The sequence below is a fragment of the Diabrotica virgifera genome, chromosome 6 (genome assembly GCF_917563875.1).
Source record: "Diabrotica virgifera virgifera chromosome 6, PGI_DIABVI_V3a".
Lineage (NCBI taxonomy): Eukaryota > Metazoa > Arthropoda > Insecta > Coleoptera > Chrysomelidae > Diabrotica > Diabrotica virgifera.
Window position 1 is genome coordinate 14,105,595 of NC_065448.1, and position 72,089 is coordinate 14,177,683.

At 32.7% G+C, this 72,089-nt stretch overlaps 3 protein-coding genes across 4 annotated transcripts; 1 reads left to right on the forward strand and 2 right to left on the reverse strand.

The window, feature by feature from the left end:
• Positions 1-2,739: 2,739 nt before the first annotated feature.
• LOC126887060 (zinc finger protein 664-like) lies at positions 2,740-19,777 on the reverse strand. Its single transcript, XM_050654389.1, has 2 exons — positions 19,216-19,777; positions 2,740-5,907 (listed from the first exon to the last, which is right to left on the reverse strand). The coding sequence occupies exons 1-2, from the start codon at positions 19,445-19,447 to the stop codon at positions 4,802-4,804; spliced, it is 1,338 nt and encodes a 445-aa protein (XP_050510346.1). The 5' UTR covers positions 19,448-19,777; the 3' UTR covers positions 2,740-4,801.
• On the reverse strand, positions 6,412-19,190 carry LOC126887058 (zinc finger protein 271-like). 2 transcript variants are annotated; one of them, XM_050654386.1, is made up of 3 exons: positions 18,919-19,190; positions 8,043-8,477; positions 6,412-7,454 (listed from the first exon to the last, which is right to left on the reverse strand). In XM_050654386.1, the coding sequence occupies exons 1-3, from the start codon at positions 19,148-19,150 to the stop codon at positions 6,745-6,747; spliced, it is 1,377 nt and encodes a 458-aa protein (XP_050510343.1). In that variant the 5' UTR covers positions 19,151-19,190; the 3' UTR covers positions 6,412-6,744. The 2 variants fall into 2 exon arrangements, with proteins under 2 accessions (XP_050510343.1, XP_050510342.1); XM_050654385.1 differs by having other exon boundaries at positions 6,412-8,477.
• A 402-nt stretch (positions 19,778-20,179) lies between the features above and the next one.
• On the forward strand, positions 20,180-33,926 carry LOC114325405 (AP-2 complex subunit sigma). Its single transcript, XM_028273473.2, has 3 exons — positions 20,180-20,409; positions 20,511-20,660; positions 33,262-33,926. The coding sequence occupies exons 1-3, from the start codon at positions 20,407-20,409 to the stop codon at positions 33,535-33,537; spliced, it is 429 nt and encodes a 142-aa protein (XP_028129274.1). The 5' UTR covers positions 20,180-20,406; the 3' UTR covers positions 33,538-33,926.
• Positions 33,927-72,089: the final 38,163 nt, after the last annotated feature.

A 72,089-nucleotide genomic window follows, 5' to 3' on the forward strand; every position in this document is an offset into this window, starting at 1 on the left:
TGTAGACAGCGAAAACGTTCCCAAGATGGCAGCACAGACGAAGGTAGAATATTTATTTCCCGTATAATATTTTACATATTATTTTCATACTTTTTAAAAAGTAGAAAGTTGCGGTTATTTCCTGCTTGTTTGACGCCGTAGGTATTTTTCAATAAATACCAGGTGACATCTCGTGGCCTCAAAGTAGAGGCACAGATCGGTTTCGTACCGAAACGAGCAAGGTAGGTTGCTTCTAACTAACTCAGATTGCGCTAGTCCCATAAGGACTGCATGGCTGTCTTACGGCCTCGGGTATACGGAGGAAATATTCTACATCTTCGTCTGTTCTGAGAGCTTGGCTGATGAGCTGTAGACAGCGAAAACGTTCCCAAGATGGCAGCACAGACGAAGGTAGAATATTTATTTCCCGTATAATATTTTACATATTATTTTCATACTTTTTAAAAAGTAGAAAGTTGCGATTATTTCCTGCTTGTTTGACGCCGTAGGTATTTTTCAATAAATACCAGGTGACATCTCGTGGCCTCAAAGTAGAGGCACAGATCGGTTTCGTACCGAAACGAGCAAGGTAGGTTGCTTCTAACTAACTCAGATTGCGCTAGTCCCATAAGGACTGCATGGCTGTCTTACGGCCTCGGGTATACGGAGGAAATATTCTACATCTTCGTCTGTTCTGAGAGCTTGGCTGATGAGCTGTAGACAGCGAAAACGTTCCCAAGATGGCAGCACAGACGAAGGTAGAATATTTATTTCCCGTATAATATTTTACATATTATTTTCATACTTTTTAAAAAGTAGAAAGTTGCGATTATTTCCTGCTTGTTTGACGCCGTAGGTATTTTTCAATAAATACCAGGTGACATCTCGTGGCCTCAAAGTAGAGGCACAGATCGGTTTCGTACCGAAACGAGCAGGGTAGGTTGCTTCTAACTAACTCAGATTGCGCTAGTCCCATAAGGACTGCATGGCTGTCTTACGGCCTCGGGTATACGGAGGAAATATTCTACATCTTCGTCTGTTCTGAGAGCTTGGCTGATGAGCTGTAGACAGCGAAAACGTTCCCAAGATGGCAGCACAGACGAAGGTAGAATATTTATTTCCCGTATAATATTTTACATATATATATATATATATATATATATATATATATATATATATATATATATATATATATATATATATTTATATATATATATATAAAAGAAAGTCGAGGTTATGTTAGTTATACCATTTATAACTCGAGAACGACTGAACAGATTTTTATGAAATTTTACATGTATATTCTAGCGGACTGGAAATAGGATAATATGGAGTTTCATACCCGTACGTCATAAGGGGGGTTGCCCCCCCTGATATATTTTTTAAATTTTTTAAAAAACCGTTTTTTACTATTTTTATGAGATGTAGAAGCAAAAGATACATACAATCCTAAATTTTCAATTTTCTATCTCAGACCGTTATTTTTTAATAGCCATTTAAATATTTTACATCTATTTATATAAAAGAAAGTCGAGGTTATGTTAGTTACAACATTTATAACTCGAGAACGACTGAACAGATTTTTATGAAATTTTACATGTATATTCTAGCGGACTGGGAATAGGATTATATGGAATTTCATACCCGTACGTCATAAGGGGGGTTGCCCCCCTGATATATTTTTTTAATTTTTGGAAGAACCGTTTTTTACTATTTTTATGAGATGTAGAAGCAAAAGATACATACAATCCTAAATTTTCTATCTCAGACCGTTATTTTTTAATAGGCATTTAAATATTTTACATCTATATAAAAATTTGCCGGTCGCAGTGTTTGTTACCATACTCCTCCGAAACGACGACCGATTTTTATGAAATTTTGCAGGCATATTGGACTGGACTGGGAGTAGGTTGCTGTCTATATTTCATACCCGTACGTCATTAGGGGGTTGCCCATGACGCCGTAACTCTCACAATAATGACGTGAAAAATATGAAATTAAGTAGGTAGACTCCTTGCTGATTCCGAGCAGAACCGTACTAAAATTTTTTCTCTAGCACAATCGGTGTCCGAAATACAATATCTCAAGCCGTAGCAATATTCTGAGGACAGAAGAAGAACGAGCGACAAATTTCATAGAAGAGAAGTGGAACAGTTTAACTTTGGTACTCAAATTGGGCAAAATATGAATTTTTTAATTTTGCGAAATTTTCAAAAAATATCTCTAAACGGAACCATAAGCAGGAGAAAAATTCTGAGCACACGAAAAGAACAAGCAGCAAATTATAAAATTTTATTTAATTTAAGTATTTTATTTATTTTCGTTTATTTTATTTTATTTCATTTTATTAAATTTTATTTATTTTTATTAGACTACATTTTCTTTTATTTAATTTTATTATTTTTTAATTTATTTATTATTTTTATTTAATTTTTTTTAGCTTTACTTAATTGTATTTAAGTTAATATGATTTTATTTCAATTTCATTTAATTTTAATTTACTTCATTTACTTTTTTATTTAATTTTAATTGAATTTAATTTTATTTAATCAACACCTATATACTTGGAATCTCCCCGAACCCAATCATAAATAGAGGGTTGTTTGGAATGTAGATATAATAAAGCTGTTATATTCATTATAAGTTAAACAAATTTAAGATTGTAACTGTTGCACTACAAACTTTATTTTGTTACTTCTAACTAAACTTTATTATTTCAAACATCATGTGTAATTAATTAAAAATAATAATAAAACCTCATTCACATCGAGCATTTTTGTTTATTAATTACGAATTCCTTTTGTTCATTTTAAGTTTATTGTATACAAAAGTTTGTTTTTATCTATTGAGGCAGTACGAAGTCTGCCGGGTCAGCTAGTATTAAAATAAAGACAACCTTGGACCACCCACGTCCATATTTTTCGGTTTGTTCCTCCGTTGAGGAAGCGCTAACTATACACTGAGTATTGAATCGCTACACTGCACTACGGCGAATGGCAAAAGAATTCTCTTCCGAGATATCGATGTGCTACGATTCCGTAAAGTAGGCTCTGAGTCATTTGAATACACGAAAATATTAAAATTCCGATCGTCGTGGCCCGTTCCGTAGCGGGCTGTTCCGAATAAGTGGGCGCCGGCCTTAATACAACTTTCACACTTAGGGATCATTTCTTTTTTGGCTTTTCTGTACTGTGAACTCTCAAATTGTGTTTTCAAATTACGTGGTTCACCAAACTGCTTCAAACATTTTTACATTAGTAAAGTTTTTCTCTAGCGTGTATTCTCAAATGATTCTTTAAAAAGTGCTTAATTCATTTTTGAGAAAAGTGCTTGAAACAAATTTCACGCTTGCAAGATTTTTCTCCGGTTTGAACTTGTATGTGATCAGTTAACTGAACTCTCAGAGCAAACTGTTTTAAGCAAATCTCACTACACTAATAATAGGTATGGTATGTTAAACAGTAAATGGTTAAGTTCAATTAGTTACCACTATAAACAGCCCGGATTAACCGATAATAGTATAAAAGGCCCGGTTTCAGGTAAAATTTATTTTAGGCTTTATTATGGGAGTACCGTCTAGTCAGTGTTAATTGCAAAAGACCAACTCTGTCTACCTCGGTGGCTAATCACTCCGGGTGGGTCTTAACAATGGGCCAGGTCAGATAAATTTAATAATATTTACGACCGCACTAATTGAACTCAAACCAATTACTGTTGAACAAACCATACCTTTACACTTACATCCTTTGAATGTGATTCAAGTGATTCATTCAAGTGATTGAATGGCTCATTCCAATCGCGCGTAATTAAGCAGCAGAAAGATTGCGCCGTTCCAAGCGTGTGTCGATAATAGCGAGGACGCTCCAGTCCTAGAGGATTGCACGCCGTTTTAAACGCGAGGGATAAAAACGCAAGTGCAAATGTAAATCTGTCAACTTATCCTTCGTGATTCGAGTGGCGTGGTAGAAGGTTTAGCAGTTTTAGTGAGATTCCCCACAATGTTCAAAATAAAAAAGAAAAACAATTACTTTGCTTTGTGTGCTACAGCGCATATCTTTTCTGAATGACCCACGAAAACTTTGGATCTTTTTGGCCATATAATCTTTGTTGGCCTCTGGATAAACGCTTTTGCAAAGTTTAATTAGTTCTTCGTATGCCAATGCTTTTAGATCTTTATTCTTAGCAATATTCTTTAGATTGGACTTTCCATAAACAAGGAAATGATTTGTACATTTCCAAGAATTCACTTATGAAGCCGTTTGACCAGTACCGTGAATCCCCCATGACTACACCAAACGTTTAGAGTGGAAGTGTAAAGTGATTGACACTCTTGGAACACGTGCTTTCACTGCAAAGTAGCGCGCCAAAACGATTACATGGCGAGAACGTGGATCGCGAGGGTATTTACACTGACAGGCTTTCTCGCGCGCATAGGCGTAACCAGGTGGGTTTTGGGGGTTATAACCCCCCCATTGGGATGTACTTTGAGCTCTATACGCTTAACACCATACCCGCTAGAGACCTTCCAGTAGTTGTAACCCCCTCTTAGGGCCATCCTGGTTACGCCGTTGCTCGCGCGAATGGAATGGGCCGTTTAAAACGCCCGCGAAAGAATGTAAGTGTAAAGGTACCTAATGTGTTTCTCCAGTGTACACTCTCAAATGTATTTTTAAATCACCTGATCTATTAAACTGTTTAAAACAAATTTTACACTTGTGAGGTTTTCTCCAGTGCGCACTTTCAAAGCATCTTCTGTAATAAACTGCTTAAAATAAATTTCACACTTAAGGTTTTCCTGCAACGTGTGTTTTCAAATGTTTATTCAAACTACTGGCATTAATATACTGCTTAAAACCAGTTTCATAGTCTTATTTTCTCCACTATGTAATTTAGTGTGAGTTTTCAAATAATACCTACAACTAAATTTCTTAAAGCAAATTTCACATTTGTGGGGTTTTTCGCTAGTGTGAACTTTCATGTGACCAGTTAATTGAGCTTTTTGAGCAAACTGTTTTAAACAAATCTCACACGGATAAGGTTTTTCTCCAGTGTGTACTCTCAAATGTGCATTCAAATTATTTGATTGATTAAACTGCTTAAAACAAATTTCACACTTGTATGGCATTTCTCCAGTGTGTATTCTTAAATGTACTTTTAAAGCAACTGCTGTGACAAACTGCTTAAAACAAATTTCACACTTGTATGGCATTTCTCCAGTGTGTATTCTTAAATGTACTTTTAAAGCACCTGTTGTGACAAACTGCTTAAAACAAATTTTACACTTATAAGGTTTTTCTCCAGTATGCATTCTCAAATGTACTTTCAAATTACCTGCTTCACTAAATTGTTTAAAACAAATTTGACACTTGTGAGGTTTTTCTCCAGTATGCACTCTCAAATGTACTTTTAAAGTACATGCTTCACTAAAGTGCTTAAAACAAATTTCACATTTGTGAGGTGTTTCTCCAGTATGCACTATCAGATGTCTTTTTAACTTGGCTACTTCAATAAATTGCTTAAAACAAATTTCACACTTGTGAGGTTTTTCTCCAGTGTGCACTCTCGAATGTACTTTCAAATTACCTGCTCCACTAAACTGCTTAAAACAAATTTCACACTTGTGAGGTTTTTCTCCAGTGTGCACTCTCAAATGTACTTTTAAACTACCTGCTTCACTAAATTGTTTAAAACAAATTTCACACTTGTGAGGTTTTTGTCCAGTATGCACTCTCACATGTCTTTTTAAAGTACTTGCTTGATTAAATTGCTTAATACAAATTTCACACTTGTAAGGTTTTTTTTCAGTGACTACTTTCATACTTTTATTTAATGTTTTTCCTTCGGCATATGGCTCCATATAATTTTCTTCGCGAGATGAATGTTCAGTTAGTGTCTCGATAATTTCCATCTTGTCCTCTTGCAGACAATCTAAAAATCAAAGTGACTATAATATAAGCATTTGAGTACAAGGAAAGATAAATGTAAAAACAAATAAAGGTAATAATCATCTTATAGGTTATTAAATTGCAAGACAATGCAGAGCAACAGAAGGGACAAGCAGAAACAAATAACAGGTCAACTACATTATACAGAAATTGAAACAACAATATATAAAACAGAACTATGAGACATAAATAACACAAACACAGGCAGTCTATGCACGAAAGAATATTTTGAAGCAATCAAAACAAAGGAATTAAGATAGCAAGAAAGGATCGCCGAGCCAGTGAGATGATTTTGATACTTCACTTGATTCTTTACTATGTAGACGAGATTGAGCTATGTATTTGACACGCAAAAAGTCTTCGACATTCTCTCGCTTTTATTTATTAAGAAGATAATTATTTTAACACTATGTAAGTAGATAAACGAGGAAATGCGAATGAAATAAAAGGATAGGGAAAAAGGAAAGGATAAAAATCTAAAACGCAATTCAAAATGTTAAGTAAAAATTTTATGATGAAATTTTTATTTATATACAACGTAGATATAAAATATTACAATAGTTGTCAAATACATGATGAACATTATTTTGTTTTTATAATACAAATATGCGCACGTCTGTACTATTTTTGCAAACTATGCTAACTAAAATAAACCTTCTGGGATGAATTTGCATAAATGAAGGTAAATTCAGTTTAAGCGAAAACCTTTAATAAATATTTCACTTAGCGATCATTTTTTGTTTGCTTTTCTCTAGTGTGAACTCTCAAAATGTGTTTTCAAATTACGTGTTTCACCAAACTTCTTCAAACAAATTTTACATTAGTAAAGTTTTTCTCTAGCGTGTATTCTCAAATGATTTTTTAAAATACATTTTTGAGAAAACTGAATAAAACAAATTTCACACTTGTGAGGTTTTTCTCCAGTGTGCACTCTCAAATTACTGGTTTGAGTAAACTGCTTAAAACAAATTTCACACTTTTGAGTTTTTTCTCCAGTGTGCTCTCTCAAATGTCTTTTCAAATTACCTGCTCCACTAAACTGCTTAAAACAAATTTCACACTTGTGAGGTTTTTCTCCAGTGTGCACTCTCAAATGACTTTTCAAATTATCTGCTACGCTAAATTGCTTAAAACAAATTTCACACTTGTGAGGTTTTTCCCCAGTGTGCACTTTCAAATGTGTGCTCAAATTACTTGCTTGTCTGAACTGCTTAAAACAAATTTCACACTTGTGAGGTTTTTCTCCAGTGTGCACTCTCAAATGTCTTTTCAAATTATCAGTTCCACTAAACTGCTTAAAACAAATTTCACACTTGTGAGGTTTTTCTCCAGTGTGCACTCTCAAATGACTTTTCAAATTATCTGCTACGCTAAATTGCTTAAAACAAATTTCACATTTGTGAGGTTTTTCCCCAGTGTGCACTTTCAAATGTCTTTTCAAATCACTTGCTTGTCTGAACTGCTTAAAACAAATTTCACACTTGTGAGGTTTTTCTCCAGTGTGCACTCTCAAATGTCTTTTCAAATTATCTGCTACGCTAAATTGCTTAAAACAAATTTCACATTTGTGAGGTTTTTCCCCAGTGTGCACTTTCAAATGTCTTTTCAAATCACTTGCTTGACTAAATTGCTTAAAACAAATTTCACACTTGTGAGGTTTTTCCCCAGTGTGCACTTTCAAATGTGTGGTCAAATTACTTGCTTGTCTGAACTGCTTAAAACAAATTTCACACTTGTGAGGTTTTTCCCCAGTGTGCACTTTCAAATGTGTGATCAAATTACTTGCTTGTCTGAACTGCTTAAAACAAATTTCACACTTGTGAGGTTTTTCTCCAGTGTGCACCCTCAAATGTACTTTCAAATCACTTGCTTGACTAAATTGCTTAAAACAAATTTCACACTTGTGAGGTTTTTCCCCAGTGTGCACTTTCAAATGTCTTTTCAAAGTATTTGCTATATTAAACTGCTTCAAACAAATTTCACACTTGTGAGGTTTTTCCCCAGTGTGCACTTTCAAATGTGTGCTCAAATTACTTGCTTGTCTGAACTGCTTAAAACAAATTTCACACTTGTGAGGTTTTTCTCCAGTGTGCACTCTCAAATGTTTTTTCAAATTACCTGTTCCACTAAACTGCTTAAAACAAATTTCACACTTGTGAGGTTTTTCTCCAGTGTGCACTCTCAAATGACTTTTCAAATTATCTGCTACGCTAAATTGCTTAAAACAAATTTCACACTTGTGAGGTTTTTCCCCAGTGTGCACTTTCAAATGTGTGCTCAAATTACTTGCTTGTCTGAACTGCTTAAAACAAATTTCACACTTGTGAGGCATTTCTTCAGTATGTACTCTCAAATGTACTTTCAAATGACTTGCGAATTTAAATTGCTTAAAACAAATTTCACACTTGTGAGGTTTTTTTGCAGTCACAATTTTCATACTTTTATTTAATGTTTTTCCTTCATGATGTCGACTCATAGAATTTTCTTCGCGAGATGAATGTTCCGTTAATGTCTTCATAATTATTTCCATTCCATCGTTCTCTTGGGCACAATCTAAAAATCAAACTGATTATAATATAAACATTTGAGTACAAGGGAAAATAGATGTAAAAGGTACATTTCCATGTCAAATCACTCAGACAAAAACTTTTGGATCTCCAATTTTTCTGAAACTTGGTGTATAGCTTCTGCGGGACGCAAAAATAAGATACTTAAGGTCAAAAAGTCTTCTTCTTTTTTTTTCTCAAAATGTTATTTTATGCGATTTTACAGTGATTTGATGTTTATTTTAATAAATTTGCATTTTCTATCGTAAAGTATCAGTGGAAAAAATAATATTTTAATAGAAGGGGCACAAAAATGTCATTATAACAAGTTATTTTGATTCAAAACAAGTTTTTGATAAAATTTTATAGTGTAGAAAATGTTAAATGAAAATGTTGAAAATGGTTTTACATTTTACTCCATTCCCAAAATACATCTTAATCGATTTGGCTTAAAATTTGCCCACAGATAGCCAAAACATAAGACTTTAAGTGGTTAGAAGGATTTGAATTATATTACAATATCAAAAAAGTTACATGCAATAATATCAGACTCAAAAGTATATTAGTCCTGCCGAGATAGCATTTGACCTTGCATGCCGAGCTGTCCAAAATTTGATTTTTCTAATCTTTGGCGTGTCAATAGTAGCCTAAATTTAAAATCGCGAATGAATTCCTCTGTTATGTTAGGTTCCTAATATAGTATGGTATAGTTAGACCCAAACCCAGACATCCAAAGTGAAAGTTATCCTCCAACACCAAATTGTTCTATATGGTCCACGTAATGTTCAGAAAAAAGTCACACTATTTTGAGCGTCGGGTTTGGGGGGGAGAGGGGGGAGAAATCTGCAAATTCGTAGTTTTTTACGTTTTTCGTCATTATTTCTAAAACTAAGCGGTTTAGCATGAACAACCCTCTACACAAAATTGTTCTACATTAAATTTGAAATAAAAAAGGTCCGATGCATAACCCTTCTAAAATGAACGGTTCCAAAGTTACGGAGGTAGTATAGTATAATTGGTCCAAAAAAAGGCCTAACCCAGACATCCAAAGTAAAAGTTTTCCTTTAACACCAAATTGTTCTATATGGTCCACATATTGTTCAGTAAAAAGTTACACCATTTTGAGGGTCCATTTTGGGGGGGAGATGGGAGAAAAGTCGGTAAATTAGTAGTTTTTTTACGTTTTTCGTCAATATTTCTAAAACTATGCTTTAGCGTAAGGAATGTTCTATAGAAAAATGTTTTACAGAAAATTTTAAACAAAAAAGGTTCTATACATAATTGTTATAAAATCAACGGTTCCAGAGTTACGGAGGGTGAAAAGTGGAGGTTTTCGATACTTTTTATATTTACAGATTTCTTCCCCCTCTCCCCCCCCCCAAACCCGACGCTCAAAATGGTGTGACTTTTTTCTGAACATTATGTGGACCATGTAGAACAATTTGGTGTTGGAGGATAACTTTCAATTTGGATGTCTGGGTTTTTGGTATAGTTATATCATAAATATTGCCCATAAAATATAAAAAGTATCGAAAACCTCGACTTTTCACCCTCCGTAACTCTGGAACCGTTGATTTATAACAATTATGTATAGAACATTTTTTGTTTTAAATTTCATGTAGAACATTTTTGTATATAACATTGTTTACGCTAAAGCATAGTTTTAGAAATATTGACGAAAAACTTTAAAAATCTACTAATTTACCGGCTTCTCTCCCATCTCCCTCCCAAACTGGACGCTCAAAATGGTGTAACTTTTTGAAGTTATACTTCTTTACGTGCGATGAGGGTGAATTTTTATATGTTAAAACCAGGCACATACGCATCACCCAGGCGCATACGCGCATTATAACTTTGTTCTGATTGGATGTTCAAATGACATGTCAAAAATTATCCAATATGGCAGCTGTAGGACACCTGTGGTTTGGAGGTAAAGGTAAACAAATGTATAATATATTAGTTTTATTGTTGTGAGGACAGAAACAAAAAAGTTTATAATATTGTAGTGACTTTTAAATAGTTTTTAAAAGCAACAGGTACGTAATAATTGTTAATGTATCATGGGTATAAACCTACCTATTTGATCTGCCAAAATACATAGTATGTAATACTTTTATTTATACAATTTGATTACCATCAAAATTTATATCAATATTCACCTAATATATTGTTTTCTTACTCTATGTTTTGTTGTATTTTTTCAATTCTAAATCATTTTCACTTCAAAATTAAAATAATTTGATCAATTTTCAAAATATCAAAATATCACAAGTTTAATGACGTTCTACACCTTCGGCAAAGAATTAAGGATTTGCATGAAATTTTAGTATGTTATAGTTTACTTCAAAAAACTAAGACTTGATTTTTAAAAAAATGTTTTACCGTGCCGTTTAATTACTATTAAGGGTCAAAGTTAAGTTTTAACATGGGCTCTTATGGGAATTCTTAAAAAGTTAATAACTTTTGACCCAAATTTACGATTTTTAATTATTTGTGCTTAAATTAAAGGTATTTTTGTAAGGAATAACATATTAAAAAATGAGGATTGTTTACCGTACCATTATTAAATAAAAGTGAAATTACTGTTTCGAAATTTAACAAAGTTGGTAGTAGTGAGATCAGCTGCACTCATAATTATATCCGAAAGTTACGTGTCAATCAAATGAGCCTCGATGGTCTAGTTGTTGAGCGTTCGGTCAGAGATCGAAGCGTCCCGGGTTCCAATCCTCTACGATTCATTTTTTTTTAGTTGTTTTAATAAAAATTTTTTGAAAGTGGTAGATAAGAAAGTTAGTTTAATATTTAAATAGAATACAATTACTTCGTTAAAATTATATAATAGAAGTATAACTTCTTACGTGCGTACAAAGTACACACACATTCTTTTTACTGAACAATATGTGGACCATATAGAACATTTTGGTGTTGAAGGAAAACTTTTACTTTGGATGTTTGGGTTAGGCCTTTTTTGGACCAGTTATACTATACTACCTCCGTAACTTTGGAACCATTCATTTTAGAAAGATTATGCATAGGGCCTTTTTTATTTCAAATTTAATGTAGAACAATTTTGTATAGAGGGTTGTTCATGCTAAACCGCATAGTTTTAGAAATATTGGCGAAAAACTTAAAAAACTACGAATTTACTGATTTCTACCCCCTCTCCCCCCCCCCAAACCCGACGCTCAAAATGGTGTGACTTTTTTCTGGATATTGTGTGGACCATATAGAACAATTTGGTGTTGAAGGATAACTTTCACTTTGGATGTCTGGGTTATGCCATCTTTTGGATCAACTATACTATACTAATAGAGGAATAGATGAGAAACGGTATTTTAACATTTTCTACACTATAAAATTTGATCAAAAACTTGTTTTGAATCAAAATAACTTGTTTTAATGCCGTATAAGACATTTTTGGTTGAATTTGTGCCGTTGGTTGCTTTTACTTGGGGGTGACATATACCCCTACTTGGGGGGTGAAAAACGCGTGTTTAAAATACGGCCGGAAATGGATAAATTGACTTATTTTAAGGACCTTTTGTTGTATAAAGTTTTTTACGTAAGTCAATATTTTCAAGTTATTCGCGATTTAAAATGTTGATTTTTCGACAAAAAAACTACGTTTTTGGACCGTTTTTCCCAAATAACCCAAAAAGTAAATATTTTATCGAAAAAAATATTTTTAGCAAAAGTGTAGCTTATAAAAACACGTAAAAAATGGGTTACCAGGAGAGTCTACAAATTGAGTAGAAGCAAAGTTGTAGCTCATGAAAAATACGTTATTATTCGTCTAATTTCAAATCGAATAATTCAAAGCCAAATCACTGAAGAAAGAAGCGTTTTTCGGGAAAACCTTATTAACATTTTTAAAGTATCGAAAAAAGCTTATTATTTGTTTTTTACAAAAGTTTACAGCATCAAAAATAAACGAGTTACACTGAAAAAAAAGTTGGCCCCTTTTTTTTGGTAAAAAAATCGTGAAAAACTCCCTCTCTTTAGCACCCTAAATGAAATTAATCGTTTGGCTTTACCATCTATTTTAACTGTATGTGTATTGTTTATATGATCTGTAAGTTTGATTGGTTTGAAGTGCTTATTTTTGAAAACATTTGGTTTTACAGTAAAAAAAATTTTGAAAAATTTCATTTTTTTCAAAATAAATTAAAAAGTATTAGTGATAAGAAAAATCTTAAACAGAAAAAAATGTAGGTTTTGCTATTATAAATATGCTATTTTCATTTTGTTTCTCCGTAAGACAAAAATTGGTTAAGATATGGCTGTTCAAAATTTGCATACACTCGTGATTAGTGACCCATTCAAGCTTTCTCAATTATAACCCTTTCAAAAATAAACACTTTTAACCGGTGAGACTGACAGATCATATAAAAAATAGATAGGTAAGTAAATTGTTTGTAAAGCGGTAGCGATTAATTTCATTTGGGGAGCTAAACACGGCGAGATTTTCATGATATTTTACAAAAAAAAAAGGAGGGCCAACTTTATTTTGAGCGTAACTCGCTTATTTTTAATGCTAAAACTTTTGTTAACAATTAAAACAAAGCTTTTTATAAACACTTTAAAAAAGTTTAAATGGGTTTTTCCCGAAAAGTGCTTAAGTTTTCGGTGATTTCACCTTGAAATATTCGATTTGGAATTAGACGAATAAAAACGTATTTTTCATGAGCTACAACTTTGTTTTTATTTGATTGATAGACTTTACTGATACACCATTTTTTTGGGTTTTTTATAAGCTACACTTTTGCTAAGGATATTTTTTTCGATAAAATATTTACTTTTTGAGTTATTTGCGAAAAACCGTCTGAAAACGTAGTTTTTTTGTCGAAAAATCCACATTTTAAATGGCAAATAACTCGAAAAGTATTGACTTACGTAAAAAACTCTATAGAACAAAAGTTGCTTAAAACCAGTCAATTTATCTATTTCCGGTCTTATCTTGAACGTATGTTTTTTCACCCCCCGAGAAGGGATGACTGTCACCCCCAAGTAAAAGCAACCAACGGCACAATTTCAACTTTGAAGTGGAGGGTAAGTAGAACCTAAATCCAAATTTTCATGCAATTCGGAGTTGCCCCTGAAAATTACACGGTATTGCCGAATTTCCCGTTCATTTACTGGGCTAAGTTCCAGACACAACAGATCTCCCAGACCATCCTTGTCGGGGTAGCTCTACACACGTCCCAACCAAACTTCCCGACAAGACTACTACCTACCGCATTTTTTGAAATGCAGCCTAGGTGCAATTTTTTTGCACATTATCAATATACAGTGAGCACGTAAAGGTTGGAATAAATTAATTTTCTCAAGAATGGACGATTTTGGAAAAAAATCCTGAAACAGGTCAATTTTTATTTTAAAATTGCGACTTTTTGGCATATATATCATACTAGTGACGTCACCCATCTGGGCGTGATGACGTCATCTACGATTTTTTTTAATGAGAATAGGGGTCGTGTGATAGCTCATTTGAAAGGTAATTCAATTCTCTACTATTCAGTAACATAAACATTAATATAATTATTTTTACAGGGTGTCCAAAAAAAATTTTTTTGTATTTAATTTATTGACATAAAAAGAAGAATGTGTGTAATTTATTTAACTCAAAATACATTTTACTCCTATCAGAAAACAGAAAATAATGTTTATTTGACAAATAAATATTGTATTTTGCTTAAATTCAGTATTAAAGCAGCCACCTACCTTCCTCTTGACAGTTTGAACATTTAATTTAAGCGAAAAGCAATGATTATTTTTCAAATAAACTTTTTTTTCTGTTGTCTGAGAGCAGTAAAATGTATTTTGAATTAAATAAATCACTTGCATTCTTCTTTTTGTCAGTAAATTTAATCCAAAAATTTTTTTTTTGGATACCCTATATAAATAATTATGTTAATGGTTATATTACTAAATAGAGAATTGAATTACCTTTCAAATGAGCTATCACGCAACCCCTATTCCCATTTAAAAAATCCTCGATGACGTCATCACTTCCAGGTGGGTGACGTCACTAGCATGATAGATATGCCAAAAAGTCGTAATTTAACAATAAAAATTGACCTGTTTCGGGATTTTTTTCCAAAATCGTCCATTCTCGAGAAAATTAATTTATTCCAACCTTTACGTGCTCACTGTATATTTTAGTGTAAGCAAATTGTTTTCTTATTTATGATTTTAAACTTGTGCATTTGTATATAACAAATATGGAAAGAACAAAATAAACAATGTATTACCAATTTGATAATGGTGCCTATACCTAAAATTATTATTTTACTTACATTTTTTCCAAACTGTGTATACTTAAGCCATATTTCTTAATTTCTAACGTCATAATTGGGCGTACAAAAAATGCAACATGTTAAAATATACAACACCAGGTAGTAAATTATGTACTCTATTAGACCTAGTGATGTTAGAAGAGAATATTCTCGAGAACGGGAATATTCTCGGCAAAAATTTTCTATATTTTCAAAAACCGAAACAAAAATAAAAACTAGATACATGTCAAATTACTATAATTTAAAAAATATGTAGGTACCTATATTGTTTTTGCCAATCCCATGAACCACTAGCAAGGGTGTTTACAGTGTCAATATTTATTGTTTTGGTGCAATATTAAGGTGCAAATATTTAGAATGGTGTTCATTTAAGCAGAGAAGAACAAGTTGAGGAAACTGAGTTTGTAGATAATTTAGCAACTTTAAAGGTGATTTTTTGGAAAACCATACGTTGTAAAATCAATTGAAAAACTAGACTTAATCATATGGTGAAAAGGTACATGTTTCGGAATAAAATTAACTAAAATAGTAGTTGATATATCAAGCATGCCTTCATCCAGTGCAGCGACTGAAAGAAGTTTCAGTACTTATGGTTTTTTTATCCACTCCTCTAAAAGAAAACGGCTCACTGCTGAACGGGCTCGTAAGGTAACTTTTATTGCTCACAATTTAAAATTGTTGGATGTAGACCAATCCATGACTGAGCTGGCCACTCGTGAAAAACAAAATCCCACAACTCATCAGTACATTGAAATGCAGATTGTAGATGACTAGGATGAGCTAATGATAGAAATAGATTCTGAATCTCAGGTCTCATCTTTTATCATACCACATCGATTATTTGCTATTAAGAAGAAAATTTAATTTTTTTATCAAAGAAATTTTGTGTTTTCTGTTGTTTTTGTATTTTTTTATATACGAAGAACACTGTTGTTTCGTCTCATAATTTTGTATATGAAGAGTACAGGGGAAAACAAGGAATGTCTCACTTTTTCATGAATTTTGGCTTTTCTCGCCATGTGGTAGCAAAAACTGAGTACTATCGACTAGGCTATCGATTCAGAACAATAACCAGAAAGATCAGCATATACATATAAATTTTTTAAGAATTTTTAACATGAGAAGGACCAGGATTGTCCGCACGCCACTGGTCAAAAATAAGGAATGTTATCAGTTTTTTGGTGCACTATTAAATTAATAAGTTAATATAGATTTATATTATATTAAGATTAAAGACTAATAATTGCTAGAATTTTGCTAAGAATCTCTTAAGTAGTTTTTAGATATCATAAGAATTAAACCTTTATTGGTGTTTATCTCAATATGTATAAAATGTGACATTCCTTGTTTTCCCCTGTACTTTTCATATAAGATCATGATTTTTAAAACCCTATTTTTCATCTTCAACAATATTCTTAAGTGCGCCATGGGGTTCATTCTCAGAAAATTCTCCATATCGAGAATATTCTCCGATTTTTCATTCTCGCGAATTTTATAACACTAATTAGACCTTAGCACAGTTAACACATAAGTTGTGTGTAAATAGATCATTACCGACCTGACAGTCAGGCTGTTGGAATAGCATGGAACCCAATTAAATTGGTCAAGCTGACCGATTTTTGTCATACAACAAACATGTTGTGTACCAAGCTCAAGGATGTCGTGTACCACCAGTGGCCACGATGTAAAATAAGTTTATTGCTAATTATCTCTCCATAATTATCAATATCAATCAAAATATAATTGCCCAAATTAAGGTACTAGTACACTTTAGAAGACAAAAAATAATCATTTTTTCAAGAATTTTTTTCTCAGAACCTTTACTAAAAATGAACATCAAACTTTTTACATATTAATATCTAACTCTTAGAGAGTACAAAAAATATATCTTTTTTCATTTATGCACATACACTAATATTGTAGAGGGCGCAAAAGTCGAGGCCTCGAAAAAATGATGGTGGACAGTTAATTCAGGATTGGGATATCTGAAACAAAAAAATCGTACTGCATTTGAAAAAGGAAGGTTTCTTACATGACAATTTACCACAATTTGACCAAAAAATAAAAAATAAATATTTTTTAACCATGAAAAACTGAAGAAAATCAGGTGATTTTTTCACAAAATTTTTTCAAATTTCCGTCAAATCTTTTTTTTGAGGACTTTTTCACTAACAGTGGTAAATTGTCACGTAAGAAACCTTCATTTTTCAAATGCTGTACGATAATTTTGTTTCAGAGATCCCAATCCTGAGATTAACTGTTCGCCATCAGAACTACTTTTTTTCGATGCCTCGACTTTGGCGCCCTCTACAGTGTACGTGCATAAATGAAAAAAGATATATTTTTTGTATTCTTTAAGAGTTAGATATTAATATGTAAAAAGTTCTATGTTCATTTTTAAAAAAGGATCTGAGAAAAAAATCTTGAAAAAATGCTTATTTTTGGTATTCTAAAGACCAAATGATTAATCTTCGTACCTTAAGGGGGGGGGTATAGTTATTTCTGTGTTTTTTTGCATAATTTTAAAATGTTTTCCCTTGAAAGTGGTAGGGTTAAATTAAATGGGTAAAAGGATATCCTAAAGAACAACACTTGAAGATTATTCAGTTAAATTTTTATTGAAAAATATTAAAAAATTAAGCAGTGGCGTCATTTTTAAGTAGATGATCCAAAAAAGAAGATGATTTGCGGTGTACACCATATCTTCGGACAGAATCATTTGAAACATATAAACCATAAAGATTATTTTCGTTTAAGAGTTTTTTGAGGTAGTGACGTCGAGTTTTTATGATTATATTGATTTTTAAATTCATGGTATAATTTGAAAGTGAAAAATCGAAAAAAACAAAAAAAAAGTGTGTTCGGTAAAGAGAAAAATGGTAATATAAACAAAAAAAAAATTAAAATAAGCAAAAACTCGACGTCACTACCTAGTAAAATATCTAAAAAAGAAGTGTGCAAAATTTCAGAAAGATCGGTGCATTACTTTTTGAGTTATGATGCACACCGCCTCAAAAAAACATGTTATTCAGAAAACGCGTTTAAAAAAATGTAATTTTGTCAATATAATACTAAGAAAATTTTTGTATACAGTCGAACCCGCTTATTAGAATACCTGTTAAAGGAATATCCCGGTTTAAGGAATAGAAATTTGATGGCTCGAAATGTTTTTACTAGCCATCAATGACCGGTTATTAGAATATCCCGGTTATAGGAATACTTTTGCTTGGCACCAAGGCTATTCCAATAAGGGGGTTCGACTGTATATCCATATCTCCGTCAATTTTGCTCAGATTAACTTGAAATTTTAATGGTATATGCTGCGAGCTCGTACGTAGGGGGGATATTTACAAATTTGCGAGCGCCATAGTGACAAGTCTGTAAACCTTTACCGGAAATTATACATAAATGTCAAAGTAATTACTTTAAAATTAAAATTAAAAACATTAATTACAAAAAATATTAGTTGGTCAAAGCTGTGGTATATAATATACCTACTTACGTTTTAAATACTGAATTTAAGTTTTTTTAATGTTCCGTAATATGTAATTATAAATTAATCTATTAATCTTAGCGCCATCTACACGATAATTGTGAAAGTATCCGAAGTAAGAAATTCATATTTTATCAATAGAATGTCAAAATGATTAGCAAAATCTTAAAAAAATCGATTACAATTTAATTACTTTATTGCGTTGTAAATATTAAGCGATAACAATTAAATAATAAATTTAAAAATTACCGGTGAAAGTTGAATTAGTAGTCTGCTAGGAGCGACACCAGCGAAGCTCAGAGCGTATACTCTTGAAAATATTTACAATCAAATAAGCCAATAAAAAATAATGAAAAATACTATACCCCCCCCCCCCTTAAATGAAATTGCAAATATTCCTAAACTCCAGTATTTTAGTAGTTCCTTAAAAATAACGCGATAATGATCTGACTTATAACCGAATGTACCACGGGTCATGTACTACCTTTATATAGATCCCTACATCCATAACTTGTTTTCTAGGGTTTCTATACAGCCGTAGCGTTTTGTGGTACACGACGGCACGAACGTGTTAACCGGATTTTCGAATTACCGAAGTTCAGATTAGCGGGACTCTACTATACTTCTAAAAATATGGGAGGAAATATTTCATTACTAACCTTTTTCAGTTTCTTGGTTTTCTTCAAATGGATTTCCATGTTGTTCAATTTCAGTTTTCATAGGACATTTTTTTAAGTCCAAAGAATCATACGTGTCCTGGGTACTTTGCCGATTCCCATTGGATTCATCCTGAATTTCACATTTAAAGCCATCCAAAAGAGCATCATCTAGGTCATTATCAACTATTTCCACTTTACACGTTTCCTCGTCAATTTCTTGTTTAACTTCCATTTGATTACAATAAATTTTATTTATTATTATAAATAATAAATGAATTGAAATATTTCATTACTAACCTTTTTCAGTTTCTTGGTTTTCTTCAAATGGATTTCCATGTTGTTCAATTTCAGTTTTCATAGGACATTTTTTTAAGTCCAAAGAATCATACGTGTCCTGGGTACTTTGCCGATTCCCATTGGATTCATCCTGAATTTCACATTTAAAGCCATCCAAAAGAGCATCATCTAGGTCATTATCAACTATTTCCACTTTACACGTTTCCTCGTCAATTTCTTGTTTAACTTCCATTTGATTACAATAAATTTTATTTATTATTATAAATAATAAATGAATTAATTACTATTATTTAATGGTTTGCATTTACAGACAAGAACCATACAAGAACAATAAACAAAATGTTTTGTTTTTTTTTAGATATTGAAGTGTGACATACTGTCATATGACATACGTCATTGAATATTACCAACAGCAACGATCGAAATTCTTGACACATAAATATTTTTTCCAGAATTTTTTAAATTATTCTGGAAACTACAGAACATAAATGTAAAAAGTGGAAATGATTCACTGGTTTTAATTGGTTCCAAATGTTTCATTCCATGAATGATGTAACATTTGGCTTACTTCTGATAAACCTTCTGATAAAGGGTATCATGGGCTCATAGGTATCATGCTGCCAGCTGTCAAATAAGTCACTCCGTTACGGTGGCTATGACTGTTGTGACATGAGCTGTGGTTAAGCCGGACTCAAACGACTCGTGTACTTGGTGAATAATCGTTACTTGTATACTTGCCATGTCGTGTACAATTACGAGTATTGTAGTAATTTACAAATAAATACTATTATTAATAATAATAATTAAGCATACATTGTCAAATAATTGTTGTCAAATAAATACAACAATTGTTGTAGTAGTAACCCATTCATACGACATGGCAAGTATATACAAGTAACGATTAATTCGCCAAGTTCACGAGTCATGTGAGTTCGGCTTTAGGTTAGTGTCAGTGTCAAAATTTATGGTGTAATCGAGTAAATCGAGTGTCACCCACACAAGGATCAACGATTTTAAAAAAACCTTCAGACTTCAGAATCAGAACTATCTTTACAATTTGGTGTTGATGTTGTTACTTGTGTATCTGTCATTTCGTTACTAGTTTAGTGCAGTAGATAGTATTAGCAGAATTAATAGTAAACTTATAATACTCATTTAATAATATACTCAGACTTACAAACAGTATTTATAATGGTAATATGTTAACAAATACTTTAATACTCATTTATTCTTGTTGTACATTCTTCAGTAAACGCCTACCAAACTGATATCTAATCAGGAATGTTGTTTTGTAGATTCGGTTCATCCTCATACAGAACAGAGCTGGGAAAACCAGATTAGCGAAGTGGTATATGAATTTTGATGATGATGAGAAACAGAAATTGATTGAAGAAGTTCATGCAGTGGTTACTGTTCGGGATGCCAAGCATACAAATTTTGTTGAGGTATGATAGAATAATTTATTTTCAATAATTCACTAAGCATTGTAATCTCTAGGGATTATAGCTAATGGCTCCATGAGTTAAAATCTTATGCTTGGGTGATGCGGATTATTCTTCTGTATCATTTATAGCGTGCTGGGTGTCTTTGCTGCTGTTGTGACTCTTTTCCATTCATCCAGTCATCTTCTCGGCCTTCCTCTACATCTGGGTCGTAGTTCAGTTAGTTACCTATCTTTCTCAGCATATCTGAGTGTGGGCATCTCTGTATATGTCCTAGCCATTCTAAGCAAAGAGATTTTATGTATCTAACTATATTTTCTTCCCATAATTGATATTCCTGAGTGATATTCCGTCAGAGGAGAAAGTTATAATAGGAGGTGATTTCAATGCACATGTGGGCCAAACCAAGGCAGGATACGAAGCAATACATGGGTAATTAGGCTTTGGAACTACAAATGAAGCTGGAGATGATATGCTTGAATTAGCAACAGCATTAGATATGGCGATTGTTAACACATTCTTTAAAAAGAGAGAAACTCAACTTCTTACATACAAAAGTGGACAACATCGATCCCAAATAGACTATTTCATGATAAGGAAAGAAGACATACGTGAATGCAAGGACTGCAAGGTAATAGTTAGTGAAACAGTAAGCCAACAACATAAGCTGCTTGTTCTGGACAGTAAAAAGTGAAACTAAACCAAAATGTCGGAGAGGACCACAAAAAATCAAGTGGTGGATGCTAAAAGATGAGAAAGAAGGTCTATTCAGGGAAAGAATAGTAGAGAAAATATGTTGGAACATGAAAGGAAGCCCTATTACAATTTGGAGAAAAATGGCCAGTAGTATTAGAGAGACTGCTATTGAAATACTGGGGAAAACGTCAGGAAAAAAGTTTGAGGATAAAGAGACTTGGTGGTGGTCAAACGAAGTTCAAGGAAAAATAAAAGAGAAGGGAAAATTATATAAAAAGTGGCAAGAAACCAGATCCAACACAGATCTTCAGAACTATATGGTCGCGAAAAAGGAAGCAAAAGCTAAATCAGAAGCGTATTCAAACCTATAAGATCAACTTGATACCAGGGAAGGCGAAACGAAGATATATAAAATAGCCAAACAGAGAGCAAAGAAAGCAAAAGATTTTAATCAGATTAGATGTATCCGAGATGAAAATAATAAAATACTAGTTCACGAAAAGGATGTCAAAAAGAGATGGAGAAAGTACTTTGACAGCTTATTAAATGAAGAATTTGACAGAGAGCCTGTGGAGTCAACGGAGACAGTAGCAGCAATGGTCACCAAAATAACAAACGAGGAAGTGGCTCAAGCGCTTCAAAAAATAAAGAAAGGAAAAGCGGTAAGACCAGATGATATTCCTGGGGAAGTATGGAAAGCATTGGGAGAGACAGGAATGAGGTGGCTAGCAGGTTTATTTAATAGAATTATGGAAGTTGGACAAATGCCAGACGAATAGAGAAACAGTATACTAGTACCTGTCGACAAAAACAAGGGAGATATACAGCAGTGTACAAACTACAGGACTATAAAACTGCTTAGCCACACCATGAAAATTTCAGCATTTCTTATTTTTACTTTTTATACTTAATGAATGATTGTACCTCATTTTTTTTATTGTATTATTGTATTTTTACTGTTAATGGGGTTTTCCCGTGGATAAATAAATAAATAAATAAAAAAAAAATATGGGAGAGAGTAATTGATAGACGGATATGTGAAGAGACTGACATATCCGAGAATCAATTTGGCTTTATGCAGGGCAGATCAACAACAGACGCAATTTTCATTATAAGGCAGTTAATGGAAAAATACAGGAGTAAAGAAACAAACGCTCATATGGTATTCATTGATCTTGAGAAAGCATATGATAGAGTTCCTCGAGAGATTCTGTGGTGGGCACTCAATAAGAAAGGAGTCCCTGGTGCATATGTAAAGATTGTGAGGGATGTATGAGGGAGTAACGACTAGTGTTAGGACAGGTGTGGGAGAGACTGATAAATTTCATGTGAAAGTAGGATTGCACCAAGGCTCGGTGCTTAGTCCGTATTTATTCTCATTAGTTTTGGACCACATAACAGCGAAACTACAGGGTAACATTCCATGGTGCTTAATGTATGCTGATGATGTCATGTTAGTAGGACATAGTGAAAGAGACCTAGAACAAAAACTGGAACAGTGGACTCGAGCTCTGGAGGAAAAAGGTTTAAAACTTAGTAGGACAAAGACAGAGTATTTGGAATGTTCATTTAAAGATGGAGTTAATACAAATAAAATGGTATCTTTGGATGGTGAACTGATTGTAAAAAGCAATAGTTTTAAGTACCTGTGATCGGTATTACAGAATAATGGAGAAATATATGGAGATGCATATGGCTGGATGGATGAAGTGGAAGGAAGCGAGTAGTGTGTTGTGTGACAGAAAAGTTCCAATGAAGCTGAAAGGAAAATTCTATAAAACAGCCATAAGACCGGCTATGATGTACTGAACTGAATGCTGGGCAGTGAAAAAGAAAGAGGAACAACGAATGCATGTGGCGGAGATGAGAATGCTTAGATGGATGAGTGGAGTGACAAGAAAGGATAAAATTAAAAATGAGTATATTAGGGGAAGTCTAGGTGTGGTACCAATTGATGCCAAAATGAGAGAGCATAGGTTGAGATGGTTTGGTCGTGTTCAACATCGAGACGTTAATCATCCAATATGAAGAGTAGCTGAAGTGGAGATTCGTGGAAGGAGTAGGAGATCAAGACCAAAGAAGACGTGGGGGAGACGATTAGGCAGGACATGTTGGTAAAGGGGATTAATATTGATATGACCCAGGATAGAATTGTGTAGAGAAATGCAATTAGGGAAGCCGACCCCGTATAGGGATAAGGCAAAGATAGTGATGATGAATTCTTCTTTAATTTCAGCATTTGTTTTCATTCTTCTTTCTGCCTCTTTTGTTACATTATGGCCCAGTATAATTCTTATTATTTTTCTTTCAAATGTCAGAAGGTTATCATCTTCATTTTCCTTGTTAATTTTTGTTGTTTCCATTCCATATATTACAACAGGTTTTATATAGGTTTATCTTTGTTCTCATACTTAGAGGCTTGCTTCTCAGCATATTTCTATTCATTCCATATGTTTTTTAGCCTTTCAAAATTCTTTCCACTATTCTCTTTTCCAGTTTTCCCTATCGTTATTGTTACTATCAACTGTAGTTTGTTTTTAAACCAGGAGGAGTAAACTAAAAAGACAGATTCACATTCAAGAAAGTCACTAGAAAAATCACCAAATGTATCTTCCTTTTTGGTTGATCATATAGCTTTCAAAGAGTTCTAAAAACAACTGTTTTTTACATAAAAGTAGGCTAAAAATCTAAAAATTAAAAGAATAACCCAGAAAACACAAAGAATCGCAGATATAACTTAATTAACCTATGAAATGCCAGTAGGGTCAGAATTTTATAAAATTCTCATGTCACAGTCATTCTCCTTGTCATACTCCTCTAACACTGAAGCTTGGAAACTATGTAATATAATGTTGATTTATACGTTTATATCGATAATTTCCATCTCTACTAGTTTCATCTCTTTTTACTGCACAATGTATTATGTTTTCTATCGTTTGCGTTATTTTGCTGGTTATTAGCGTGCTTCACTGGATAGCTTAAATATAATATACACTCACGGACAAAAATATTGCATATTTTGAAATTAACATGTGACATAAAATTTTTTGTGCTGCCTCCACTGTGACATAGAAATAGGATTTCTTTTCCGAATGCGATGTTTTAATATATCACTTGAGTCCAGGGTTCTTTACTCGTGCGTCATTAATACCTGGTGAGATAAAACACATATTTGATAACTCAAAATTTAACCTGTAATAGGAGCAGTAGCTACTTACTGTCACTTGCTGTTGCGTTTAGTAAATTTCAATTTCTGACTTATCATCGACTTATTTCGTATGCTTTTTAAATTATGACGCACGTGTAAAGAACCCTGGACTCAACTGTAAATGGTATAATCGGATTTAAATTTAACATGGACTATATTATGGTGGCCAATTAGTCCGTTCTTTAACGATAAAATATTGCAAAACCTCTAAATTTTATAGCTAACAAGTCAAAGAAAAAAAGTGATATTGTGCCGATATGTGCTTTTGCCCTGGGGGTGGTTTTCACCCCCTCTTGGGGGTGAAAAAATATTCGTCCAAAGAAAGTCAGGAAATGGATAAACTGGCTAATTTTAAGTAACTTTTGTTCTATAGAGTTTTTTCACTAAGTCAATACTTTTCGAGTTATTTGGCAGTGAATATGTTCATTTTTTCTACAAAATAACCACGCTTTTAGACGGTTTTTCGCAAATAACTCAAATAGTAAGTATTTTGTCGAAAAAACATTCTTAGCAAAAATATAGCCTGTAAAAAATTTAAAAAAATGGTGTATATGTCACGTCTCTACACCTAGTAGAAGCAGAGTTATAGCTAATGAAAAATAGGTTCATATTCGTCAAATTCCAAATGGAATACTTTAACGTGAAATAACCAAAAATGAAGCACATTTCGGGGAAAACTCATTACTACTTCTTTAAAGTGTTTAAAAAAAGCTTCATTTTTGTTTTATAAAAAAAAAGCTAGCATCAAAATTAAACAAGTTACGTTCAAAATAAAGTTAGTCCCTTTTGGTTTTGATAAAAAAATCGAGAAAATCACCCCCTAATTAGTATCTTAAATGAACTTAATCGTTACGACTTCACAAGTTTCTTGACTCGTGTATATATTGTTTATATGATCTGTAAGTTTCATCGGTTCAAAGTCATTATTATTGAAAGGGCTGTAGTTAAAATGGGTTGAACGAGTCACTGATCACGAATGTATGCAAATTTGGAAACACCAAATCTTAATAAATTTTTGTCTAACAGAAAAACAAAAAATACATGATATTCAGAAAAGCAAATCTGACTATTCTTGTTTTTTTAGATTTTTGGTATCTCTAACAATTTTTAAGTTATTTTGAAAAAAAGCATATTTTTCAAAATTTAAATTTTTAAAAATTTTATTTTGAAACCAATTTTTTTTTTAAAATAAGCACTGGGAATCGATGAAACTTACAGATCATATAAACACAACATAAGTAAAATAATTTGTGGAACGGTAACGATTAATTTCATTTAAGTTGCTAATTAGGGGGTGGTCTTCCCGATTTTTTTTTTTTTTTTGCAAAAACAAAAGGGACCAACTTTATTTTGAGCGTAACTTGCTTAAATTTAATGTTAGAAAATTTTTGTAAAAACCGAAATAAAGCTTTTTTTAAACACTTTAAAAAAAGTTATAATGGGTTTTCCCCAAAAACTGCTTAATTTTTTGGATATTTTTCGTCGAAATAATCTATTTGAAATTTGGTGAATATGAATCTATTTTTCATTGGCTATAACTCTGGTTCTACGAGATCCAGAGACCTAACGCGTACACCATTTTTTTACTTTTTTATAGGCTATATTTTTGCTAAGAACGTTTTTTTCGACAAAATACTTACTTTTTGAGTTATTTGCAAAAAACCGTCTAAAAATGTGGTTATTTTGTTGAAAAATGAACATATTCACTCGCAAATAACTCGAAAAGTGTTGACTTGGCGAAAAAGCTCTGTAGAACAAAAGTTACTTAAAATTAGTCAGTTTACCCATGTCCGGACTTATTTTGGACATATATTTTTTCACCCCAAAGAGGGGGCGAAAGTCACCCCCAGGGCAAAAGCACACATCGGCACAATATCACTTTTTGTCTTTGACATGTAAGCTATACGTATGCCAAATTTCATGTCAATCCAAGCGGTTCTTTAAAATTTAGAGCAAAAATCGTGAAAGAATGGACTAAATATAATTTTTAAATTGAATCTCATCAAGGTAAGTATTCATTATTCTACCCACATGAAGACCTGAGTCATGGTGCATTAACACGAATTTGTTATCCAATATGGCTGCCAAATGGCAAAACATGATCTAAAATATTTTTAATGTACAGCTGGTTCCTAAAAAAAACTGATACGACTCTTAGTAAGATTTGATCATTTTGAGCAGTGTATTTGATTGGTCTGACATTATAATATATTTATTATGACAGACAAATAATAAAATAAACAAACAACTGATTACATATTTTAATTCATAAATTGTAATAATTATTAAGACACGATGCTTTAATTCTGCGCCAAGTTGTCTTTCTTCTCAGAAACTGTGACATAATTCTTGTAGTTTTCGCATCTTCAAAAGGATTCCCTTCTAATCTCTCCAAAAGCATACAATCTTCAGGAGCGGTAGATATTTTTGATCTTCCAGAACCTTGCTTTCTTTAGAGAGTTTCTTGTTCTCTCCATCTTTTATTAATATTAAAAATTGTTCTTCTGCTTACATTAAAATGGTTCGCTACGGCAGATAGTGACCAACCATCTTCTAATTTCGTTACAGTTCTTGTTTTTAGTTCTTTGCTATCATGTGGAACCATTTTTTGAGGTTGAATCAACGGCACAGATAAGAGGTTGACCAACGGGTTGAACAGAACAAGTTATCTGACAAATTTTAAGATTTGGCAGTGACAGTGACATGTAAATAATATTGTATTTATCCTTCAAAATACACTGCTCAGTTTTCTACAGAATACGCTTTAAGAGTCGTATCAGTTTTTTTTTGGAACCAGCTGTACATATCAACTGTCATTCACCTGATCACCTCCACAAGTTCGGTATCTCCTTTCTAAGAAATACCACTCCATATAGCACTATGCCACCACCACCAAAATTAACATTCTGTATGAGGTTACATCTGGCATAACGTTTACCATACGGAAGCAAGATTTACAAAACTTCATCTACAGAAGAGTTGGCGAACAGTATGTCAGTTGTAACCTCATACAGAGCGTTACTCTTGGTGGTGACGGCATAGTGCTACGGAGCAGTGTTGCTTTGAAAGGACATCGAACACGTGAAGGTGATTAGGTGACTACCAACTAATATGTACATTAAAACCATTTTAGAAAGCCTAGTGAAGCCTTGATGAGATTCAATTTAAAAATTATACTGGCCAGTATACAGCCCAAATCCGATTATAGCATTTATGTGATATGTACTTTAAAATATCGCATTCTGAAATAAATCCTGTTCCTAGATATAGGATATAGGCTAAGGATAGCAGCACAAAAAAGTTCATTCCACATGTATATGCAATATTTTTGTCCGTGAATATATTTGTTTTGTAGATCAGTATCATTATAGTCCAGGGTAATAAGGTTTTTTCCATGACACTTCAACAGCCAGGGTACTGAAGAGTTTTTTCAACAGGTAATATCTGTATGAACGAATTGTACCTAACTATTTCCTGCGTAGGATCTGACGGCCATTTTTATTTATAAACAATTTAGTGTCAAAAAACAGTCTTTTTTCCTTTTTTTGCAAATTAATAGAAAACAGTAAGACATGGTTTTCTTAGTACAAACATCTTCGAGAAAATAGAAAAAGCTTTAAAATGGCGTATTACAAAGTTTAATACACTCATTGATTGTTAATATAATTGCGAAAAAAGGTCGAAATTTCAAAAAAAATTATTTTGCAATAACCATTGTAAAAATAAGTATAGTTTTGAAATTTTTGTCAAATGAGGGTTTGTTGATGCTTAATAAGTGACAAAAATTTCAAAGCGATTCATTTAATTGATTAAATTTTATTCAAATTGTTTATCCCAGAGAGCTTTTTTTGCAATAACATAAGTCAGAAAAAAATAAAACCATTCTACAGGTGTCAAATGAAAGAGCATGAGTTAAACTTTCAAATTGGTTTAAAAAAAGTGAATAAAAAATACATTTATTAGTATAAAATAATTATGCAAAAGTATGTTCAATTTTTCTTATAACCTTTTTATTTTTTATATAATAAATTATAATATATTTAGTACAATTTTTCATCAATTATCATATAAATAACATTACTTGGTAGTTATACACCTAAAAAACGGTAAAAAAATAGATTTTTTTGAAAAAAGTTATTCAAAAAGTTTAAATGATTAAAAAAAAAGAAAAATTTACGATACTTTTGTGTAATTATTTATTACTAATAAATACATTTTTTATTACTAATAAATACATTTTTTATTCACTTTTTTAAACCAATTTGAAAGTTTAGTTCATGCTCTTTCATTTGACACCTGTAGAATGTTTCTAACATTATTTTTTCTGACTTATGTTATTGCAAAAAAGCTCTCTGGGATAAACAATTTAAATAAAATTTAAACAATTGAATGAATCGCTTTGAAATTTTTGTTACATATTAAGCACCAAAGAACCCTCATTTGACAAAAATTTCAAAGCTGTATAGGTACTTATTTTTACAATAGTTATTGCGAAATTAATTTTTATGAAATTTTGACCGTTTTTCGCAATTATATTAACAATAAATGAGTGTATTAAACTTTGTCACCAAAATAACCAACGAGGAAGTGGCTCAAGCGCTTCAAAAAATAAAGAAAGGAAAAGCGGTAGGACCAGATGATATTCCTGGGGAAGTATGGAGAGCATTGGGAGAGACAGGAACAAGGTGGCTAGCAGGTCTATTTAATAGAAATATGGAAGTCGGACAAATGCCAGACGAATGGAGAAGCAGTATACTGGTACCTGTTTACAAAAACAAGGGAGATATACAACAATGTACAAACTACAGGGCTATAAAACTGCTTAGCCACACCATGAAAATATGGGAAAGAGTAATTGATAGACGGATACGTGATGAGACCGAAATATCCGAGAATCAATTTGGCTTTATGCAGGGTAGATCAACAACAGATGCAATTTTCATTATAAGACAGTTAATGGAAAAATACAGGAGTAAAGAAACAAACGCTCATATGGTATTCATTGATCTTGAGAAAGCATATGATAGAGTTCCTCGAGAGATTCTGTGGTGGGCACTCAATAAGAAAGGAGTCCCTGGTGAATATGTAAAGATTGTGAGGGATATGTATGAGGGAGTAACGACTAGTGTTAGGACAGGTGTGGGAGAGACTGATAAATTTCATGTGAAAGTAGGATTGCACCAAGGCTCTGTGCTTAGTCCGTATTTATTCTCATTAGTTTTGGACCAGATAACAGCGAAACTACAGGGTAACATTCCATGGTGCTTAATGTATGCTGATGATGTCGTGTTAGTAGGAAATAGTGAAAGAGACTTGGAACAAAAACTGGAACAGTGGAGACAAGCTCTGGAGGAAAAAGGTTTAAAACTTAGTAGGACAAAAACAGAGTATTTGGAATGTTCATTTAAAGATGGAGCTACTACAAATAAAATGGTATCTTTGGATGGTGAACTGATTGTAAAAAGCAATAGTTTTAAGTACCTGGGATCGGTATTACAGAGTAATGGAGAAATATATGGAGATGCATATGGCTGGATGGATGAAGTGGAAGAAAGCGAGTGTTGTGTTGTGTGACAGAAAAGTTCCAATGAAGCTGAAAGGAAAATTCTATAAAACAGCCATAAGACCGGCTATGATGTACGGAACTGAATGTTGGACAGTGAAAAAGAAAGAGGAACAACGAATGCCTGTGGCGGAAATGAGAATGCTTAGATGGATGAGTGGAGTGACAAGAAAGGATAAAATTAAAAATGAGTATATTAGGGGAAGTCTAGGTGTGGCACCAATTGATGCCAAAACGAGAGAGCATAGGTTGAGATGGTTTGGTCATGTTCAACGTCGAGACCTTAATCACCCAATACGAAGAATAGCTGAAGTGCAGATTCCTGGAAGGAGTAGGAGAGAAAGACCAAAGAAGACCTGGGGGGAGACGATAAGGCAGGACATGTTGGTAAAGGGGATTAACATTGATATGACCCAAGATAGAATTGTGTGGAGAAATGCAATTAGGGAAGCCGATCCCGCATAGGGATAAGGCAAAGAGAATGATGATGATGAGTGTATTAAACTTTGTAATACGCCATTTTAAAGCTTTTTTCATTCTCTCGAAGATGTCCGTACTAAGAAAACCATAATTCTTACTGTTTTTCATTAATTTGAAAAAACAAGGGAAAAAAGCCGTTTTTTTACACTAAATTGTTTATAAATAAAAATGGCCGCCAGATCCTACGCAGGAAATAGTTACAATTAGGGAAGCCGATCCCGCATAGGGATAAGGCAAAGAGAATGATGATGATGAGTGTATTAAACTTTGTAATACGCCATTTTAAAGCTTTTTTCATTCTCTCGAAGATGTCCGTACTAAGAAAACCATAATTCTTACTGTTTTTCATTAATTTGAAAAAACAAGGGAAAAAAGCCGTTTTTTTACACTAAATTGTTTATAAATAAAAATGGCCGCCAGATCCTACGCAGGAAATAGTTACAATTTGTTCTTATAGGTATTACCTGTCGAAAAAACGCTTCAGTACCCTCACTGTTGAAGTGTCACGAACAGGGTATATTTTTGTCTTATATACTCTGGCCTATTATAATCATTTATTTATTTATTTATTTATTTATTTATTTACGGGAGAACCCATTTTACAAAATAAGTACAATTTTAAAACAAGTACAATAATTTAAAAAAATACAATTAACATGTCAAAGGTTTAAAACAAAATAAAACATTTATAAGCTAAAAATTACAAGACAATTAAACATGAAAGTACACAGACAAATAATATAAATATTAAACATAAAAAGTAAGTACCTGCATCTGATAATAACTGTCGTCAAGTGATATTTGATAATACGGCCTTGAATCTATTTAAGCTGTAGGAAAAGTCGAGTTCCTGAAATTGATTTGCAATTCTTTGGCTTCGAGATAAGAACGATTAATGAGCATAATTTGTTCTATGCATCGGTACAGAAAATGAAACCAATTGTCTTGTCTGGCGGTTGGGAACTGCGAAATTAATTTTGGCTAACATATCTGGGCAGTCGATTTGTGAGTTAACCAGCTTAAATAATAGAATTAAGTCGTGATGTAATCGACGGCTTTTTAATGTAGTAATATTTAGCATCTGTAAAATATCGTCATAATGTTGCACATTCTCAATTTTATCACTATACAACTGATAATAGGGAGACCACACCGAAGAGCAATATTCCAGATGAGATCTAACCAACGAACAATATAGAATCTTTAATGGTTGGATGAACGTAAAATCAGAAGTAACTCGTTTGATATATCCAAGAAGCCTCAAAGATTTGTTAATGATGGTTTTAAAGTGCTCATGAAAAGTTAGTGAGGTATCTAGCCATATTCCAAGATCTTTGATTACAGTTCGTGATGAAAGAACAGATGTATTAATACTGTAATCATATAGTAAAGGGTTATTAGTTCGATAAAAACGCATGACATGACACTTACTTGTATTCAGTTCCATACCATTATTGATGCACCAACTTTGAAGTTTAATCAAGTCGTCTTGTAATTTTTCAGCATCTTCACTTGACCTTATTACAGAAAATACCTTTAAATCATCAGCAAATAGGAGTACCACACCATGGTGAAAACTTTTAACTATATCATTAATAAACAGATTAAACAATAAAGGTCCCAAGTGGGATCCTTGTGGTACGCCAGAAGTTACAGAAATTTCATTGGATTTAATACTGTTAAAACGTACAATTTGTTTTCTATTGGAAATATAATCTGCAAACCATTTTATTAACGATCCATTGATACCAAAATTTTCAAGTTTAGTTAATAGGAGCTCATGATTAACTCTGTCAAATGCTTTTGATAAGTCTGTATAAATAGCATCAACTTGATGACCTGCCTCCATTGCTTGTGTTATATAACTAATAAAATATAGAAGGTTGACTTCTGTAGATCTGCCACTGCAAAATCCATATTGTTGAGACGCTATTTTGTGCCTAAATACTAATGATAGATGTTCTGTTAATATGGCTTCAAACAGTTTGGGAATGGTGCTTAATATAGATATACGACGATAGCTCTTCATATCATGCTTATTCCCGCTTTTATAAATTGGTGTTATATAACTCAATTTCCAGTAACTTGGGAATTGACCTGATGATAATGACTCATTGAATATATAATATAAGGGACGAGCTAATACAAAACTACAGTATTTCAATAAGATAGGAGGTACTGCATCAGGACCTGGACCTTTCCGTGGTTTCAGATTAGTTAGATGTTGATAGACTTCGGAGATGCTAACAGAATAATTAGAAACATTCTGATCACTATCAGTTACGAGTATTTGATGTTGAGTAATATTATCCTTACGATACACGGATAGAAAATGAGAAGCAAACAGATTGGCAGATTCAGACATAGAATTGGACCTAACATTATCAAGGAACATTTCAGAAGGTAGAGAATTTTGGTCCTTATTGGCATTTGCAAGTTTCCAAAACAACCTACTGTCAGCCTGTATAGAACACTGGGCATCACTCACATACTGACTATAGCATTGTTTAGAGAGTACTTTACACTGAGATGAAAGACACGAAAATTTGTCGTAACTGTCTAAATTCAACAATGTGTTGTGTTCTTGGTGTGCTATTTTTTTTTTTTTTTTTTTTCGTATAACATTGTATTTATAATCATTTTTGTTTTGTTTTCAGTTTCGTAACTTCAAAATTGTATATAGAAGATACGCTGGGCTCTACTTCTGCATATGCGTAGATGTAAATGACAATAATCTGAGTTATCTAGAAGCAATACACAATTTCGTAGAAGTTCTTAATGAATATTTCCATAATGTATGTGAATTAGATTTGGTTTTTAACTTTTATAAAGTATATACAGTGGTCGATGAAATGTTCCTAGCCGGAGAAATCAGAGAGACTTCCCAAACAAAAGTGTTAAAGCAACTGTTGATGTTAAACTCCCTAGAATAGCCGTTTTTGTTGATATTCGGAATGGATGCTGATCAAGTAGCGTTTGATCTTCTGTAAACTGAACCTTTATGTTGGATGTGTGTTATTGTATCTACCTAAATTATCATTTTACTGATAGTTAATGCAGAGCTAAAAGCTAGATCAGGTTAAGATAAGTGTAAAGTACTCTATGACATACTTAGTATCGAAATATTCCATATTATTATGTTTTTTTAATGTTTATGTTTAGTTTAAGGAACAAATATATTTTTAACGTCTCAAATTGTTAAATGAAGAGATATTTTAAACCAATTTTTATTAGATAAAATGTACACAAAATGGAATATCTCCAAATTTAATGAAATACATATATAAACTATAAGACAAATAAAATGCTTCATTTACTTGTTTGTTGTACAGGTTTTTTTTATTATCTTCTTATGTTTTTCACAAAAACAAATAATAAAGTAAATAAGAGTAAATACTGTCGATATGTTTCACTTGGAAGAACTGCACGCCCTTAGAAAAGGAAAATCAAAAAAATATTTTTATTTATTGACTGGAAAACCCTTTTACCCATAAGAAAATTTTACAGTTAATTAAATATTAAAACAACCTAACAACCTATTCTTTTTCTTCGTTTGGCATCATAACCCTGGATGAGTCTTTGACTGTCTGGCTATATCCTTCCATTCAGATCTCTCTTGTGCCCTTCTCCTCCATTGTCTTATATTCATGGTTTTCAGATTGTCTTCCAGTGGCGGCTCGTGGGTAAAAATATCGGTGGGGCACTTTTATTTTGAGCGGCAAATACGAAATTATTAACAATTAAGTTAGTAAAAAAGATTTTTACCATTTTATGCTCAAAAGAGTCAACAAAAGACTGGAAATATTCGAAACCATCAAGACACGAAAGCTGCAATAACTGGGGCATGTTATGCGTAATGAGAGATACAACATACTTCAATTAATTACACAGGGGAAAATCCAGGGCAAGAGAAGTGTAGGAAGAACAAGAATCTAATGGTTGCGTAACTTGAGAGATTGGTACGGATGCACATCAACCTAACTATTCAGAGCAGCAGCATCTAAGATCAGAATAGCCATGATGATTGCCAACCTCCGTCGCGGAGATGGCACGTAAAGAAGAAGATGCTCAAAAGCTGCCTTGGATACAATCAAATTAAACTGGTGGGCATAACAATGGATTTAAAATGAGCATACGGAAAAGAATTTCAACTCCACTAATTTTGCCTGACATGACTGCGGCGCCATCATAACTTTGGCCAATTGACTTATTAGGAGTATTGTTCAAGTTTAAATTATTAAGTTGCTCTCAAATACACTTACTAATTCCCTCTTCATTATGCGAATCAGGTAGGTATATAAAATATCCCCATAATCGTTATAAGATTTGATTGCCAAGGGTACATCTCAAAATTAAAAATAAAATCATTTGATCTTAAACGGAAGCGTCAGTAGTCTCATCAGCCTCAATTGGCACATAAGGAGCCATTTATACCTCTTTGCTTATTAATCCACGAGCTATAAATAACATTGAATCCAGCAGTTCGTTTTAAATAATTTTTGAAGTTTACAAAAAGGTTGTATTATTTTTGGTTACATGTTTTTACAATATAGTGTTAACTTCTCCCATTAAGTTGATAAGTCCCCGAAATACTCCAGGATTCGTAGATGTCAAACTTTCATCGTGACCTCTTAGATCTAATTCAAACGCTCCGCAAAATTTAATGCAGTCGATTATTCTATTTAATACGTATCTGTTTTTGGCATAGATTTAAGAAGCCCGAGATGTAACATGAACCTATTTAGATAGCTGTGCGAATGTTGCCTTGTTTCTAAACAGAATCGCTGGGGTGGGGAGCTTCTACATAAATGAAACAGAGTTGGATTCAGATTAATAATATTTATTGAATTAGTTTCGAATATAACACAAATTAATATACACTTATTTAACTAATTACACTAATCGTATTGACTAATCACATAAAACAAGAAATTATCTTAAATTTAAAATTAATATTTTAATGCAGGATATGCACACGTTTGAAATATACTTTGTTTATTACCGTATATTTATAATATAAAGTTTTACAATAAAAATAATCAATTATCAAAAACTAAAAAATATTTTCATTGTCGAGAAAATAATGTCATTTTATTATGAATAATTCTTTTACTTTTACTAGTATCTATAATTGTTTTATTATAATGATGAATTCGGACGCTAATGTAGATGAAAATTATTAATTTTAATAAATTGCAATAATGTGACTCTAAAAAGGAATAATGTTTGAAATGGTTGTTTAAGTTTTTAAGTAATAATTGTTCTGTTAATTCTTTTGATATTTGGATATTAACAATATTAACATTAATACGTTTATTAACGTTTATGTGGCCCTGTAGCACTTTTTCGGCAGTAGAGCAAATAATAACAACATCTTTGGATGGATAAGTTAAATTTAATGTATCTCTTTGGTTGATGAATGATGTCAACAAGTCTGCTCTGTCTCCTATAAGTGCATTTACACAATTTTCACATAAAATTCTCGATATTTTATAAATGACATATCCTGAAATGTATATAATAACTTCTCTCTTGTAATGTGTAAATGATAAGTTCCTTAATTGAAGTAATATAAAATTTATATTGGATATGTCATCGTTATCATCAACACATTCGTCTTCAACAATTCGTTCTCTGCCACAAGACTTATTAATTATTTTTTCAGGAGCCATAACTGTAATCAGTTCTAAAGGAATACAATTTCCTCTAAAACTATCCCTTAGTTCTAAATGTTTTAACATTTTTTATAAGCTGCCTTAAACTGTTTAGCAGTTGATTATTGTTATAACCCCCCATTAATCTAATTAACCCCAAAAAAAAGTTTTTTTTTATTTATTTTGTATAATAATATTTTTTTAAGTTATATTACATTGCATTAATCTAAAACATATTTAGAATCAACAACTAACAGACTACGACATCTTGAACATATATTTAAAAAAAATAAACAAAGCAATACAATGCTAAAATACGTAACTCGGTACTTTTTACAATTACAAACAATCTGGCATACCACCCTGGTGTCGAATGTAAACAAAGTGGCATTGGAATTTGGAGCTTCGAACATTATCGGCGGTTCTCGTCACGATACGAAGCTAATGTCGACTCCAATTGGTGGAATCGCTTAGGTAGGGATAAAGAAGAATTTGGCACCCTGCGCAATCAAGGATGTTACATCTCGGGGTTTTCATTAATCTAAGGTTTTTGGCCACTATCTCGTTATGTTCTTTTATTGATCTTCTAAACGCCGAGTCTAACTGTGCTTGAATATTTATTTACCCTAATAATTGGTATTATGTTTAAAGCCTTGGAGCTAACGCAGTTTTTTAATTTTCTCTGAGATATGTTTTATCATTTACACCCCGGATAGTCCAAGCTTCGTCTACTTGTGGTAAAACAATAGAAGCGACATATTAAATCTGCTAATAAATAATGGGTAGAATCCATAAAACGTAGTACCTGCTAATGCTTCAAGTATGTACTACATTTTTGAAGATTTTACTACACTTACAAAGCATTATTACGCTTACAAATGCTTTGTAAGTGTGTTACTATACTTACAAAGCATTTAATGCTTTGTAAGTATAGTAAAATCTTGAAAAATGTAGTACATACTTGAAGCATTAGCAGGTACTACGTTTTATGCATTCCACCCAATGTTTCTTATTGCATTTTCGATTAAAAGTTCTATTGTCTATTACCACTTTGTCCTGCCTGAATTATGTCCAATTTTGGTCTAGAAGGTCCTAATTGTTTTGTATTTAAAAAAAGTCCAAAGTACTTTTGTCTTAATAAAGCGTACCTACACTATTAATATTTGTTACCATATCGAATTATCGGATATTACCAATAATGAGTTCAGAATTATTAAGAATTGTGCACTTAACAGACCGAAAACTAAGCTCTGGCTGTGTCCGGAGTGAAGTATACTGATGCGGAGTGATGCGATACCGATTGCTAAGGCAAATACCGTAACGTTGCCAGTTACTACCTGAATCTGAGGATATTTCTTTTTTAGCACACGGAAAGTCATCATCTACCGCCCGATATTTTTCTAACTTGACAACAGTGGCCGCGGTCGCTCGACAAAGAGCCCATCATCGGGTGCGGGCATTGATTAAAAACTACACAGTGTAGTTGTTTTTAATCAATGGTGCGGGTAAACACTGTTAAATTATGTATTTGTATACTTTTTGCAGCATCTCGTCGCATCGACTGAATATTTATTAGCTTTTTAAATAAAGAAAGATTCATTTAAAATAAATTGTATGAAATATCTACTACATTAAGTGAGCTAGCGGGAGGGCAGTGCCCCTAGCGCCTCCCTGCCAGAGGCCCTTGTCGTCTTCCACGTCATCCAACTATCTTGTTCTGTGCCTTCCTTTTTTTCGCCTTCCTACCGGCTTCCACTGTACCATTATTGTCGCTGAACATGTCCCATCCATGACAGGCTATGACTATTCACAAATCTTACAATATCATACCCTTCATTCAGTTCAATAACCTCGTCGTTTCTCCTGATTCTCCATGTGCCGTGTTCCTCTTGCACCGGGCCATACCGGGTGGTGAATTGGAAAACGGGCCATAGGAAACTCAATGTAAAATTATATACTGTTGAATTCCTGCTTCCCTAATTATTTTACATCAAAATACATTAGAAACTATTTGTAGAGGATTGAAATCTGTATTGAAAACTACTGTTAAAATTGTTCTACGAATTAAACATATTCCAAAATTTTGTAAAAATGTAATACATTTTTTAGTTTTTCAGCCCAAAATTAGGCCACACACAGTGCAATAATGTGTCACAATGAAGTTATTATTTTCACATTTTTGAACTGCCAATATTTTTATTTTATCATTAAAAGCAATACAGTTGATAAGATACCCTCAGTTGCGGAGAAAGTATTAATAATAAAGAATTTTTATTCAGTCAATGGTGTGAGCACTGTCAGTTAAATAGTAATGTGTGACCTTAACTTTTGATTTTAATACAGATTTCAATCCTCTACAAATAGTTTCTAATGTCTTTTGATGTAAAATAATTAGGGAAGCAGGAATTCAACAGTTTAGAATTTTACATTGAGTTTCCTATGGCCCGTTTTACGATTCACCACCCGGTATACTTTTCTCAGTATCTTTCTTTCGAATGTCCCGAGTTAGGCTTTATCTTTTTTTGTCATTACCCATGTTTCACAACCATAGGTTACTACGGGTCTAATCAAGGTTCTGTAGATAGTCATTTTGGTTCTTTTGTCTAATAATTTCGATGTCATCAATCTTTTATTAATATAGTATGTACGATTTCCACTGGAAATACGTGCATTAATTTCGCTACTTACGGAATTCTTCTGATTGATTTATGTGCTTAGATATGTGAAGGCATCCACACATTCAATAGTATAGTTGTCTATTGCTATATTATTTTCAATCTCAGTTCTCATTAGTTGTATCTTGCTTCTATTAATAATGGCGACATCGTCTGCATATGCAGTAATTTGTACTGTTTTGGTATTTATATGGCCGGTTACATTGGTTTTTCTGATGACTGCCTCAAGAACTAGGTTGAACAGCATGGTTGAAAGTGCGTCTCACGTGCGTGTTGATGTCAAAGAGGGGAGACAATTCTCCATCTACTCTAACTGCGGATTTTGAACCCTGCAACGTCATTTTTATGAGGCTGATATACTTTTTTGGTAGAAAGCCATGCTATTATATGTACCTATAATGTATAGTAGCAGGAAATCATTAATTTAATTGCTATATATATTTTTCCATATATTTATTTTTCTTGATATATATGCGAGTGGGTGTGTTATGAATAGGGTCGTATCCAACTTGGTGTCTATGCATTTTGGATTTATCGTAGTTACGCGTGACATTGCAACCCTGACGAAAATGGTGGTGGCATCTGTCTTAATTAGAATCAAACACATTTATTCATTGCGTTGACCAACTATTCTTTTTTAAACAATGCCTGAACCTTCTTCCCAAAAGCTGAAATGTCTGTTGGTATATGATCCAATTAGTCAAGGTGGATTTTCCACTCCTGAATCCATGTTGTTGGTTGATCAAGAGATAATTGCAACACCAAGTCCAATGGTTTACACAGAAGGAACTCAAACAACTTAGAAGGCAACATAACCACAGGTCAGTAATTGTTCACATTTTTTCTTAAAAATAGGAGTAATAGAGTCCTTCCAAATTGATGGAAAAACTCGCAAATTCAGTGAAAGGTCAAATAAAAAACAACGATACATAAATAAAAAAAATACCAAGTTTTTTGTAAAAGGTATATATTAAAATACCCTAAATAAGGGTCACAATACAAAACGTTTTCGGATTAAGGAATCCATCATCAGTGTTTAAAAGCCAAAAATTGCATGCCTGATGATTGCATTTTAAACACTGATGATGGATTCCTTAATCCGAAAACGTTTTGTATTGTGACCCTTATTTAGGGTATTTTAATATATACCTTTTACAAGAAACTTGGTATTTTTGTGATTTATGGTATACAGCCAGCTACAGGAAGTTTATTTTCCTCGTGGATTTCATAAATAGTGTGAACGCATATTTTTAGAAAATATCTGTGAACATTATCCAGACCACACTTTAATTTATTTTTCATTGACAAAATTCCATCATAAATTTCCGAAAGCGAAAATTTAATGAATCCACAATATTAAACTATTGATATGCATGTTCTTCAATATTTAAATATATAATGACTGTAAACCTCAGAAAAGTTCCTTGTATCGGAAAACCTTAAAATTAAAATACTATAAATTATTAATAAAGGAAATATTACAAAAAAAAAAAAATGAAAAACTGAATTAATTAGATAGGACAAAGAGTAGAAAAATAATACATGGGACCGAGTAGGTAAATTGGTTAGTGATACAAAAAAAAAACAAGCAGAGAGAAGGAAGGCAACAGATTCCATTTACCAAATTTTCAAGAATTCAAAAGGTTAAAAAGTGAAAGTATCAAACAAAAAAATTTTTAGCAACTTATCACCAGGAAATGGCAATAAAAAGAAAATGGACAGTTTGGTATTTTGCGTATTACGTGTTGCATAACACAAAGTAAAGTTTAGTTGTTAAGGCAGTGACAGTTGTCGTTTGTCGTAAAGATATGTCAACAGTCAACATAACTCAATTTTCAAATTTAAAAAAGATTTTGTTGTTATTTATGTTTTACAATAATTAAAAAGTAGTATAAAAATGATAAAAAGTAATGCTATATATAATTTTATTTGCTTAGTAATGCTTATATTTGTAGAAAATGTTAAATTATTTCACATGTAAGTATATAATTATATTATCTAGAAAGTTTATAACCCAGTACTTTAATCTGTAATAGCTATATTATATTAAATTAGTTTTATTGAATGTTTTTTTTTGTACTTAATACATATCTATTTTAGGTGTACCTGATAGATCTAGATCTAATTAGATATTGCGAAAGGTTTATGGATGGTGAACAACTGGTGAAAACCATCATAATATAAACATGGATTATGGCAGAAAAGACAATAAACGATATTAATACATACTTTTGAAAGAAAGATATTAAGGATATTGGGAGGACCCATTTTCTACAATAGTATATGGAGAACAAGGTTCAACGACGACCACTATTACAAAGCACTCTCTATAGCAAATTATGTAAAAATACAAAGATTGCACTGGGAAGGTCACCTCATAAGAATGAACAATGACAGAACATCTAAATAGTATGAACATATTTAAAGCACTTAGCAGAACTATGGTGGGACGTCAGCCAGTAGGAAGGCCAAAGGAAGAGAACAGTTAACAGCAGAAGTAGATAGACGAAGTGAGAAGAGTTGCTAAAGAGATATTGAGGGTGGACAACTGGAGAAGAGCAGCCAGGGACAGATATACTTGAAGGTGGATGCTGGGGGAGAACAGGGATCGACTCAGGCTGGATCACCATAGGAGAGTGAGAGAAAGCAACTGGTGATGTGAAAGACTTTAAGGTAAGTGTTTATATTTTTGGCAGTATAAATAATTTCTGTAACGCAACAAATAATTAAAGAGTTTATGTGAAAAACACTATTGTCAAAAAATTTAAATTTTGGCAAATCAGAAAAAACTGCCCTGCCTCAATTTATTTCAAATCTTACTTTTACTAAGATATTCATTGGAAGTAATGTGCATATCAAAATAATTGTACAAGTTGGTTTCATATTTTTATTGATATTTTAAGCAAAAATAGGTACAAACTTAGCAAAATGATAATATTGGAAAATATAAAGATATTGTATTGAACAGTTTCAGCCTCGCTGATCTATTTTTAATACAAAAGAAACAAACATACCTATTACTAACAAAAAATGCACACAACTCATAAATTTACTGATAAGATCATTCGCGCTTAACTATGACCGTTGAACTAAGATAGGACAAGTGTTGTTTTTACAACAAACAGCATGGACATCTGTTGTTTTTCTAAACTATCCGAATTTTGTATGTAATTTACTCTGGACATCTAAGCTTTTTTCACAACTGAATGTGTGAGATAGATAAAGAAACTATTCTATGAGAACAATACATAAAGTCGAATTTGTGGAAAATAGATATGTGTTGTTTTTCAAATAAATGCTTCAATTCATTCTACTGTTTGCAAGGCAAAACCAACACAATCAATAATTCATCTGCATAGTGATTCTAGTTATAATTTTATATACTTACTCTTACAACAATAGTATATTGTGCAACAAGTGCAGAAAGGTACTAATTTCTCACGAGTTTGAAAAGTTGCGGTACGAGCGCAAGCGAGTGCCGCAATTCAAACGAGTGAGAAATTACCTTTCTGCACGTGTTTCACACTATACTTTTTCTACAAGCACAGTTTTTCCTAAAAATAAAAATCACAATTTCCAAACGACGATTAATTATAATAGTACCTATGTGATAAATTTTAAACTGTATTTAGTTAATACCTACTAATCAATTTAAATTCCTTATACCTAAATAAATTGCACAGAAATCAGTTAAAAAATTAATGCACTGCCTTAATTTGTTTAAATTTAAACAATTATTACACATTATTGACATCATATTTATGCAGTCACGGATATACACAAAACCTACTTCATTCGACGTCTCTTGCACAGGTTGCTAAATCCTTATTGGTTATTTGATAATTATAAAATGTTTAATAAGAATAAAATTGTAAAATAAAACAGTTGTAACATCCATAATTTAGTTTCTATGCTATAGTTAAATATAATAATTGTCTTATAGGTTATATATTTGTCTAAAGTTTAACCACGGATGTAAACAGAATATAACGTTACTCAGAATGCGGTAGTCCACGGATGTAAACAGAATATAACGTTACTCAGAATGAGGTAGTCAACTGTGCAGAAAAGAACTTTGCGGCACAGAAACGTCACTTTGCGGCACAGAAACGTCACTTTTCTGCACACTAATGTCAAATATCTTATACTGTGAGAAAATATCAAGTTTGCTAACATAAAACCGTGCAGAAAAGTGCACTTTGAGTAGTGGTTGTAGAAAAAATATGGTTTTTCTACAACCACTATTCAAAGTGCACTTTTCTGCACGGTTTTATGTTAGCAAACTTGATATTTTCTCACAGTATAAGATATTTGACATTAGTGTGCAGAAAAGTGACGTTTCTGTGCCGCAAAGTGACGTTTCTGTGCCGCAAAGTTCTTTTCTGCACAGTTGACTACCTCATTCTGAGTAACGTTATATTCTGTTTACATCCGTGGACTACCGCATTCTGAGTAACGTTATATTCTGTTTACATCCGTGGTTAAACTTTAGACAAATATATAACCTATAAGACAATTATTATATTTAACTATTCGCTCCGAGCGTTAACAAAGTGTCAAAGCAAAATCGACCGACCTGCTCATGGTGGCGGTTTTTTGAAATTTTATAAGGACGCTTTGTGTATGTTTAAATGACCCATTTAAAAAAATGCCGTGTCACGCTAGTGATATTATGTATTAATATAAACAGAAAATAAAAACGCACTATAAATTCTTCACTTTCCAATATTGATTATCAGTTTGATTTTGTATGCATAACCTCACTATCGCAGTTTATGTCAATAAATATTTATTAACGAAAAAGAAAATATTTTGTTGCACTATAAATTACAGTATAAATTAATAACTAATGAATTCTAACAATTGTATTCGGTTATTATCACTACAAAATAAAATATTCAAGTTTAACAAAATAATCCCATAAGACTCAATGTTAAAACGTCCTTACAAAATCTGACAGCGTATCACGTGACTGTACGTAGAGGGGAGACGCACGGAGCCAATAGCATAGAAACTAAATTATGGATGTTACAACTGTTTTATTTTACAATTTTATTCTTATTAAACATTTTATAATTATCAAATAACCAATAAGGATTTAGCAACCTGTGCAAGAGACGTCGAATGAAGTAGGTTTTGTGTAAATCCGTGACTGCATAAATATAATGTCAATAATGTGTAATAATCGTTTAAATTTAAACAAATTAAGGCAGTGCATTCATTTTTTAACTGATTTCTGTGCAATTTATTTAGGTATAAGGAATTTAAATTGATTAGTAGGTATTAATTAAATACAGTTTAAAATTTATCACATAGGTACCTATTATAATTAATCGTCGTTTGGAAATTGTGATTTTTATTTTTAGGAAAAACTGTGCTTGTAGAAAAAGTATAGTGTGAAACACGTGCAGAAAGGTAATTTCTCACTCGTTTGAATTGCGGCACTCGCTTGCGCTCGTACCGCAACTTTTCAAACTCGTGAGAAATTAGTACCTTTCTGCACTTGTTGCACAATATACTATTTAGTTCTTATGGATGGCATATATGGTATAATTCTTAGGTTCTTGTATATGGTATACTTAGTTCTTAGGATCAATCTTTGCTAGCCTGTTACTGTGTATTTGGTGTTGTTTTCATTAACTTCTTAATGTACGCGCTTGACTCTGACACGAGCATGTCTTACTGGCAATTTTGTACATGCTCAACTGGGACACGAGCGACCATTAAATTCTGTTACTTAAATTTTTTAAGCTCTTGCGAAGCTGGTATTTGTATAGAAACAAAATACCAAAATAGTGGTACCTAAATACCTTTTTCTATTGCCCAGTCAGTGTTGTCATTGTAAAATAATGATATTTATTTATCTAAAACCTTGCAGTCGGAACCACTGACAATTGATAGGAATTGAATTTTGTTGAATTGTCAGGATTTTGTTTTTATACAAAGCGTTAGTGCATTGGAAGCAGTTTAAAGTGAATCCTGTTTTTTCTTTATTCTTAGAATTTGATTTTTTATTCGTGATGTTAAGTCACGATGACGACCTCTTGTGGATTTCGGCGGAACTAATATTGGGGGTGTTCTTCGTCTTTTTCTTTTTATTGGGCTGCTATAATGGGGGTTTTTAATGTCAAATCGTTGTCAAATTTTTAAATTTCAAATGTACAAAAAAATATTCATTGTTTACATTTAAATGGTATAAATTAATTGTTGGGTAATATTATTGTTGAATAATTGTTATACATATATTATTAACATAGAATCTTCACACTGGAAAAAGTCAGAAACCTCATCGATTAATCAAAATTCTCAAAGTCTCTATATCTTGTGACAATGAGTCAATTTGTTAAATATATCGGTGAAGAGAGCCAAAAACTTTAAGGTGAAAAATTTTTAGTGCTAATCACCTGCTGTATAAATAAGCAATATAATATTGATATTGAACACCTCTAGCAATAGATAGAACTAATATTTTTGTGTGTGCAAACCAGTGATTTGTTTGGACCTCCTCATGATAGTCCTGTCGCCAGTAGGGGTACAACGGCCTCCTTAATTCAGATGGACTTACCCAAGTTTTCTTTATGTATTTTGACCCGTATAACACGAATTTTTTGGGTAACAGTCGATCCGGATGTCGATAAGATTGTTATAAACAAAGAACTTGAGGAATCACATAACAGCGATTTTTCGCAAAACAAAACATTTTTTTGTATTTTTTGGGTCATTCTAAGCAAAAAATGTTTTTACAAGTTTTTTCTTAGGATGCATAGTTTTCGACATAAACGCGGTTGAACTTTCAAAAAATCGAAGAATTGCAATTTTTGAACCCGAATAACTTTTGATCGAAAAATAAAATAGCAATTCTGCTTACAGCATTTGAAAATTCAAGTCAAATTCTATCGGTTTTGATTATTTTCATTGCTAAAAATTAATTTTTTTATTGTTAAACAAAGCTATCAACACATAGTGATTGAATGTTTTCAATGCATTTCTAATTTGAAATCGAACGAGTAGGCGCGCATACAGAATTTCTACGTATATTACGTACTTATATTAAGACGCATGAATTGGGCACGGGAAACACTATGTGTTTATAGCTTTGTTTAACAAATAAAAACTTAATTTTTAGCAATGCAAATAATCAAAACCGGTAGAATTTGACTTAAACTTTCAAATGCAGTAAGCAGAATTGCTATTTTATTTTTTAATCAAAAGTTATTCCGGTTCAAAAATTGCACTTTTTCGATTTTTTGAAAGTTCAACCGCGTTTATCTCGAAAACTATGCATCCTACGAAAAAACTTGTAGGACCATTTTTTGCTGAGAATCACCCAAAAGATACAAAAAAATGGTTTGTTTTGCGAAAAATCGCTGTTATGTCGACACCCCCATCGAACAAGGTTGTAACTCATTTTTAGCGATTTTACAGGAGAGGCAAAAAACGAAAACAAGAATTTTTAAAAATTTGTAGCGAAATGATTAGACACTTTTACACTAATGTGATATGATATTTATAACATAATAAGGGATTACTGTGAGATGTATGCTTTGTAATTTTATTAGCTATTGAGAATCTTGAGTTTGATTGAGATACAACCTTGAGATTAAACATGAGTATTCGTAGAAAAAGGTTGCAACTCGCCTAACAACCATTTTACACTCTCCGTGTCAATTATTTTTCCTGTTTAACTATAAAAGGTTGTATGTTTTGAGTTATTTGCAATATAGCTAGGAGAAAATTAGTTTTTATAGTATATTTAAACAAAATATCAACTCACAGTTTACACAATTTTAATTGGAAATTATAAATTTTACAATAACAATAATATTCTATCACTATGAAAAAACCATGGTATAAAATATCTCAAATTTTTCGCATTTTTATTGCGTATCTGTAAATATTTAATTTTAAACCATTTTACTTTATTACTTTACTCTTTTACTATTAATATCTACTTCAAAATTAACATGTGTGTCCTTAAATGGGTTAAAATTTAGAATTTGCTTCTGATTTAAGTAGGTATTTCATTTACGGATTTAGGCTTGCCTGATGCTTTGGCATATCGTATCATGGTTATCCATTGGTGTGGAGCATATACGACTCAATGATTTTTCCGTTTTTCTATAAGGGCATGCATTAAATCACCCTCGTTTTGTGAATGTGCTATTTCAAAAAATACATCTGTAATGTTAATATTAAACTTTTTCACTACATAGAAGTACGTAGCAAACACTATTCGATACTTATTTTGTCCACCGCAACTACCAAAAAGGAAAAAAACCCTGTGAATCCGTTTTTACTTTTATTCGATAATTTGACTTATGAGATGCACCATATGTTTGAATACGTTATAAATTAAACATACGTGCAAAAAAGTTGTAACTCATTTAAAAACCTTGTTAATCGTCAAGTATAAAGAAAGTAAATATTTGACATATCGAGTATCCAGTGTTACTGCCTTCTTCACGCTAAAATGGAGTAAAAGGCATACGTAACTTAAAATACAACTTCTTATTAGCCAAACTATTGAGAATTTAACTATGTCGTTTATATTGACGTGTGCGCAATTTTTTGCTGAATTCGCCTTTGTTAAAATCTGAAAAAAGATGTAACTTGAGTTACAACCTTGTTGATGGGGGTGTCGATGTAATTCCTCAAGTTCTTTGTTTATAACAATCTTATCGACATCCGGATCAACTGTTACCCAAAAAATTCGTGTTCTACGATACATAAAAAAAACTTGGGTAAGTCCATCTGAAGGAGGCCGTTGTACCCCCTCTGGCGACAGGACTATGAAGTAAATGTTACATTTGATTACTCTGCATGCTAATAAAAACAAATACATACCTATGTATACATATATTTTCAAAATGTTCTTGTACTGCAGGATCTTCTGCTACTTGCAAACATCGATTCTATACAATATTGATGCCAACCTGTATTGACAGGTGAATAGGTATTACATGTTAATAATTTTATAATAGCTACCAATTTGTAAAAATGAACAATAAATATTTTTTCGCCCATTTGAAATTTCAAAATTTGACAACCATTTGACATTAAAAACCCTCATTCTAGCAGGCCAATAAAAAGAAACAGAAGAAAAATACCCTCAATATTAGTTCAACTGAAATCTACGAGAGGTTGTCATTGTGACTTAACATGGCGAATACAAATGTAGTATTTAGGGTATTTTGTCAATAACTATTTTTATATGCAAAAAAAATTATTTTAATTGCTGCAAACGGTCATTATTTTTTCAAGCAGAATTACCCCTTAAAGTTTGTCGCACTTATTTAGAAACACCGTACGGTGCTGTGTATTGATAAAGAACATGGCTAAGTTGTTAAAGTACAGTTTTTTGGATTTATGGAGGTGGCTAAACTTACGGAAAAATCTGAAAAAAATTAAAAATATAGTGTTTGATAAAATACGCAAAATAGAAAAAAAATTAGACTCCACCAATCTAAAAAAAAAAGTTATAGGCTTTTTTCCAAAAAGAAAATTTTTTTTTGAAGTTATGAAATGTACAGTTACGATCACTGAATAGTTTACACCTTAATTTTTATATTGTAATACATACTGTAAAGTTGCAGTGTCGTACGGATCTGATAAATGTCAAAGTCAAAAAATTTCAAAAAGTCAATACTTGTCAAAAATTTCGCGTGTTGAAAAATAAAATGAATCGATATCAAACTCCTCCAAAAAAAAACTTCTTTGTATACTTTCCATTTTATTAATTTTTTTTATTTAGCTTACTGCCTCGACAACTAATAAATGGCCCTTGACATTTTTGTTATTTTGTAAAATATATTTATATTATTTTGATTTTTTAATTTTAATCAACCTATTCTACGTACACCCCTGGTAACGTCACTTTGACGTAAAAAGTGCGTTTAAACGAGGTGGAATTTAAAAAAATTGGCTCCTAGATACTTAAGCCTGTAAACTAGTGTTGCCAAAAATCGGTCTTGGTCTTGCAGTCTTGGTCTTGTTCTTGCGTTTTCGCAAGACCAAGACCAAGACCGCCTAATTTTAGCAAGACCAAGACCAAGACTTACCCTGCAAGACTTGAGCAAGAACAAGACTAAGCCTGCGAGACTCTTGCGTCTTGCAGTTAGAACTGAGGATCGTTTTAGGGAGTATATAAATTCGGCTATATTCTTAGATACTCTACTCTATGAGAAACAAAAAAAATTGTAAAAATTTTTTTGAAAATTGGATTTATAAGCATTACGAACAATACCATAAACATACATACCGAATCAAAATATCCATTAAAAAAACACTTGACACATTTGACATGTACTCAGAGGTCATTATGTATTATAATTTAAAAATAAAATATTTTGTAGGTACATTCTTTCCTAGCAGCCGACTTCTTCGCTCTGAAATTAATTGTTCAGGTTTTGAGAATAGTCGTCTTCTAATCATAACATAACATTCCTGCGTTGCGACGCCTACAGTAATATCGAATATCGTATACAAACTTTTTTAAAATGTGTCACCTTAGCTAATAGAAAATATACTTAATGTATATAAGTAATTACTTAATTTTTTTCATTATTAGTTTTCTAAGAATCCAAACACCAAAACTCTTATCGGTATACAAGTATACATATTATAGTAAGACCATTATTTATTGTTTATGCTGACTGTACTATGAGGTCACTCGGCTAAACAAAATTTGCCGAAACAGCGCGGCATGTGCCATGAGATAATGATACGAGACAAAAGTACAGATAATGCCAGATATCGTGTAAACAAAATACCAAAATATTATTTTAACGATATACACTTCTCCAAGAAATTAACGCACCACCTTAAAAACGGGTCATTTTTAATGTCTCAAATTTCCTAAACCTGTTGTCCGATTTAAGTGATTTTTTTTAATATTATGTCTTATTCTTTATAAATATTGCTGTAATAGTATTGTTGCTAGACAGGTCAATTATTGTCATTGTATACCGGGTGTACCAATCACACTGTGTTTGTTCTCACTCTGTGGAATATTCTAGCATTATGCTAACTTATTATTCTGGCATGCAATAGCATACTGAAATTAAAACCCAACTATAGCCTCATATTTTCTTAGCATTATGTTTTTTATTCATTATCTTATATTGGATAATAAAAAAGTTAGGTACTTTTTTAACTAGCCATGTTTTTCATCAATACAGGATGTTTTTAAATAAGTATGGCAAACTTAAATGGGTAATTCTGCACGAAAAAGTAATATAATGACAGATTGATTCATAAACGTTTACTTTATAAATGTTTTGTTTCCTAAATAGGGGGTGTTGAAATTTTTCTTACAAACTGACGATTTATTTATTGCTCTAAAACCGGTTATGCAAATAAAATTTTGTGGGTTTTAAGAGGTAGTTTTAACTTTAGTTTGTTAGAACATAGGCAGGTATCACTTAGATCGTGGGTTCAAACCCCACCCGGTGTTAGTTGTTTAGATATTTATTAATTTGGCTAGTCTTTACTATGGCTATGATATTCAAGCTTAAAATGTACCTCTCTGTTACGTTGTTCTAAGATATGCAATAGGCTAATGGGCAACTGCGAGACTTGCAAGACTCTTGCTGCAAGACCAAGACCAAGACCGGGACCGCAATACCAAGACCAAGACCAGGTGTACTGGTGCAAGAGCAAGACTGTCTAAGTCTCGTCTTGGTCTTGCATTTGGGCAACACTACTGTAAAGTATTCAATGATTGTAACTGTACATTTAACTTACGGATCTGAGTTTTACTGAAGAGACATGTTTAGTAAAAGCCTCAACTATGCCTGTGAATTCTTTGAAATTTTAAAATTGATTGCATGCTACCTAAACAAAATAAAAAACGAAAAATGAAGATTTTGATGGTGGGGGAAGAGGGTAGTGGGTTAAACTTACACCGAGTCTATTTTTTAATCACATAGAACTTAAATAAAAATGAAAAAAATTGAATTCTGGGAATGAGGGAGTGTAGCTTTTAATTTATTTATCCCGTCCGTAAGTGGAAAGTTTGATGCGGCACTGTCGACGCATGCCCCACTAAAAAGTGACGGCACACTGTTCATACGTTTTCTTTTTCTTTTTGGTTCTATGTAAGTTAGAGGCTCTTATCTCGCCTAAAATGATTAGCAAATTTCACCTATACCGGCTCCTAGTCTATTTGTTTTAATTTTAATTCCTTATGGTAGGGGAGCCCCAAGCGGAGATTTTTGCAGTTACTCAAAAGATTATCATATGGGGAAAAACCTTGTACCCTGTAAATGTACCATGCACCTCTATCATAAATATTGGCTCTTAATACAGGGGAGTTCGTTAAGGGGGAGCCGAAAAAAAATCTATCCTTAGAAAAACTCGAAATTGTCAGATTAAGATAAGGTAAGTTAAGTACCTACATGCAAAACTTCAAAACAGTGTATATTTCAAAAATCTGACGATTTGGGCGGGGGGGGGGGGCGTAAGGAAATGGGTGAGTCCCAAAGTTTCACAAGAAAAAAGCGAATAATTCGATACGTGCTCAATATTTTTCAAAAATCTATCAAATGATATCAAACACGACTCCCCACGGAGAGGGGTGGGGGATAAATTTTAAATGTGAATCCCGCGATATTTCGCGAAAAAATATTTCGCGAATTATTTCGCGATATTTCGCGAAAAAAAAAATAAACATCAGATCGAAAAACTGAAAAATATACTTATTCAGTATTTTTGAAAAATCTATCGAATGGCACTAAACACGACCCCCCACGGAGGTGGTGTGGGGGGTTACTTTAAAATCTTAAATGGGAGCCCCCATTTTTTATTGTAGATTTAGATTTCTTACGTAAAAATAAGTAACTTTTGTTTGAGACATTTTTTCGAATTATGGATAGATGGCGCTATAATCGAAAAAAACGATTGATGGAAATGGAAAATTAAATTAAAAAATGGAAAGTCCCCACTAAAATGGAAATCTTTACTTAACTGTTTATGGTTTTAGGACCTACTCTTCACAACCCACTAAGTCCGCTCGAGTGACTGTACATTTAGCATACTTTCTTCCCCTACTATTAGTTACAAGCACCGCCAATGGATAATAAAGCGTAAGCGTAGACTGTTCTATATTTCTTAAATAGACACTTCACCACCTAAAAAAAGCCACGTTTGTCTTTAATTAAAAAGTGCTGCTAATGAAGAAACAAATAGCATCTCTTCAGATCTCTTTTACCCAAAGGAGCCGCCTGTCGCGGTAATTTTTTAAATTTTGTCACAGGAAGCGTTAGAAGGCAGTTCATCAAACGACTGACATGCGATATTTGAGTGTGACACACCCCCGTGTCCGTGTCCTTTGCTCGCAGTCGCAGCATGGGTTGTTCCGAACGTTTGGACCGATACGACAAGGAGTGTTTGAATTAGCAACAACTTTTTTGCCTGCCAAGATCAATTTCAAAATTTGTACTTATAATTAAAAATTCGGATTTTTTTATACGGGAAACTATAAAACTTTAACCATATAGATATAGGCGAGCGGCAGCAACCCTTACAATTACGTTATAGGGGAGAGTTGGACAAAACCGGGTACCAGTCCAAAAACCGTCTGTATCTTGTGCTATGTTAGAGTAGCAAATGTTTGCTGCAGATTGAAATATTCTCAAATGAGTTAAGTTTGATAGGCCAATGTCAATTTTTATAAATATTCTTAAATTTTTTGTTTTTTTTTTATTTTGATGAAAATATTGCAAAATACCCGGTTTTGTCCAACCGGTATGATAAAACCGGGTAGTAACTTAATTACCATGTAAAAAAAACTAATGGGCAGAAAATAAAATATTTATTGAAAGTACCTTTGTGAACAAAAACCGAATTTCTATGAAGAGAAGTCACAAATAAAAACTTCACCTACATCATCATAGGCATTACAGGCTTCATGAGCCCATTTGGTGCAAAACACGTATTTTATCCAGCCTTCGTTCGCATTAGAATTTTAAAATAGTTCACTGTAATATAGGTAGGCACGCATCGTCATTATTATCTTCTTCCTCCAAACTCTCATAATCTGCAATCGGTAATTTCGGAACCAATTTTGTTTTTGGTGCAGCCCTTTTTACCACGTTTTTTCTTTTTTGCCCAGTTCATTAGTTTTAATTTTTTTACGACTAGAGTTTCTGTTAATTTTTCCTACTAACTTTTTTACTAGCTTTTTCAACAGAAGAAGCCACATGTGGTAGTTAACTAAAAGCAAAAAAAACCACTGCAGAAACTGGAACTAACAACAGGTCTGATAAAATCGGGTACTCGGTTTTGTCGATTTTCGGACTACCCGGTTTTGTCAAATTCGTAAACAAGACATTAAATATTATTTAAAATTTTAAGTTATGAAATGATATTCAAAAATTTTATCCAAATTAAAGGTAATATACAATATTACATGTATTAAATTGTGAAATGGCCGTTAGTTATTCACTTGAGGAGAAAACAACAAGCAACTATAAACTTACCTTAAAAATCGAGTTTGCTGCATCAAAAAGCAGGTGAAGTCTTACTGCTCCGGCACAGACTATACTCCGGTCAACTTACGCATCCGAGGCTACAAAAATTACTATCAAGCTGAAAATTGGCAGAATTGTTAAAAATACCATCATAAATGAAATCTAAAAAGTCCTCATAAATCCGACCCCTGCTAAAAATTTTACGCGGGGTCAAAGGTCACCAAATATGGTTTTTAGCGATTTTCAGCGAAACGGTAAGTTTTATGGTAAAATTAGTGCTAACAAAAAATGTAGATTAGATAATTATCTATAAAAAATGCCTTATTACTTTTTTTCCTGGGAGCCACCGTTTTTGAGATATAACGATTCAAAAAGTGGTAATCGTTATAATATGCGCACACGTTTCCACACCATCTTTGAGGTAGTGTACTTAGCGCGTTTTTTTAACGTGGTTTCCCCAGTAGGCCTATTCCACAGATCTGTTATGATTCTGTTTAATTTAAAGCTATTTAATAATTGATATTGGCAAGGGTTAAAAATGATTTAACTTTATATAAAGCGGTATAAATTAAAAAAAGGGAAATTTATCAAACTGGTTCATAATTTTCTAATACTTCTGCTTCCCTTGTGGTTCTTCTCATTGTTCTTCTTCCTCTTCTTCATCTTCTAGTTCTTCTTCTTCTTCTTCTTCTTGTTCTTTTTCTTCTTCTTCTTGTTCATCCTGGGTGCAAGTAAATGGTCCCAATAATGACACATCGCATGGCTCCTCGATAGAATCAAATGAATCCTCAATTGTTGGTGATTCACCATTGGAGCACGACCGGTTTTGACAATTAGTGCATGCTACCGAACAAAACAGTCCAACTTTTTTGCAACCACATTTAGCGCTACATCTCTTTTTACAGTTGCAGAAAATTCAGGAGTTTTTCCGGCGCAGGGAAGAGTAAAATTTCAATTGGTTCTAATGAACTGTCGACTAATTTCCATCCCCAGTCTTTTGGATCTAGCTGATAACCAAGCCACACTTGAACTTGGTAATATACCCGAAAAAGTTGTTGATGAGCAGCCGCTGAGGTTGGAGGAAGACAAGATAACTGCACTTGTTTTTTGTTTCGAGTACTTTTAAAAAAACATGCATATCGAAACTTATCTAAGCACGTAGTTTTCTTAGGCGCTCCATACATAGAGAGAAGAAAGTTAATTCCGTTGGAAATAACTTCTTGTAGAGTTGAATTAATTTTTTTAAAAACTTTAGCACATTCAAGTAAATCTTGTTTTTCAAACATTTTAAAAACAGTCCTTTTACCCCTCCTGAAAAATGCAGATGTCGTATCACAGCCAGTTATTGCGTGTAAAAATAGTATATGATTTTGACATTTTGCAAAAGTAGATAAACTTTTCGATGAATATATTTCCGATTGGTGTTGAGCTTTTCCAGGTTTTAAAAAAAAGATAGTTTTTTCGATTGGAGTTCTACCAGTGAGTAATACGAGCAAGTCTACATCTTCACCTACACCAATAGTTGTATTTGTTAAATTGAATTGCTCTATGGCTGTTTCAATTATCATTACGTCAAATAATACGCGCAAATACGCGCAAATAAAACAATATTCTGACATTTTTGTTATAACAATGAAAATAACACGAAATACACGATAAAAAAAATATAGGTTTAACACGTATTTTCATTCCAGAGTAGAACTCAAGACTAATTAATACCTCGAAGGTGTCATCTACCTGAAGGATTTCGCCACCCAGGAAAATTACGGTGTAATTTGCATAAGTATTTATTAGTACTTAGCAATAAACATTTTGCCTAGAAAGTTGTCTTTCATTATTATGTTCAAACCCTTCGGAGAAGAGAATAGGTAGGGTGATTAGATTAGCTGACGAACGTGTTTATTCCGACAAAACCATCTTTGCAAATTGAACTAAGGCGCATAAATAAAAATAATTATTATAAGTTAATACTTTGTCATTTGTTGTATTTCGTTGTGTATTTTTGTTGGGATTAAGCCGTAAAATTCAAATAATTCTTATTATTTTCGCGTTACATTCACATTGTAAAGATTTTTTTGTTGGCACTGTAATATAATACAGCTTATGGATTGCATCCCTCGGTAGACCGCAAGCTGTATAGTAGAAACATTACCATATTTATAATCTTATATTATTATGTGTAATATAAGTTAAGTTGACCGTAGAATATTAGGTTTACTTGTATTACAGCTTCAGTGATGTATATACCTGGTGTACTAATACATATATTATGACGATTAGAAGTCTTTCAACTCTTTGAATCGTTGTATCTCAAAAACAGTGCCTCTTAGGAAAAAAACTATTAAAATATTTTTATAGATAATTATCTAATCTACATTTTTTGCTAGAGCTAATTTTACGATTAACTTACCGTTTCGCTGAAAATCGCTAAAAACCATATTTGGTGACCTTTGACCCCGCGTAAATTTTTTAGCAGGGGTCGGATTTATGAGGACTTTTTAGATTTCATTTATGATGGTATTTTGAACAATCCTGCCAATTTTCAGCTTGATGGTAATTATTGTAGCCTCACTCCTATTTTTGAGTCTAACTAGACCGGTCTACTACTCAAATGAAATAGAAATGAATACACGCGACTACGCGACTGTTGGCAGTAAAGGGACACTAATTTTAACATTGTCTGATAGATAGCAGCGGACAGAAGAATTAAGGGGTACCCGGTTTTGTCCAACTCTCCCCTACCGACTACGAAAATCAACTTTAAGGTGAATGACCAATTTTGATGGTTCTTTATATTTTCGAGGTCGCTGAATCTTAATGTTAGTTATCCATAATTTTTCAAAAAAAATTTTTTTTCAATTAGAAGGATGTAATTCCATATTAGAATATAGTTTTTAATTCCAAACAACTTTTCATAATAGCAATTTTCAATATTGTGAAAAATAAAGCTACTTTACTCTTGAGTGAAATTCAAACTTTTTGACATACCTCGTATAATATTCATAAAATTTGATATCTGATGGTTGAATCTTAGGTTTTGGACCATGCAGAGCTTTTTATGAAGAATAACTTTTTTTCGTAAAATTAATAATAAAAAAGTTTTCCATATGGATACAACTTACAGGGACATACTGTATATACTTATATTTTTTAATAAAACATGGTTTAGTACGATGTTTAAAAAATAATTTGTGTAAGTTTCAGATTTATATAGGTAAAATTGTATTAGTTTTACACCCACACTGTACTTATGCACATATTTTTTTTTCTTTGTGATATAACTATAAGATATTGTTAACGTTCTTCTTTCATTGCCAATTTGTAAAATTTAATAAAATTTTTGTTTTTCCCTATTTTAGGGCGGCTCACGCTGCCCCCTTGCACCCCGGGTCGGAATGGGTCTGTATACCAATAAAGATGAGAAATGTAACGCTAACTCAAAAAAGTTTTTGTGAAATAAGTCGTATTTAGTAATTGTTTAACGCGGGAGCAGTCGCGCTCACTTCTGTCACGTAAGCAGTTGCGTGTAGAACAAAATCTAATACGAATTTAAAACAAATTTCAATTTTATATTTTTGTTTGCTTGTTATGTTAAAAATATCTATTTCTAACAATTTTAAAACTAATTGGTTCCCACCCAAGCCATAAATTCCACAAAAAAAATTAAAATGAAATTAAAAAAATCCTACGCATTACTACAATCTTCTTCGAGGCACTTACATCTTATCACGGAAAATGATAAAAAGTTGGATTTTTTCTAACGGCGCGACTGCTCCCAGGTTAAAAGGGGCCCCATTTTAAATTCTGCGGGGGGGCCCCGACGGAGTTTGTTATGCCACTGAATGAGCTACTTACTCTACGGAGCATTTGTAAATTAACACATCGAAATACACTTTGTATTCTATTTTTCATCTCATCCCTTGTTGTTGGAGGTAAATATTTTATAAACTTCATTATTAACGTAGGTAACCCCAAAAAAATCAGTCCAGTTTATTAAATTCTGGTGATTTGGGTGGCCACGCTACACGCTACTGGTCCATTGAAAAATGAAAATATCTCGAAAACTAATACATTTAGACATAGGGAATGTTATCTAAAAATTAAAGTACGGTAATGGTACTTTTCAATAGTGATATAAAATACAGGGTGTTCCATTTAAAATTACTGAGAAAATAATGTACTTGCGTTTTGACTCACCCTGTATTTGATATAAAGAAAATTAGCAATATCGACCATTCTTGAAAATTTTGACAATACGTTAAAACATATGGCATATGTTTTACAACATATGGCAAACAACCATTGTTGTTTTGCTTATTTTTATTTATACAGGGAGTTGAACTTGTTACGATTTTCATATAAAATTGGTTATAACTTTGTAAATACCCTGTATAACATAACAAACCTTTATATTTTTGTGATGGAGAAGTTAACAGGATTTCGAATTTAAAATAAAATATAGAGTGTTCCATTTAAAAAAACATAATTTTGGTCTGCCACTGTGTTATCGAACACCCTGTAACATTCTAACTAATTTTGTAATGTGAAGCTCAAAGGTGGCTAAAATTTTTGTTATTAACTTTTATTGCTATCTATTACTATAGCGGAGCTATTGAGCTTTACCCTACTAATCAATCACCCTGTATACGTACCTTAAAGATAACATCGAGCTTTGTACAAAATGTTTATACAAATTAGAAGAGGAGTTGTTCATTTTTAAACATTTTGTCGTCATATTTCGTTAGTTTATGTTTACTTAAAAAAAAAGTTAAGTGACAAACTTTTTAACTTATATCTAATTTTAACCAGGACAGCAATAAAACATAATTCATGAAGAAGTTTGCTGGAAAATTTTAAGACAAAATATGCAACAGGAAAAAGTTTTGTGACTTTATAGTATAGACGAAGGGCACACCACAAATAATGCTTATTTCTCGAGATACTGTGTGGTGTGATGACCACGGTGTGGTGATAAACACTAATTTTTTTATTTTAATTACGACAATATAAAAATAATAAACATTAAAATTAAAAAAATGACGTGTTATTAAACCTAATCTAACAAATTACGACATTTTAATAGCTGATCGGGGTTTGACTAGTCAAAGCCTGATTTCATAAAATTAAATTTCGACCTTTGCCTGACCAACTTAGTATCTCCTAGGTTTGACTAGTAAAAGGCCGAAACTTTTTTTTTTTTTTATTTATTTATAGTACTATACAATTGACCTGGCCTCTTGTGACTAATCCAGGTCGTTTCCTGATGGGATTACAGTAGTTTATTACAATATTATTACTTTAAGAATTTTTGTCTATTTGACTAATTAACAATAGCCCTAATCTAGTACTAATTATGAAAACTACAAATTGTAAACAATTCTAATAAACCATTCTAATGAACAAATAATAACAACTAAACAAACACTAATAAACAAAAGATAAATTATTACTTTTTTTTTGAACATATAATTTTTATAAAAGTGCTCCCATTTCTCATTCTCAGATGAGAAATGCCAGCACTATTCATCTAAAAATAGTCACGAATAATAATTTTAAGTGCAGGTCTAATCGACTTTATGATATTCTTAATGGTATTTCGGTGAGCCTCAGACCATTGAGTTTTGAAATTTCAGGTTTTTAGTTTATTTTTTTTTATTAATATTTTTTTTTATTTTTGATTTATTTTATTTTATTTTATATTTGATATTAATTTTTAATTATTTATTATATAAATATTTATTTAATTATTCCAATATTTTATTTTATATTTTGATATGTAATTTTAATTTTTTTTTTTTGTATAATTTCTTATTCAAATTCATAGAGGTTGGATATTATTTACTTGATTTCTTCTTCGTCTAATATTATATAATTCTAATTGTTTCTTTGATATTATGTCCGCTAAATTATTTAGTGTATTAAATAATTCTTCATTTTGTATTATATTTTCTATATTTAGAATGAGAAGGTCTCTTCTCATTCTTTGTAGTTCTTGTGTATTTGTTTGTCTTTCGCAAATAAATACTATGTGTTCTGGTGTGCCTATTTCTCCACATTCACAATATTGATTGTCTTTTAAGTTAAATCTATGTAGGTATGTAGGGTACGGACCGTGCCCTGTAAGAAAATGGATTAATCCTTTTTTTTGGGTTAAAATAATTTGGTATATTATTTAAATTTGGAATAAAATTATAGAGACGTCTTGCTTTAGGGGAATTATCCCATTCGTTTTGCCATTTTCTATTTAATATTTCTTCTAATTCTCTTTTTGTTCTGATTTCTATTCCCATTAATTGTATTATTTTTTCATAATTTTCTTTTCTTTGCCAATATCTACATGCACGTTTTTGTGTTTCCAAGTGCATGGGCATTACACCAGTCAATACTGTTAAAGCTGATGTTGCTGTAGTACTGAAGGCTCCTGTCATTCTAACAAGGAAACCTCTTTGTGCTTTATTCAGTTTTTCAATATTTGTATTATTAGTTAGTCTGTGTGCCCATACACTTGCACCGTACCCTACAATTGAGGCAAGTATCGTACTCAGGTATACGCGCATATGCTGGAACGGAATTCTATACTCCCTTTGTGCTAGGCTTGCAATGCAATGCATGACTTTCGCTGCCTTCTCACAGACTCTATTTATATGGTTTGTAAAGAGTCTTGGTTCATCGATTATGATACCAAGATATCTACTTATTTTTGTTCTTTTTATTGCTTTCCCCCTTATTTGTATACTTTTCTTTCAAGTCTTCCCTTTATAAGGCTATATGTTGTTTTTGTTTCTGATATAGTTAGTTTAACTTTTTTCATCCATTCATTTATATTTTCAAGTACTCCATTTGATTTTATTTCTAGTTCTCTTCTTGAATTAGCATCTATGATAAGCAGCAAATTATCCTCATACGCTATGCTCCCTAGAACTTCAGGATCCACAGCTAACCGTTCCAGCAGTTCTTCTAACATTATGTCCCAAAAAATAGGTCCACACACTGAACCTTGTGGACAACCTTTAGTTATATGTCTCGTCTTTTTATCCATTGGACAACTTAAGCTGGCATATCGGTCTTGACAATAGTTTCTGAAACTTCCGTACAAGTTTCTGGGGCAATGCATCTGTCGAAGTCTTTCGAATAATGCCGGCCACCATAAATTGTCAAAAGCTCCAGAAACATCTATAAAGATCATCAAAACATACTTCTTTGTGCTCCCCCCAATTATATTAAAAACTTTATTAATAGCATCTTCTGTTGATTTTCCTTCCCTAAAGCCATATTGATTTGGATGAAGTCCAGTTTCGTGTCTTATTTGATTTAGTCTTACAAAGTAATTTTTCATGTAATTTCCCCATTGTGTTTAGTAAGCATATTGGTCTATAAGATTTAGGTAAAGTTGGATCTTTATCTTCTCCTTTACTTATAATTATAACTTCAGCTTGTTTAAAGTTGTTGGGAAACTTTTGTTGTCTTAGACATTCATTATATAAAGAAGTGAGTATAGGTATTAAGTACTCTGAAAGTGCCTGAAGAATTTCTACATGAATGTTATCTGGCCCAGGAGCCTTTTTTCTTTTCATGTTTTTCATACATTCATATATTTCTTCTTCAGTAAATTCTTCTAACTCTCTTTCTTCTGGTATCTCATACTCTTGTATCATCAGTGTTCTAATATTTTTTTGTTCTATTGTTTCATTTTCTAAGTCGTCAGGAGGTAGTAATACATCTAGTAGTGTATCAGCTGAATCCTCCCAACTTTTTGTATATGAATGAACCATCTGCTTTTTGTAAAGTAGAAAGCATTGTTGGACATTTAAGTTTTTTTAGATACAGTTTTGTATGGGACACAATTTATGCGATACTAGGCCGAAACTGTAATTTATTTCGGGCTTTGACTAAGACCGTCAGTCAGACCTGAGGATTGCCTAGTCAAACCTAGCTAGGAGTGCCTGAAATTCGCGCTTTGACTATTAACTGTGTATACCTACATTTTGTATACTGTATATACTACACACATCGGCGTACGTTTCACTTTATATTTTGACTTTTTTTTTTGATTTTTTTTTTAATTTGTTTGAAAATGAATCGTGGCGCATGGGAAAAGTTATAGCTGACGAACAATATCAACGACATGCCATATTGTTTATCCTTGTTTAACTTATTGTGGTTTCTATGGACAATCAGCTTAATTTTGCGATACTAGTTTCTGTGAGTAAAAAAGTAGATCTAATATTTAGTATAAAAAGTAATCGTGAATAATTTCATGCATGGGAAAAATTAGAGTGGGAGAACTATATCTGACACTCTATACTCTATCTATAGTCTATACACGGGGTACAAACCATTTTCTTGTAACAATCACCGAAATAAAACAAATCCAAGCATTCATGTGCAAAGAGGCGCGGATGTGACTGTCGTTGATAAATGGCAACTGACAGGAGATCCATAATTGATGTGAAAGGTTAGAAATGATCATCTGGCGCTAGGGCTCGAGTCGGTTTCTTTATGACGACGTACTGGACCATTACACTCGGTAATGAGCTAGACTGCGCGTCTCGCCATTTTTAAACTTTCAACTCGTTCGATTTTACAATTTTTTCTTTCGCTACTCGGGAAGTATGAAGAAATAACCAACCATCAGTTGATGGGTTTATGTGCAATTTGTTTAGTTATGCTAAAATTAAGATTACGTAAACAAGAATCTATTATAGGATGGAGCAAAAATGAGATTATTGAGTCTATTTTCCTAATACAGTACATTTCTAAAATATAAATATAGGTATACGTTTATAAAATACCTACATTCATATACTTATTATTTATAAAATACATGTCAATGTTTAATTAAACATAAGAAATTGAGTATGATTTTCCTATTGAGGTTCCTTGAATGTTATGTTTGGCCGTAACTACTATATGAGGTAGAACCTTTTACTCTGAAAGCCCAAGCCGTAAAAAAATTGGAGGCATTCGAGATGTGGCTATACAGTGATAAGCGCGCTAATAACCGGCAAAATAATGCATAAGATAGAAAAAGTAATTACATTGTGAAATAAAAAGAAATGAATCTTGTAGAGGTGGAAATTATCGATATAAACGTATAAATTAACGTTACATTAAATAGTTTCCCACCTTTAGACGTATCGGAGGAGTATGACAACTTTTACTGTGATAGGAGAATTTTATAAAATACTCCTGTCACAGACGTCTAAAGGTGGGAAACTATGTAATGTAATGTTAATTTATACGTTTTTATCAATAATTTCCACCTCTACTAGTTTCATCTCTTTTTGTTTCGTAATGTACATACTATGTTTTCCATCTTTTGCGTTATTTTGCCGGTTATTAGCGCGCTCATCACTGTATAGGCATATTCTGAAAATTTTTTGGACTGCAAAAGTCTTAAACGAAAAAGTGTTACGACGAATTGGACAAGGCAGAAAGCTTATGAACACAATTATAAATAATAAGAAAAACATCGTATCTGGACCACATACTTCGAAACAATAAAAAATACTCTCTGCTACATGTCATCGTGCAAGGAAGAGTAGAGGGAAGAAAAGGCTTGGGAGGAAACAAGAAATCTTGGCTGAGGAATATCAGAGGTTGGATTAACATCAGTGTTGAACAGATATTTCACGTTGCAAAAGATAGGGAAGCATTTAAAGAAGTGATCGCAAACATTCGTTAGAAGACGGCACAATAAGAAGAAGAATACATTCTTCTTCTTTTTCTGCTTTTCTATCTATCTAATCAGCCCTAAACATCCATCCTTGGATATAGGCCTCCTCTTCCTTCTTCCTTGCCTCTCTATCTTGGGCAATTTGCATCCATTTTGACCCAGTGTGTTTCTTCAGGTCATCTGACCATCGCATCTGTGGCCTTCCCCTTTTTCGTTTGTGGTTCCATGGTCTCCAATGTATTACCATCTTAGTCCATCTTTCATCCTTATGCCGTAGGGTGTGTCCGGCGAACTTCCATTTAAGCTTTGCTACTTGGGTAGAGACGCCTTTCACTTTTGTTTTGTTACGGATCCATTCGTTTCTTTTCCTGTCTGATAATTTAATGTTCAGCATTTGTCTTTCCATGGCTCTTTCTGTCTTTGCTATTTTTTCCATATTCTCTTTTGTAAACGTCCATGTCTGAGAGCCATATATTAAAACAGGGAGTATACATTGATTGAAGACTTTTGTTTTTAGGTATTGCGGGTATTTTCTGTTCTTTAGAATATAAGACAGTTTTCCGAATGATGCCCAGGCCAATCTTATTCTTCTCTTTATTTCTTCGGTCTGATTTTCTTTATTTAATCTAGTGATTTGTCCTAGATATATATACTCTTTTACTTGTTCTATTCTTGTTTGTGCCACTGTAATTACTAGTTCTTCTTGTTGATTGGTCATGGTTTTTGTTTTACTGTAATTCATCTTCAGTCCTATCTTTGTCGATTCTCTATCTATGTAGTTCTTCCATCATTTTTTGTAATTCTTCACTTCTTTCTGCTGTTAATACAATATCATCAGCATATCGTAAGTGATTCAGATATTGCCCTGCCCGTTTATGTTTATACCCAAACCAACCCAGTGCAGTTGTTTGAACACATCTTCTAGCGCTTGGTTGAATAGCTTGGGCGAGATAGTATCTCCTTGTCTTACTCCTCGGTTTATTTTAATAGGCTCCGTTTGTTTCTGCTTTTATATAGCCATATTGCTACTGTTTCCCTTCAATATTGACTCTTTTTCTATTGGAATATCATCATCGACATGACCTCTTTCGATCTCTTTTTAGTTCGACTTATACTTGATGGCATATTGGGCCATTATATCAAAATAAATTGCAGAGACTTCAGAACATAAACATCTAATAGATGAAGACGAAATACAACCAATCAGTTTGGATGAGATTAAGACGAACCTTAAACGAAATGAAAAAGGGAAAAGCCACAGGACCTGGAAATATCTCCACTGAATAAATAAAATTCGAACCGTCAATATAATTGTTGGTGGAAATCTTTAAGGGGATGGGTACGTATTTTCGGCTGCAATGCTATTCAAATGGGGATTCGTTTTTTTCGAATCCTGAGAAAAATAATAAATATTTTTGAAAAATTTAAACGCAGAATGAAAGATTACGTTCTTAAAGAGGGCCAAAAGTCTCTGAAAACTTCTATAATGTTTATTTATTTTAATAAATTACAGGGGTGAAAAACTAAGAGAAAATGTAGTGTGATTTTTAATTTCAAATATCTCATTCAAAATAAACTTTTTTTTATTTATTCTAAGGGACTTTCGGCCCTCGGTAATAATTTAGTCTTTCACTGTGCGTTTAAATTTTTCAAAAATATTTATTGGTTTTTTCAGGATTCGAAAAAAATGAACACAATGTCCGTGGTAATATTTTCCAAATCTATCTTTGTCTTACAACGCACTCAGTCGAATAAAATATTGTCAGCATATTGTCAGTCAGACAGTGACAATCAGTGACAATTTTAAATATTTGACATGGCATCGGGAATATTTTGAGTTGTTGATTAAATAATAGGTATTGATATATAGTGTATTTGATAAATAATTGATTTAAGACGTGAACTTAATAAAACGTTATTTATTGTGTATTATTTGTGGAAGATGCAAGCAGAGAATACATCAGGACATCAGGATAATATATTCTGTGATCCAAGTATTTTGTTGTTAAAGATGTTCAAAATTGTAAGCGTTCCCTAGTAACAATATATTATTAAAAAATCACTTTAACACTTTTCCTCTTTTCTCGATTGAGTATTAGTTTTTGTTGTACATACAGTGTGTCCACGGATGGGGTGCCCAAGAGGAAAAACTTTTTTATTTTCAATTTTAGCGAAAAATATCATTCTTGATAAAAAGTTTTGCTTATTCTAAAACCCCATAAAATGAAATAAAATTCAAGTTTTTCAAATCCTGCTTAATTTTATAGCCAATTTTATGTAAATCCCTATAAATTTTTGAACTAAGTTCGAAATTGTAACAATAATAATCTGCGAGAACAACCCTTTCGCTTCTCTGGATTCTGAAGCCAGACTTTGTCGTTCTCCTTGAATCATCAAATTATTTATTAATTAAATAATTATTAATCCAATAATTTTAATAATGAAATTTAACACAAGATAAATTCTTTATTGGACGCTTAACAATGTCGAAAAAAATGACAATTCGCAAATTATTTATCGGAGTTGACAGTTACTAAGCTACATTGTGGCTTGGCAACACTAGATTATTGTTACGATTTCGAACTTAGTGCAAAAATTTATAGGGATTTACATAAAATCGGCTACAAAATTAAGCAGGATTTGAAAAACTTAAATTTTATTTCGTTTTATGGGGTTTTAAAACAAGCAAAACTTTTTATCAAAAATGACATTTTTCGCTAAAATTGAAAATAAAAAAGTTTTTCCTCTTGAGCACCCCAACCGTGGACACACTGTATAAATTATTACAATCACTGAATACATACTTAGTGAAAAAAATATCACATTTATTAACTGAATTAATAATTTGCAATTATACAAATAACAGTTATCCAAGAACATTCAAAAGCCATCTCTTTAAGTTAATGATGACATTTTCAAGTAGAACACATTGACATTCTAGTAATGTTTACATATCCATACCAGTGTGAATTTTACTACACGTAATTTGCCGTGTAGACAGAAAAAGTAGGGATAGCCATAAAATATTTACGAATTATGTACCGATGGCCTTAATAAATGTCTAATCAAACAAGAAAATATTGCATAAGATTGGAGCTTGGCATGTATAAGCTCTATCTCTATCCACAAAAAGGAGACAAAAAATGTAGCGTGCCAAACCGTGCATCAACACACTACAGAGGTATTGCTCTGTTGGATACTTGTTACAAGGTATTAGCTAGGAAAGTAAGAGAGAGACTCAACAGTTTTGCTGAAGATAAACTATAGGTACTTATAGGTGAATATCAGGCCGGTTTTAGAGTTAACAGGTCAGTGGCAGATAAGGTTTTTAGACCAAAAGAAAAGGTAATGCGTTGTTCATAGATTTTCTTCTTCTTCATCATCTTTATACCTAAGCAATTCTGCTTGTTCATTGGCCGATTGATACCTCTATCGAAGGTTGTCACTTCATCTTTTGCGCGGTCGGCCGATACATCTTCTACCGATTGGTGATTTATCTCTTGCTATTTTGATCACACGTGTTTCCCCCATTCTGGTTATGTGGTTATTTCATTCTTTTTTTCTATTCAGTGTCCATTCGTTTATACACTGTAAGTTATATTGTTTTCTAATGTCGTCACTCCTCTTTCGATCTCTCAGCGTATTTCCTGTAATTCTTCTCAGTAGGTACTCTCATATCTGCCGTTTCCAGTACTCTTTGTGTTGTGGCTGTATCGGGTCTTGTTTCTGATGCATATGTCTGCAGTTTTGTTTGGGGTCTACAGCCAGGTTAGCACTCCACTGATAGACCTTAAAACCATACGGCTCATAGAAACAGGATTATGCCTCGGAACAGGAATGATGGTTCATAGATTTTAAACAAGGATATGATAGAATATGAAGGAATTGAATGTATGAAGCACTGAGCTGCTTGGGTATACCAGCAAAACTGCTTAGGTAGGTATTAATAAGAATGACTCCGAATAGCACACGAAATCATGTAGTATGGAGAGTACGTAGAGTATTGAGTATGTAGTAGAATTTGAAATGATCAGATTCCTTGTCTTAGACAGGGGGCGTAATTTGGGCCTCGGGGGGGGGGGGGGGCATTTGCCCTGAAAATTACAAAAAATACATCAGTATTCTAGTATTCATCATAACATCATATATAATGTATTGTATATACAGGGTGTCCCAGACTAATTTAGCCACGCTATATATCTTAAACGAATAGAGGTTTTCAAATGGGACAAAAAGTGATATATTCTACTTGTAATACACTTTAATATGACGTACAAAAAATCATCCCCTAAATATTAATCCCTTAGTTACAACCCCTAACTTTAATTTTTTTAATAGCAGCCTGTATATTTTTTTATAGTTTTGGATGTGGTCTTTTATCATCTATTCAACACATTTTTTGAAAATAAAATCAGTTCGTAAATAACCAAGAAACTATCAGTTTATTTTTGTTAATTGTGTGTCCCAGACTAATTTATCCAGGCTATATTTCTTAAACGAATAGAGATTTTCGAATGGGACAAAAACTGATCTATTCCATTTGTAATACACTTTCGTATGGCGTAGAAAAAATAATAATAATAGTCTCCCGTTTTATACCGCTCACGTGGCTTTGGGAGTATAGCAGGGTAGTCTGCTATATCTAGGGCCTACGGTATACAAGGAAGGTAACAGGGCCAGTGCTACGCTTCAACCGCCTATTATTACCCCTGGTTTTACCCAAGGTACTCATTTTATTCAGGCTGAGTCGACCTGGGCCTATAAACATTTTTAAAAATGTCTAGTTGTTCTTGCCGGCGGTAGGATTTGAACTCCGGACCACCGGCACGCTAGCCTAGCACACTACCACTCGGCTACGCCGGCCCAATAACCAAGAAAAAATTCATCCCCTAAATATTCAGCCCTAACTTACAGGGTGCTATTTAAAAAAATAAAGTCAGGGGCTGTAACTAAGGGACGAATATTTAGGGGATAATTTTTTTCTACGCCATATTAAAGTGTATTATAAATGTAATAGATCAGTTTTTGTCCCATTCGAAAATCTCTATTCGTTTAAGAAATATAGTCTGAATAAATTAGTCTGGGACACATAATTAACAAAACTTAACTGATATTTTCTTGGTTATTTGCGAACCGATTTTATTTTCAAAAAATGTGTTGAATAGACGATGGAAGACCACATCCAAAACTATAAAAAAATATACAGGGTGCTATTAAAAAAATTAAAGTTAGGGGTTGTAACTAAGGGATGAATATTTAGGGGATGATTTTTTCTACGCCATATTAAAGTGTATTGCAAGTAGAATAGACCACTTTTTGTCCCATTCGAAAATCTCTACTCGTTTAAGAGATATAGCCTGGGTAAATTAGTCTGGGACACCCTGTATAGTGCTTGCCCCCACCCCCCAAACAAAATTTCAAATAACGCCCCTGAGATCCTAGATCCTTTATCCAGGGTGCTTTTTAATTTGTTGTTGGAAACAATAGGTAGGTAGGTACTCAGAAATAGCCGAGTTAAAATGACCAGATTCATCTTCAACAATAACAATGAACATCAATGTGGCTCTCACTGATGAGTTATGATCTTACTATTCTAATAAATTACTTTTAATGGGAAATAAGCCACAATTTTACTAAAAAAATGATTTTATTAACGTTTAGAAGCCCAAATCGGGTTTCGTTGTCAAAATACTATTCTAACCAAAAAAAATAAAAGAATCAAGAAATGTTACAAAACAAATAGAAAATGAGGCAAAATATTTTTACCTTGAAATAATGCTCAGTCCTTAGTCAGAGCTTTACCTAATATGGATACTGAAACACGGTGGACGGTTGGGTGAGACGAGGAAACAGGAATATAGAGGAACTGTATAACGAACCAAGCATCAGTCGCTTCATAAAGGCACAGATAGTGAGATGGATGGGGAACGTGATGAGAGTGGAAAGAAAGAGGATGCCAAAGATGATTCTAAAATGGGCCCAAACACGAAAAAAAAGGAAAAGATAACCCAGACAAGACAAGGAGGGTTTAATAGCGTACAGGAAGGTCTAAGAAAAGAAGTAATTGATGATTGGGAAGAAAGAGCAACAAACACGAATGAAATGATTGGAGAAGAATCCACACCACTTGATTCAAGGACTGTTGAGCTTTGTAAATAAATAAAATCTGAACGAATTTTTGATTCAATTACCAAAAGCATCGTTTAAATCAACTTGATGTATTAACGTGACATAAACAAACGATTATACGTGGCAATCTCGTAGTACAAAGTTGATGAGAGTTCTAAAAAAACCGTTTAATGATGACTAAGTACAAATATCAATTAAAATAATCGTCATTTTTACGCCAGACGCAGCAACTGCCGAGTAAAATCTAATTTCACACAAGATTCAATTCTGAAATGTAGCGTGCCAAACCGTGCATCAACACGCTTCGTGAGACCGCCCTTACGTACTCAGCCATGACTCCATTGGCTTCAACCAGCCATTTTATACAGCGAGAGGCGGGGAATGGGATCCTCTCAGGACCATGAAGCTGCACGCAAGTGGCCGCCGAGATTGGTTACACTCTGTCGAGATTTCTGTGTAAAGCTAATCATGCAGTAGATTTTTGAGTTTGGAACGGTTAGGGCAATTTCACACGTCGGTTCTTCCTTAAGTTGTTTTTGTTACTAGATACTATTTTGTGATTAGGAACTTATATGTTTTTGATACAGTGGGACAAAGTTTTTATATCTTTCATTAATGGGAGATTAGACGTTTGCGGTGCTATTAATAGATCAGATGGATACTGGTAAGTGATACTTATCTCTTTCTCTTTTAATTTGGTGGAAAGCGATTTAGTTCTGGCAACTAACGTCTCTAATCGTCTTAGAAATGATAAATCGTTAACATATAGATATATTTTAGCGTCATTCCTAAAACAACAATTTGAATGTTTCCGGAAACGAAAATTTTCATTTACCAGTTCGGTTATTTCGAATTTTATTTTTTATACAGGGTGTCTCGAAAAGATTGGTCATAAATTATACCACAGATTCTGTGGTTAAAAATAGGTTGATTGAACCTCACTTACCTATATACAATAATGCACACAAAAAAAGTTACAGCCCTTTGAAGTTACAAAATGAAAATCTATTTTTTTTCATATATCGAAAACTTTTAGAGATTTTTTATTGAAAATGGACGTGTGGCATTCTCATGGCAACAGCATCTTAAAAAAAAATTAAAGTGAAATTTGTGCACCCCATAAAAATTTTATGGGGGTTTTGTTCCCTTAAACCCGCCCAAACTGTTGTGTACGTTCCAATTAAATTAATATTGTGTTACCATTAGTTAAACACAATGTTTTTAAAACTTTTTTGCCTCCTATTACTTTTTCGATAAGCCAGTGTTTATCGAGATATTTTGAATATTTGTGTCGAATCCACCACATATTTGTATATGGTTAAGTACGATTATATGAGTAGAGACCTGTTAATAATCTGAAAATTTATTTGTAATTTACATTTTCAGGTATATTTTAAAAAAGAAGCCACATCTCGATAAAAGGTGACTTATCAAAAAAAGACTAAGAGGCAAAAAAGTTTTAAAAACACTGTGTTTAACTAATGGTAGGTACCACAATAATAGTTTAATTGGAACGTACACAAACATTTGGGTGGTTTAAAGGAACAAAATCCCCATAAAATTTTTATGTAAATATATTAAAAAAGAAGCCGCATCTCGATAAAAACTGGCTTATCGAAAAAATACTGAGAGGCAAAAAAAACGTTGTGTTTAACTGACGGTACTACAATAATGAATTACTTGGAACGTACACAAAAGTTAAACCACCATAAAATTTTTATGGGGTGGACAAATTTCACTATAATTTTGTTTTTAGATGTTCCTGCCATAAGAATGATACGTGTCCATTTTCAATAAAAAATCGATTTTTATTTTGTAATTTCAAAGGGCTGTAACTTTTTTTATGAACACATTTGTACTAAGGTAAGTTAGGTTCAATGGAACTACATATTTTTGACCCCAGAATGTGTGGTATAATTTATGACCAATCTTTTCGGGACACCCTGTATATCTACGTGCTTTCAAAATTGTATGTAGGAACAGGCCTTTTAGACCCATTGCTGACATTTAGGAGTGGAACTCATGACAGGAGTTCCTAACACATTCGTCCAACTTCTGGATTTCTACAACTAATTGATCCATCCTCCACCTCTAGTTTAAAGGAGCCTCTGGTGTTTATTCGTTTTTTGCTTGCACTTGAAGATATCCTTTTAAGTAGGTACGTACTTGGATTTATTCTAATACATATTAACTTTCAGTCAACGGCGGATCCAGCAACCTTGCAAGGAGGGGGCAATGAAATAAAAATTTTATTATTTTTCTTCATGAACCATGTCCTTTCAGAACGTTGGTTACTATCATAGCTATCTTAATTTTATTCACTGCCACCCTAAATCAACCACGAATTGCTTTTTCGTCCTGGACTGCGTTTGCCTTCTATTTTCACTTGCATAATATTTTGTAGCAACCTATATTTGAAACTTCTCATTACATGTACAAAATACTCCACATTTCTCTTCTTGATGCCTTCTATAATCTCGGTAGTCTTACTGAGACGTTCTTCTAGTATTGTGGAGTTTCGAATCTTCTTCACCCAAGATACTTTTAAAATTCTTCTATAGAACCACATTTCGAAAGCCTCAAGGCGATTTAGGTAAGTAGATCGATTTTATTCACAGTCCAAGACTCAACACCATACAGTAAGACCAAGAACACGTACTTTGGAGAAGGAATTCTGTTTTATGTTTCATTCCGTTATTCAGTTGTCAACAGGACACAACACTCACTATTTATTTTCAATCGTAATTATCTCTTTCTTAAAAAAAGGCGACACCAGGCGAAGTCTTAAGGAGGGGGCAATTGACCCCATTAACCCCCCCTTGGATCCGCGCCTGCTTTCAGTCCCATTTTAGAACTTTCCCGAATCAATCTCTTTGCTATATC

What these genes read in the sequence shown, in the direction of transcription:
- LOC114325405 (XM_028273473.2), top strand. An exon ending in AGCATACAAATTTTGTTGAG is followed by an intron (nt 20,661 to 33,261) that starts GTATGATAGAAT and finishes TTTTGTTTTCAG; the next exon opens with TTTCGTAACTTCAAAATTGT.
- LOC126887058 (XM_050654385.1), bottom strand. Translation starts at nt 19,150, where the DNA reads ATGGAAGTTAAACAAGAAATTGACGAGGAAACGTGTAAAGTGGAAATA. An exon ending in AAACCAAGAAACTGAAAAAG is followed by an intron (nt 8,478 to 18,918) that starts GTTAGTAATGAA and finishes TTTGATTTTTAG; the next exon opens with ATTGTGCCCAAGAGAACGAT.
- LOC126887060 (XM_050654389.1), bottom strand. Translation starts at nt 19,447, where the DNA reads ATGGAAGTTAAACAAGAAATTGACGAGGAAACGTGTAAAGTGGAAATA. An exon ending in AAACCAAGAAACTGAAAAAG is followed by an intron (nt 5,908 to 19,215) that starts GTTAGTAATGAA and finishes TTTGATTTTTAG; the next exon opens with ATTGTCTGCAAGAGGACAAG.